Source organism: Solanum verrucosum, unplaced genomic scaffold (genome assembly GCF_900185275.1).
Source record: "Solanum verrucosum unplaced genomic scaffold, falcon-dt-bn FXZP01000880.1, whole genome shotgun sequence".
NCBI classification, from domain to species: domain Eukaryota; kingdom Viridiplantae; phylum Streptophyta; class Magnoliopsida; order Solanales; family Solanaceae; genus Solanum; species Solanum verrucosum.
The window spans coordinates 25,441-97,529 of NW_026019917.1; the positions used below are offsets into that span (position 1 = coordinate 25,441).

The window sequence follows — 72,089 nt, forward strand, 5'->3', positions numbered from 1 at the left end:
TTCTAGATGCAAGTGTTTCCTTACGTGTAACTGGTTTCAAATGTATTGTATCATCTTCAACTTTATCATCAATATTGTGTTTCTAATGATATCCACAATTTGTTCTAAGCTCTTGACCTCTTAACCTGTATCATTTTCACTCATCCAATAGGTAATTAACGTCCATTTTGTTGCGATAATCGAAATCATTAATCATGAAGTTCATGAATGACGTTTTTACAAGTGGGTTCTCTCAAATTCTTTGAGATTTCATTCCTGAATAATTTTTCTGGTGTCGGAACACTCTTTAAATTAATAAATATTAATTTATCGATTAAATAATAACTCATCAAAATAATAATATTTTATGATCCAGCCTATATTAATTTAAAGGTTTTGCTGTACTATTATTTTCATCTTTAATATTCTTGTCTTATTCACTTTGGTTTTATGACAAAAAACAATTATTTTATCTCCCCACCTCCTTCGGCATTCCATAACCTACCACATGTGATAGTTTTTTGTCCTACTCCAATTGACACATCTTTTGGTAAGGCCAAAACTTTTTTTAGTTGTCTTGGCATATATATGGACTTGGATAAAAAAAAAAATTACGAGCTAACTTTTGATGTTGAGTTAGGTTCAGGTGTCATATTTTTACATAAACTCATTTTACAATAAACAAATAAATAAAATTGGTTTAATTGTTTAACGGCAATAAAATAATTATTGTTATATTATATTAAGCAGTAATAATAAATATGTGGGGGTACTTATGCATTTTCCCATTTTTTATTTATTGATTTATTTATGTATAATATTGATTGAAAATTTGAATATGTACATTTTGATTTAATTAAAATAAAATTATAATTAAAGTTTTTGTATTATATATTTGAAATATTTTCTCTCTATAAAATAATTTTAATATTAAAAACATATTGATACTAGCCCTTTTTTGTAGTTTTGCTCTCAAAAGCATTTTTAAAAAAAAAAAAAATTGTAAGCCAAACACAATTTGTTTATCACAAGCACTTTTCAAATGAATTTGCCAAACAAAATTTGCTTTTTTTGAAAAACAATTTTCAGAAAAGCTATTTTTAAAAAACCTTTATAAAAATAAGCAGTTTTTAATAACAATGTCAAACATGCTCTAATTAGTAAGTGCGTTGATTTTCTTATTTTACAATCACTCTAAATAGGTCCGAATGAGTAAGATCTATCACAAAGTCAGTATCATTTAGATGTCTATTTAAGAATTTTTACAAAGACGACATTTCACTATTACTCCATCTACTTTCACCCACCATCCCCCAACTACTACCACCTATAATCCACAACCACCATCCTCAGTCCAACCACAACCACAAGTACCGTCAATCACCAAATTACTCGTCATTATCATTAACCATCATTTGCAACCATCACCACCAACCCTTATTACATCCACTAATCAGTGTCGATAATTGCCACCATTAGTCAACATTATATATCGCCAATCACCATCATCATTCACCACCATTGTTAACTGTCAGTATCATTCCACTATTAATTATCAGCCGCCACCAACAATAACCACAGTTAATCAATATTATCAATCACTTTACCATAAAGATATTATCCACAATCACTATCATCAGTCAACACCATCCAAGACCGGCACACGTGATTACTATCTTTAGTCATTACCACCACCAATTGTCATATACAATTGCATACTTTCTTGTAGTGAAAGATGGGGATTGAAAATATGAAGAATAAAATAGACATTACATAGGATAAGGGGACATTGAAAATTAACTCACACATGAATTGGCACATGATCATAGCTTATTTGATACCTGTCTAGAATGTAGATGGAGTAATTTCTTTTTATGATACAATCAAGACAAGTAGTACTCTTAATAACTTGTTTGTCCATCTTATAGGGTTCGTCATTGGAAAATCACGAAGTGGTTGGATTTGATGAGGAAGCAACAAAAGTGATCAATCGTCTGGTTGAAGGAGCAAAGTGTCTAGATGTTATCCCCGTTGTAGGAATGCCGGGACTTGGTAAAACCACACTGGCAAGAAAAATATATAATGATCCTAAGATTTCGCGAGAATTTTTCAGTTACATTTGGGTTTTCATCGGACAATCAAACGTGTGTAAAAAGGGATATCCTTTTCAATATTCTGAAAGGGTTCACAAATTCCTTTGATGAATTCAAAAACACAAATGAGACAGACATAACTGAGGAAATACGTAAGCGCGTGGCTAATGGAGGTAAAAGTCTCATTGTCTTGGATGATGTATGGGATTCAAATATTGTAGATTTTGTCAAGACAGTTTTCCCTGATAATAAAAAAGCCCACAGGATCATGATGACCACTCGACACGAAGACATTGCTAGATCTGTCAATAAATATCCCCACAATCTGAAATTTTTGGATGGAGATGAAAGTTTCCAGCTGCTAGAAAAGAGAGCTTTTGGCGTTAGCCGTTGTCCTGTTGAGTTAGTAGAACATGGAGAAGCCATTGTAGCAAAATGTAGTGGAGTACCACTTACAATTGTGGTAATTGCAGGAGCTTTAAGAGGTCGTACGAGCGAAATTGATTGGAGAGTAGTTAGGGAAAATGTGGGGAAACACCTTATACAAGAAGACAAACTTCAGAGATGTGTGAATGTTGTGAGACTGAGTTACAATCATTTCCCTCAAGAAAAAAAGGCTTGCTTCTTGTATTTTGGTGCCTTTCCTCAAGGATTTGATATCCCCGCTTGGAAATTGATTCGACTCTGGATTGCTGAGGGACTCATAATGTCCAGGTTGTCGGGCAACGAAATTGAAGAGATATCAGAGTATTATCTCAATGACTTTGCCAACAGAAACTTAGTGATGGTGATGGGAAAGACGTCTAATGATCGAATAAAAACATGTCGTGTTCACGACATGTTACATGAGTTTTGCGTTGAAGAGGCTACTAGATTGGCTCTTTTCAAACAAGTATGTCTCACATCTGATCAAGACATACAAAACTCAATTACTTGTCGTCGAGTGTCTATCCAATCATCTGTTCCTCAAAATTTCATCTCAAAAAAGACAGTTGAAGAACATGTTAGGTCATTGTTATGTTTTTCCTCAAAACAAAAACAAGTTGACTTTTCTAACATCGACGTCAAATTCATCCCTAACGCATTTCCACTTATGAGAGTCTTAGACATTGAATCCCTCAAGTTTAGTATTCCCAGGGAATTTTACCAGCTATTGCACTTAAGGTATATTGCTATCTCAGGTGATTTCAAGGAACTTCCTAAACTCTTCACTTCTTTCTGAAATGCACAAACTCTTATTCTGAATACTTCCAAGCCCACCCTTGATATAAAAGCTGACATATGGAACATGCCACGTTTACGCCATCTGCGCACCAACAAACCTGCAATCTTACCACCCCCTACAAGTAGTAGTAGTACAAATTCTTGTTTATTGCAAACTCTATCTCTGGTTACACCAGAAAGCTGCAAGGGAAATGTTCTTTCAATGGCTGGTAATGTCAAAAAAATGAGTATTGAAGGTAATTTGACGCCTTTTCTTGAAACTAGCAAAGGTGAATTTTTCAGCAATTTTCAAGTGCTAAAGCTCCTGGAAAGTTTAACACTGCTAAATGATGATAAGAGTAATAAATCTCTTCATCTTCCGTCAGCATTCTCTGAATGTTTACCAAATTTGAAGAAGTTAACTCTATCAAAAACAAGGTTTGACTGGAACCAGGCATATAGATTGGGGCAGGTGAAAAATCTCCAGGTCCTAGAATTGAAAGAAAATGCATTCACAGGGCCGTCCTGGAAGATGGAGCCGGGAGGTTTCAAGAAACTTCAGGTCTTGTGGATTGAAATGGCAGATTTTGTGTCGTGGGAGGCATCGAACTGTCCCTTCTCAAGACTTAGGAGCCTTGTCCTGATCTCCTGCCTTAACCTTGAGGCTGTGCCACTTGAGCTTGCCGATTTGGATTACCTTCAAGAAATGAAGCTGGACAACACAAGCAAAGCAAGAGAATCTGCAAGAGAAATAGAACGCGAGAAAAAGAAGAAGCAAGCTGATCCAGAAAGCGGCAAATTCAAGCTCACTATTCCCTACTGAAGCTGATTTCAATTCCACAAAGTGAAGTTGTTATAAGGTTAGTCCAATTCTCTCCATCTCGTATCATTAAATATTGAATAAGACATTTTTCAATAAGATTGCATCTATCCCTATAGTCTCTATACACAGAATTAGTAGGTAGCAGTATGTTGTCTTGTTGTCCGTTCATATCAGTAGTCATAGTATTGCTCCTATAGTTTCTTATCCTTCAATTTTTGCTACTATATGTTGTCCCTTATACCTCGATTATAGTAATGCTTGTTGTAGTTTCTGTGATGTTACTATCTGTTGTTGTGTCTTGTACTTCATTTCTTTTCGGGACTCCTTTGAACTCTTTTTCCTTGAGCCAAAGGTCTATCGGAAACAACCTCTCTACCTTTGAGGTAAGGTTCCTCCCTAGACTCTATTTTGTAGGACTACACTGAGTATGTTGTTGTATTGTGGGTTTCATACTTTGCTGAAACATTAAATTGGGCAACATTACTCTGTTATACTACTAATACAGAATTTAGGTGACTTTATATCAAACATAGATTATATTCAATTATTTTCGTGTTCATCACATTCCTCTCCTATGTTTTCTTACTTATTTTCCTCCTTTTTCGCAGGAGAGTATTGAGGCATGATGATGCATTTGCAGTCTCAGTTATCTGATTACTAGTTCCAATAAAGAAACTTGTTACAAGTATTGTTTGTTGATTCAAACATTTTCAAGTTTGAAATCATTTCCCCGGATGGTTCTGAAGATGTTTTAAATTAATGTTTTGAGTGTTTTCTTTCATGTAAACTGTTTCGAATAAGTTTTTTTTTTGTGTTTTCTTTCAGTACTGAATAATTTGTTTAATCTGTAGTTAATATTTGGATATCTATGTATTGTTCAAAGACATGTTATTTGTAATCAGATGGTATAAGATCTATTATTCCAATAGGTAAGCAATGTATAAATACAATAGATTGTGTGCTAACTTAGGAAAGAAATAAAAGATGATTCCTGTGAATCTGCTAATTCCTACAAATCTGCTATCTAAATAAGGCTATGTATTCTACTAGGAATCAAGTCTATATACATTCTATAACACTCCCCCTCAAGTTGGAGCATAAATATTGATCATGCCCAACTTGTTACAAAGGTAGTCAACTCGAGCTCCATGCAATGCCTTTGTGAGCAAATCAGCCAGTTGATCTCCTGTCTTCACATAGCCAGTGGAAATCAAGTTCTCCTGAATTTTCTCACGAATAAAATGACAGTCAACCTCAATATGTTTAGTTCTCTCATGATACACCGGATTTGAGTCAATATGAAGAGCAGCTTGATTATCACACCAAAGTTTTGCTGGTGTATGATGCTTTAGGCCAATTTCCGTTAAAAGATGATGTATCCACATAATCTCACACATAGACTAGGAAATAGCTCTATACTCAGATTCTGCACTTGATCGAGATACAACACTTTGCTTCTTACTCCTCCATGATACTAGGTTTCCTCTAACAAAGACACAATAGCCAGTAGTCGATCTCCTATCAATTTTGGATCCAGTATAGTCAGCATCTGCAAAACACTCAACACAGGTATGATCGCTATTGCTATACAATATTCCAAGTCCAGGGGCACCTTTCAAGTAACATAGAATCTGTGCCAAAGCTTCCCAATGTTTGATCGTAGGCGATGACATGAACTGGCTAACAACACTTACCGCAAAAGCAATATTTGGACGAGTCACAGTAAGGTAGTTTAATTTCCCAACTAACCTTCTATATTTGTCTGGATCATCAAAAGGATCACTATCATCTTTCATAAGATGCACGTTGGGAACCATTGGAGTACTGCAAGGTTTGGCTGCCAACTTCCTGGTGTCTACAAGTAGGTCAGGAATATACTTTCTCTGAGATAGAAAAATTCCCTTCTTGCTTCTATTTACTTCTACTCCCAAGAAGTATCTCAACTGACCTAAGTCTTTCGTATGAAACCTATTATGCAGAAAAGACTTTAGAGAAGAGATGCCCATATAATCACTTCCTGTGATGATAATGTCATCAACATATACAACAAGAAGGATAGTGCCAGCTGTTGATTGCCGATAGAAAACTGAGTGATCACATTTGCTCATTTTCAATCCAAACTTTTGAACTATCTCACTGAGCTTTCCAAACCAAGCTCAAGGACTCTGCTTCAAGCCATACAATGACTTCTTCAAATGATAGACTTTCCCATACTCCCCATGAGCAATAAAACCAGGTGGTTGCTCCATATATACTTCCTCTTGAAGATCACCATGAAGGAAAGCATTCTTGATATCCAACTGATGTAAAGGCCAATTCTTTGAAGCAGCTAGAGAAATGAATAAGCGAATAGAAGCGAGTTTAGCGACCGGAGAAAATGTGTCTGAATAATCCACTCCATATGTCTGAGCATACCCTTTAGCAATAACAATCATACTCGTGTTGAGAGTAACCTGGAAATGAAAACTCTCCAAGTGGTGTTTTAAACACCAGAGAAAACTCGGGATGCGGCTGAAACAGATAAGGCGACGCCGGAGATGACTGAAATGATCAGTTCTTTCTCGAATAAACAGACAAGAGTTCTCAATTTCTGAATATGAATCGAGCCTATACGCTTTGATACCATGTAATCAGATGGTAGAAGATCTATTATTCCAATAGGTAAGCAATGTATAAATACAATAGATTGTGTGCAATTCCTACAAATCTGCTATCTAAATAAGGCTGTGTATTCTACTAGGAATCAAGTCTATATACATTCTATAACATTATTTGTTAGTTATGAATCTTATTTCGTATGTAATCTCTCTGATATATGTCCCAATTGGCCTGAATCTGATGAAGAATAGTAACCAAATGTATTGTCCAAACATCATTTTTTTAAGGCTAAAGTATTCATTACCCCCTGAACTTGAAGCTTTTTATTCGGTGTACACCTAAACTATATTCCATTTTAATTACCCCGAACTTGTTTATTCCTCCATCACGTACACCTTTTTTGTCCACCTGCTCCTATTGTGACTACACGCGCGCGACAGCTGGCAAAAGTGGTGATGTGGATTTCCACCTGGATAAATAATAGCCACTTGGATAAATAATAGCTACCTAGATAAATTAATATGGCAAAAAATAAATATCAAACCTTCTCACCTAAAACTTTCGGACTAAGCTTCTCACTAAAACATCCGGACTAAACCCGAAAATCTTCAAGAAATTAATATTTAGTTCTGTAAAATAGATTTTAAAATAGTTAAAATAATTAGGTAAAATGCTACATGTCATTTATTCATTGGATAGTTTTTCTTAAATTTAAAATTCATTGTTTAAAAGTTATTTTTGAATAAGGGTTGATTTCTGTCACGACCCAAGCCTAGGGCCTAGACGTGACATGGCGAATGAGGAACCCGAAGGAACCCCAAACAAGCCTCTCAAACTTGTCATCACACTTCATCGGTCGCGGAAGTACATTCAACATTAATTAACGGGAAATAGGGACTAAGGCAAACCATTTCAAAATGACATCATAGAATAAGAGTCAAGCTCGTTTACAAAATACTTGTCCAACGCACACCTCTACATACATAGATAGGACGGGGGCCATGACATATTACCGGCTCCCCTCATAGTTAAAATACAATTGCAAGCTAAAGTCTCAAAACATAGGAGTAAGAAACATAACATAGCCCTCGAATTATTGAGGACTCACCAACAAACTCGGATAAGCGTCGTACTAGCCACGTGAATGGAGAGAAGGATCAAGAGTAGCTCCGGTCCCTACATGGTGACATCATGTAGGCAAAATATGCGTTAGTACTTGGAATGTACTAAGTATGCGGGGTGCAACACAACAATAAACAAGGACACAATCGAAATACAAGAAATAGTTTCATAGGCATTATGAATAACAATATGAGGATGCATGATCAAAGTGAAGTCAAAACATGTTTAAGTAAATCTATACTAATAGTAGATATCATATGTGTATGCATGATCCAACCAATCTATAACCCCAACTTAGGATGGGGGATGCCATTCACACCCGGACACTCTGGTGGCAAGGTATAAACCCCTCACATGGTTGATGTTGGTCACACCCCAAGCATCCTAGGTGGTGAGATATAAACCTCTCACATGGTTGATGTTGGTCACACCCCAAGCATCCTAGGTGGTGAGATATAAACCTCTCACATGGTTGTCCGGTTCTTTTCCCCCGGACCGGGCATGGTCATGCAACACTTTATATAGGAAATTCTCGTTAGGCTCTAATGCAATCTCACGTATGGAATGAACATATACACAAGCTTAGTTTGTCATCAACACATCTTTGGAGTTCCATACATCTCATAACTCAAGCTTTCAAGCATCAATTTATCAATTCTCCATAGTTGGACATTTTGTCAAACACCTTGAAGGCATGTAATGGAATCAAAGAGCATGGGAAATAGGGTAGTAATTATGCAGCCAAACCAATGAACAACCTACAACAACACCTTTTTAACACCCACAATACCACATGAAAATCTCCACATCAATTCCAAATTTAGGTTCAAGTTCTAGGGTCACAACATGCTCAAAACAATCACTTTTCATGTTTAAAATTCAATGTGTAGGAAATTATTACAAAGAACAAGACTAATATATGAATCTTAACTTAAACCATGAACTAGTGAGTAGAATAGAGTCTAGGCACTATGGGTGGAAGGACCCATGAGTTCAACACCACATACCTTGAGTTCTTATGAAGGTCTTGAGAGTGTCTTCAATGGAAGCTTGCAACTTGGAACAAGAGTCTCTTCAATCTTGAGGAAGGTTTTGGATTAGGGTTCTTGAGAGAACTTGAGAGAAAATGTGTCTAAGTATGGGAGAGGTGTTTTGGAAATGTTTTAGAGATGAAATTTGAACTAATGCTATATAGGAAATAACATATGCCCTTTGGAAGAAAATCGTCCAACACTTGGGAAAAAAAAATGGGGCGGGTGAACAGTAAAATTAGCTACTGGAAATTGTCTTTTTCTGCCGGACAGATTTTACGAAAATGGGCATAACTTCTTCGTCCGAACTCCGAATGAGGTGAAACGAAGTGCGTTAGATAGCTAACTCAAAGGGCTTCCCATGGATATATTATTGGCCACCAAATAATTTGTGTGCTAGGAGATATGACCCTCCAAAGTAGACCCTCGAAAAAGGCTTCACTTGGAAATTTTGGATTTTGATACGGTTGCTCTAAAATTTGGGTTAGACCCATTTCCCACTCAATTTGACCCCCTAAACAAGAATATGAAGTCGGATTTTCGAAAAACGAAACGGATTTTGAGATATATGGAAATTACAATTATAGGTGTTTCCGAAGCACATTTTCGGGCATTTTTGGGGTCGTTTCAATTTCGGAACTCCTTCTAGATTTGGGTTTTTCTAGACGTGAAGTTGGTCAATTAAATTTCAAATTTTTCTGAAATTCTTACCAAGTAAGTGTTAATCTTTGTTTCCTTTACTTTTCATTTACATTTTGCCCTATTTTTTGTTTAAAATATGCCACATATTAAAGAAAAATGGAGATTTTACATTTTTTTACCGTTGTAGCTTTATGATGTGGCAAAAAATCACTTCCTCACGCGCCTAGTAGAGTGTGTTGTCAATTTCTATGCCAGGTGGACAATAAAGGTGTACGCAATGGAGGGTAATTAAAACGGAATATAGTTTAGGTGTACACCAAATAAAAAGCTTCAAATTCAGGGGGGTTATGAATACTCTAGCCTTTTTTTAAGCATGGTCATCAATGGATAATTGGCACTTTTTTCAGAACATGGTAGTTTCTAAAGTGAAGAAGGCAATTATCACTATTACTATGAACGGTTGGATGGCATTATACGAACATGTGTACTACCAACAAGGATTGTGGTGGAGTAGTACGTACTTCTTGATCCTTAATCAAAAGGATACAGAATAGGGAATGTTCTTTATGTACGTAGAGTAGATGTCGAACCCTTCGGTTAGCTCCTATGTCTACTTCTTCAGATTTTGAACCCCCTTAGTGAAAATTATGGTTCCACCACTGAATGTGAGACTTACTGGAGCGAATCTAAATTTAATCGACCCTAGGTACTCTGGTTTATCTTGATGTCAACAAAATTCCTTTCTTCCACAATTAGAACAATTGTTGAGACTAATAAGATGATGAGCTCGCACTGGCATACTAACCACGGGGTTTAAATGGAAGGAAGTTAAAAGTTTGGATAAATTAAATGGAAAATGTTCAAATATGCATCCAACTTTGAGAAATAACTTATCTATGCTATTTATTAAAAGTTTGGTTCATCTATGCCATTTTCGTTTGAGAAAAAAAGATTCATCCATATCATTATTCATTAACTGAAAAAAAAAAATTGGCTTTGCAAAATCATTTTTTGCACATGATCAATTATGATTCACCCATGTTATTAATTAAATAATGTTTTTAAAGGGGAAAGGCTCAAATATACCATCGAACTTTGAGAAAAAAATTATTTATGCCATCCGTTAAAAGTTCAGCTCATCTATGTCATTTCAGTTAACAAATAATGGCATGAATGAGCTTTTTTCTCAAACGAAAATGACATAGATGAACCAAACTTTTAACATTTTATTTAGGGAAAATGCATAAGTACCCCCCAGCCTATGCCCAAAATCCCTGAGACACACCTAACCTTTACTAAGGTCCTATTACCCCCCCCCCCCCCGAACTTATTTTTTAATTAATTTTCTATCCCTTTTCGGCCTATGTGGCACTATCCTTGAAAAAATTGTCAACACGCTCTGGGCCCACAAGATAGTGCCACGTAGACCGAAAATGGGTAGAAAATATATATAAAATAAGTTCGGGGGGGGGGGGGGGTAATAGGACCTTAGTAAAGGTTAGGTGTGTCTCAGGGATTTTGGGCATAGGCTGGGGGGGGGGGGGTACTTATGCATTTTCCCTTTTATTTATGTCCTAAAATATTTTTCTTAAGGGGTGTATTATACCCTCAACAATTTACTTAATATGCACTAAAAGAAATAGTGCAGAACAATATTTTACATATAACGTCATATAATTTTTTCCGCGAATAATATTCGTGTGACTACCCTTCATATAACTCCATGAGAAAAAACTTAAAAACCAACATAAAATCGGGGCCTTATGTTTAGTAAGGGAACTTACATAAATTTCACTAGTATAGGAGCTCATTACTTAGATACATTCTAGTTTGCAATATTATGTATCTTATCAAATTTTAGTGCATCCAGATACGTTGCGATACATGGGTCAAAATTAGATCTAATTATATCCAAGTGGATTCATATGCATCCGGGATACATAACAAATCTCCCTCGCCTCTCTCCCATCTTGCTCTCCATTCTCTTATGTATTTGGTATCCCATATACTTGTGAATCACACTAGATACATATAGATACATGTATCTAGTGGACACAATACATAAACATAACTCTTAACTTGGCATCAGCTGGTAATTATGACCTTTAACTTTGAGTGTGCACAAGTAGACACTTAAACTTGTATAAAATCGAACGAATAGACACATTTGTCCTACATGGTACCCTATATGGTAATTTTGTGTCCTACATGACGTCCTACGTGTCTACTTGTTCAATTTATACAAGTTTAAGTGTCTACTTGTGCACACTCAAAGTTGGAGGGAATAATTGTCCGTTGAAGCCAAGTTAAGTGTCACTGTCTATGTATTAGCCTATCTAGTGTGTATCTAATGTGATTCGCATGTATCTGGGATAAATAACAAATCTTGATCGCCTCTCTCCCTATTTTAGTGTATATGGTAGAAAAAAATACATATATCCAAATGTATTTTCCTCAATATATGGTAGGAAACTCTTAATTAGTGGCAAAATACGTAATATTTTAAAGGCATAATACATAAATATGCCCTTTAACATTACCTCATTTTACATTTATGCTCTCCAATTTTGAGTATGCACAAGTAGACACTCAAACTTGTATAAAATTGAACAAATAGACACACACGTCTTACGTGACATCTTACATGGCAATTTGTGTCTTACGTGGTGTATTATGTCACATAGGATTCATGCCACACCTATTCAACTTTATACAAGTTTAAGCGTCTACTTGTGCACACTCAAGCTTAGAGGGTATAAATATGAAATAAGGTCAAGTTAAATGGCATATTTATGTATTATGCCCTTAAATATGCCCTTTAACTTGGTCTCGGATCACATACATGTTCTCCAACTTTGGATCTGCACAAGTAGACGCTTAAGCTTGTATAAAGTTGAACATATATACACACATGTCCTACATGACATCCTACATATGACAATTTGTGTTCTGCGTGGTGTCCTACATGTATTATGCCACATAAGACTCATGTGTCTACCTGTTAAACTTTATACAAGTTAAAGTGTCTACTTGTCCACACCCAAAGTTGGAAGACATAAATGTAAAATGAGGTCAAGTTAAAAAGTACATTTATGTATTATACCTATTTTAATAATATAGATAATAGTAGTATATATGATAGTGAAGTATGTCTTATTAGATAGTTTTTCCTTCTAAGACAAATCTGTATAATTTGTAAATCACAGATCATACCGGCCTTAATGTGAACACTATTCAACTAGTCTAATCAAAGTTTAGATCTGAAATTGATTAGTTTAAGTTTACATATTATTTTGCATTATTAAATTCAATTTTTTTCTACTCGAAATGATTATTGACAGTTCACAAAATATATTTGCAAGTGGATAAGCATTTATCAGTTGACATTTTGGAGTTAATTTAAGAGGTGATTGATCATAAATTTTAAATATTTTTTTTATTTAAATTTTGTGGAATCAGAGTGATAAAGGAAAAGGTACAAGTACCCCCTAGACTATTACTGAAATTCTAGAGACACATCTTAACTAAACTAAGGTCCTAGTATCCCTCTGAATCCATTTTTTTTTGTAATTTTGTACACCTTTCTGGCTTACGTGACATCCAAATATCTCCCATGCGCTTAAATTGCGTGGAGTCACAGAGTGTGCCACATAAGCCAAAAGGTGTACAAAATTATCTTAAAAATGAGTTCAGGGGTAATAGGACCATAGTTTAATTAAAGTATGTCTCGGGAGTTTAGGTCATAATCTAGGTGGTACTTATGCCTTATCCCGAGTGAAAAATGAAGTTGTATTTCATTATATTTTTATCTGTTTAGTTGACTAACGGAGAGATTGTTGAGAAGGTGGCCAATTTGATTAAAATATTCTTGACAACTAACGGAGAGATTGTTGAGAAGGTGGCCAATTTGATTAAAATATTCTTGACAGAAATAACTAATTAATTCCTATTACCACTCCATCTTTCATTCTGTGCTGGCATAGAGTATAAAAATGTATTTAACTAATCTAATTCAGATTTGCCTTATAGGTAAGATATTTAAACCTAGTAATTGTATATATACTATGTGACCACCTTTCATATTATTTTTTATAAGCAAATTTACCAACAATGTTTAGCAGTCTTTTATTAAAAATAAAAAGATATCAATAGAAATAAGTACAAGCAAGGGGTCATACCTTACCTTATCAATCCTAATGAAGTACCTAACTTCTACTACCTAACAAACATGAAGAAAATAAGAGCTAGAGAGAACTAAGTTTTTTGTGATCGCCACAGACTTTGTAATACACTCCATGATGATATTACAAATGAGGATGCTTAAATAATGTAAAAATATGTCAATCAAGAAGAAGGTTGAGTTATCAGTCTCAAACTTTCTGCTTTGCCTGTCGCATCGGTAGGTGCCTTGGAACAAACTCCTTAGTCATTTTACCGTCTCAATTATGTTGCCTTCCATGTGTCTTCGTTTTGTTTTTGTTGCTTCCACTTCTTTGCTGTCTAGGTGATATATCCTCTTCCCTAGCCGCTCTATCAAAACATATGTCTAGCATATTGTCTTCTCCATCTTCATCAAGAGAATCATCACCCAAATTATAAGGCCCTTGACTCATTCTTCTTTACAATCACACATTTATGCACAAATACGAAAGATTCTAGGCTTAATTTGCTATTCAAAGCAGGTGGTGAAACCTGCTTTTCTTGGATCAAATTGTTGTGATTCTCTATTAACCTTACTTGCTTTAATTTCCAGTAATCTTCAATAAAACATCAAAGCTATTCGAACATAATAGGTCAGTTGAGGTGACCACATTTCATATTTGAAGAATCAAGTGAGTTTTTTCTTTGATCGCAAATCTTTTATGTTATTTATATTATTCTCTGAGAAATTGTATATATATACCATGTGAGCTCTCTCAGAAACATTATTTGACCAAAATATATCACATTCCTAACTCTTGCTTCTTGCCGTTCCTTTAACTTGTGTTTCAATTATCTTTTTCCTTATTAAATGTGCATGTTATTAGTTGAAAAAATCAATTCTCCAGAAATTAATTAGTTTTCAAATTGCCGTTCCTTTTGCATGCTTCAAATGGTTAGAGGTTAAATTCAACATAATTAAGAGCAAAAAGAGCAAAGAGGGTCCAAAAAAGAAGAGGATCAAAGGTATGTCTACCAATCCTTTTACATGCTCCAAATTAATTAAGTATTTTTTTAGTAATTACTTATTAGTTTTACATATTATTGTAACACTACTATTTTAGTATGTTTTTACATGGCAATGTTAACGCCTATTCGAATATAAAGGCAAATACAGCCATTTTGCATGACTGATTTTGTCAACCGTACATTAATAGTTAGTGTAATAACAGTTAAATTTGTAAAATTAAATGGGATTAAAAACAAGTAAATTAAGATCAATCAACAGTACTCGATTACTCCTACCATGCCTAAATGCAGACACTTAATTCAAGTGACAACTTAAGACTTCTGCAGATCACTCGATCAGGCCCTTGCTACGTAAGCGAATAACTTCTTCTTCTTTTTTAATCTAGGAGCTGCCATTAGAGGAAGAAAGAAGAAGAATCAGGGATCTTATTGATGATTTCTTGAATGGCTTAAACAAAATAAAGAATGAAGAAGAAGAATTCATTGCTTCAAATAGGGAAGAGCTTGAATTGCTAAGAATGGAATTGAGATTCCTAAGAACATTTGTCCTGTTTGGGAATTCGAGTTTAGATGACTTTTATGAGAGGATGTCACTGAAAATAAGCAAATTCAATGAACTTACTTGGTTACTTTTCTATCAAGAAGAAGATAAATTAATCCTAGAGAAATACGACATGGAATGTCTCACCCCTCTGCTGCTGGAAGAGATGAAAAGTTAATTGAGTTTGGAGAATGATTATTATGTAGCCACGACGACAGTGGAGAAAATGTTTGAATACAGGGACAGACTATTCAAACACCTCTATGATCTACCAAAGTATTCTGCTCCTTTGCTTCTCCCCCTGATGAATGAATACATGATTCTTCGGCAAGTATTCGGACATCTGAGAGATTTCTATGAGTTGGAATGCATAGCGGCCAACAAAACAAGAACTGAATATCTCTATCCTCGGTACCAAATGATAGTTGATAGAGTAACACAATTCTGTTTTGATCTTTGGACTGGAAAGAGTAAAGAAGAAATTGGTGATGATTACTATTTCCACAAGTATGACGTCTCTGAATGCTCTTCTAAGATCACTTCTCTACTCATCGACATAATCCCTCTTGAGCTGGATATTCTATACCTTTCTACTATGAAAATCAAGGAAGAACCAAGGTCAACTGAACTAAAAGGGTGGGTTAAGCAAATCCTAAAAGCATTTCCAAGAATTCTTCAAAATTATCTGATTCTTATCCAAGGACGCATGGAAGGTGCGGTAGCTGTCAATTACTCTCCAACTCAAAGCATTAATGTCATGATGGAGTTCCTATTGATTTTTCTCACCGATATACCAAAGTATTTTATCCATCGTAACAAATTGAACGATATGTTGGCACATGTTGGAGTACTTACAAGGAAAATATCTATTCTGGTGAGCAAGCTGTTGGACGAGAGCTCTGAGAATAATATCAACGAAGCAGACTTTTCAGCTCCAGACTTGTTGCAAGAAATTGAACAAATGAAGGGAGATATCAGACAGGTTTTTCTGAAAGATCCAGAGTCATCTCAACTTCGCTTTCCTATGGATGATGGTTTCCTCTTCGTGAATCTTTTACTCAGACATTTAATTGGTTTGCTCATTTCCAATGTCTATTCAGTTGCTCTGATTAAGAAAGAAATTGGGATGGTGAAAGAAAGCCTTGAATTCATAAGATCATCTTTCGGGAAAGTCAAGCAAACATTGGATGATATTAGTGAAGTAGTTAACGATTGTTGGGTGTGTGCTTTAGATGTGGCATATGAGGCAGAACATGTCATTAATTCCATTCTTGTCAGAGAAAAAGCTCTCTCCCATTTAATCTTCTCACTTCCGAGGGTCACTGATAAGATCAAGCTTATTGTGGCAGAAGTCACCAGTTTACGGCAGGAGGATAAAAATGGAGATGACCCCCTTGATGCAAAGTCTTCCGACGAGCCAATTGAGTCAACCTCGTCATCTTTTGTTGAGGTAACAGTAGGTCATGAGGAAGACGAATCCTGGATCATTGATCAGCTCCTTGATGAACATGAATCCAAGCTTGATGTCATTTCGATTGTAGGAATGCCAGGACTTGGTAAAACTACCCTGGCTAACAAAGTGTATAAAAATACATTAGTTGCTAGTCATTTCAATGTTCGTGCTTGGTGCACTGTTTCCCAAAAGTATAACAAGTCAAAGGTGTTGCGGGAGATTCTTCAGCAAGTTACTGTCTCGGGAGGAAAAGAAAGTGAGTATGACCTTGCTGAAAAGCTACGAAGAGCACTACTCGATAAAAGGTACCTCATTGTCTTGGATGATGTGTGGGATATTGCAACAGGGGAGATGTTAATAGCATGTTTTCCAAAGGTTAAGAGAGGAAATAGAATTATCTTAACTAGCCGAAGTAGTGAGGTAGGTTTGAAAGTTAAATGCCATAGTGATCTTCTCCACCTTCGGCTTTTAACTCCTGAAAAAAGTTGGGAGTTATCCGAAAAAAGGGTATCTGGAGATGAAGGAAGTTGCCCTGCTGAGCTGTCAAAAGTTGGACATAAAATTGTTGAGAAATGTAAAGGGCTTCCTTTGGCACTTGTTTTGATTGCTGGAGTAATTGTTAGAGGGAGGAAAGGAAAGAAAAAGGATTTGTGGCTTAAGATTCAACATAATCTGGATTCTTTTATTTCTGCAAACAACAATTTAGAGATGATGAAGGTTATGCAATTAAGTTATGACCATTTACCGTACCACCTGAAGCCATTGTTGCTGTACTTTGCAATATCTCAAAAGAACAAACGAACTCCAGTCTCTACATTGATGCAGTTGTGGATGGCCGAAGGGTTTGTGGATCATGATATTCTGTCCAAGAGTAGTTTAGAGGAAGTAATTCAAAGTTACTGGGATGCTTTAATTTCCAGTAGTCTGATTATGATTGATCATATCCCCTGCGAGAGTAGTGAACCTTTTTCTGTTACAATCAAGGTTTGCTATGTGCATGATGTTGTGCACGAATTTTTTTCAGTAAAAGCCAAAAAGGAAAAGTTTTTCAAGTTTGTCAATTCAGGTGCTCCATTTCATGCTTCGGATTTCCTACACCGTCGTCTAACCATTCATACTGACAACAACCAACTCCACAAAAAATGTGTTTTGTTCAATTCTAGTAAGTGTTCAGCTTGTAGTAAGAATCTCATATCTTTGAAAGTGAGCGGTTGTCTTAATAACTCCAGGTATATCTGTCACACAAGACACTTGAGACTTCTTAGAGTGTTGCAACTGGGTAACATTATTCTGGGAGATTCTTTAGTTGAAGAAATAGGCTCCCTATTTCATTTGAGGTTATTAAGGATTCGGGCTAGTATAAAATCTATCTCACTGTCGTGGGTGAACCTCCAGAATCTGGAAACTCTGTTGATCGAAACGGAATATCCCATCATGGTACTACTGCCCAGAATACTCAAACTGTCAAAGCTGAAACATGTGAGTGTCATCCACTTAAGTTCTTTCTTTGAATTGGACAACGAATGGAACATTATTATGGATCAATCACGTAGAGTATTGGAAGGTGAGAATTCAAAGTTAGAAGACTTGAACTTTATCCCAAGTTCTTATCTCATATACTGAAGCTACAAGTAATGCTCTGGAGAAGTTCCCAAATCTTCAGCGTTAAAAGACAAAATCCCACCTCCCAATGAATATCACTTCCCTACAAGCTTGAAAGAGTTACGGTTGTATGGTTTTCCCCTGGGAGCTGCTTTGTTGTCAGCAATCGCGGCATTGCCTGAACTTGAAATTCTGGAGTTAATCGACCCTGATTCCATTGAAGACATGAAGTGGGATGCAAGTGAAGACATATATCAAAGTCTGAAGACATTGCGGTTGGTATCTGCTGAATTTTCAGAATGGCAAGTTGATTCGGGAACTTTTCCCAAGCTTGAGGAATTAATACTAGAATCCTGTGAGGAGCTTATGAAGATCCCTTCTGCATTTGCGGATATAGAGACTTTAAAGTTCATTCGCGTGGTTTATATTAAGCCTGACCTTGGAGATTCAGCCATGGAGATTAAGAAAGATGTAGCAGCTTACACAGGAGAGGACAAACTTGATGTCCATGTATCATATGCGTATGACGAAGAAGAGGTAGTTAATTTCTTACATCTTCACCCCTGCCTAGTTCATTTAATTTATTTAATCATGTGTTTGTTTTCATATCATCATCATGTGTACGTCTTTGAGTTCAATTTTTACTAAACGGTATAAGCACTTTCTGTTGGATGTCAATAAAAGGCTGTTCGAGCTGAAGCCAATTTAAAGGATATATTTATGTATTAAGCTTTGGAAGAAATAAGTTTCTGAGATTGCGGGAGAGCAATTCATCTGATTACTAGTGTTTTATTTCATGTATTGCTTTGCCTCATTAGTAATTCGTTTTATTTGCAGTTAAGCATTGGAGATTCAGACATTGAGATTAAGGAAGATGTAGCAGCTGAGGTAATTAATTTAATTTCTTACATCTTCACCCCTAGCTATTTGTTTGTTTTCATCATCATATTTAATTTGCAGAACGCCCAAATTAGTAACTGGTACAGAAGGCGAGGTCATATAGTAGCTGATTCCTCAACTGAACAAGAGATAATTAATTTCTTACTCAAAATATTGCTGTTTGAGTTCAACTTATACTAACAACTTTTTTTTGTTGGATGACAGATTTGAGTCCACCGCGTGATGCAGGACGGTCGATATTACAGAATAAGAATAACAAGGAGATTTTACGCGGAAATCTCCTAGCTCAAGAGAAGAAAACCACGATCTGTCTCAGAGGATTTCCAATTGCCTTCACTATCTTCAAGCAACAAGTGAATACAGACTCTAATCAACCATGTACGAATTAAACTCTTAATTCTACAGCCTGGAACACTCCTATTGCAGAAAGGGTCAAAGTAATAGCTCTATATATTACACACTTTATCAACTGACTCTAGTTAATATAGATTTCGATCACATACTACACAGTTAACTCTAACTATGCTTATTGTTGGTTAGAGTAATAAAGAAACGATCTATTCCTTTATTGATTAAGAATGGATCTTACAAGGTGAAACGCGCAAGATACAATCTTTTAATCGCAACAAACGAAACACTTGATAACTCTATCATGCCCCTTGCAAATCTTGAAAGCTTGCGTTATGCTTGAGAGAGACAAAAGACAACTTTCAATGGCTGAGTATATTGTCCTCTTTTCACGTGCTCACCAATCACGTTTTACGGTTGTTCCCCATTTCAGTAGAGATACATGCTCGACTCATGGGACCAGGTCCCATAGTTTGTGAAAATCATCAAAACACCAAAGTTACAACAACATGAATATAAATGTTGGTTGATCAAGATATCATTTAGATATTGAACAACTTTTATACCTTCAAAATATAATCTCATATTAAAAATAAGTTTAAAACTTGTACTAATTTTTAATTTGTGTGGACCGAAATTCTAATCATAATCATATTCAGTCGGACTTCGAAATACAATTTTAAAAGGATATGAATTAAAGTCAGATAAAAATTGTCAAAATGTTCACCGAATTTTTGGTAGTAAGGATTTTCAATCCAATTTTTACCCACTAAAAAAATTAGTAAATAGACATATTATGAGAAAAGGGCAATAGTGAAAACTAACATTTTATTTATATTTTAAAATATTTTTATCTTAATGAATGTATTATACCTGAATAACTCACTTTATATGGATTAAAAAAAAATCTAAAATAATATTTTACCTATATATCTTATATAATTTTTTCGATTAATAATATTCGTCTGACTATCCTTAGGACACGACAGCTCCATCACTGAGCAAGAATTAAAAGAAAATTTTATACAAATATCATAGTGTTAAGAGCTAATTACATTTTATTCCTCCTCTATTTAATTTACAAAAATCCCTTAAATTTGGTAGGATCCGGATACATCCCAAAATGTCCCAACACATCGCATCCCGGTTTCAAATACATCCCGATACATTGTGTTCATTTCGGATACATCACTCAAACGCCCCGATACATCATGTAAAGTGATGAATCCGGAAATAGGAGAGAATAGAGATTTTGTAAAAAAATTCAAAGGGTAGGAAATTTTAGAAAATACAATAAAATACATTGTGTATTTAGATAATTTTTCCGGCCTAATATAAAATAAGGGCTTAATGTTTAATATTTCACATAAGACAAATCTGTATAATTTGCAAATCACAGATCACACCGGCCTTAATGTGAACATAATTCAACTAGACTAATCACAGTCTATATTTGAAATTGATTAATTTAAGATTACAATTATTTTGAATTATTAAAACCAAAGTATTTTTTTTCTAATAGAAATGATTGCTGACGGTCCATAAATATATTTGCAAGTGGATAAGCATTTGCCAGTTGACATTTAAGGATTAATTTAAAAAGCGTTTAATCATAAATTTCAAATATTCTTAACAAGAAAATAATTCTTATTATTAGTACTGTCTTTCACTTTGTGCTGAATAGAGTATAAAAATGTATTAAACTAACCTACCTTTCATATTTGAAGAATCAAGTATTTTTTTTAATCACAAAATCTTCATGTCTTTTATATTATTAATAATTGTGATTATAATAATTTTCATATAAATTTTATTTTAAAAAATTTAAAGACTGCATATTTGAATTCATGATCAAAATTAAAAAGTTTAACTTTTAAAGATACCATATAAGTTGAAACAGAAGTAAAAAAAAGTTGAAACAGAAGGATCCATCCAATAACTTAATGACTTGTTTGGATTATCTGAAATGTAAGGTCTACTCTAATCGATCTTAACTTTCATTATTGAGCAAAATGAGTTTACTAACCTTCAAGTATACACATTGTTCCCTTTATAATGGCATTCCTCTTCTTCTATGACTTTACGATATTATTCTAATTTCTACCAAAAGTTAATAATTGTTAATAATATCGTATCTCGACTAAGGACATACTCCAATATTTAAGATTGTCGAATCTAATCTACCTTACATGACCTGTCTTATGGTCAGAGGAGGAGCTAGGTGGGGGTTTGTGGATTCGGACGAACCCACTAGCTTTTTCGTAGACCCTATATTTGTATTAGAAAATTAAATAAATATATGTATATTAACTTGTGAACCCCTAACAAAATTGATATAGAACCCCCAAACTCCTAACTCTGGCTCCGCCTCTGTCTAGACGCACCAAATTTTGATAAGATACATAATATTGTAAACTAGAGTGTATCTAAGTAATGAACTCCTAAACTAGTGAAATTTATATGTAAGTTCCCTTATTAAACATAAGGCCCTGATTTTATGTTGGTTTTCAAGTTTTGCTCATGGAGCTATATGAAGGGTAGTCACACGAATATTATTCGCGGAAAAAATTATATGACGTATGTATGTAAAATATTGTTCTGTACTATTTTTTTAGTCCATATTAGGTAAATTGTTGAGGGTCTAATACACCCCTTAAGAACAATATTTTAGGACATAAATAAAATGTTAAAAGTTTGGTTCATCTGTGTCATTTTCGTTTGAGAAAAAAACTCATTCATGCCATTATTTGTTAACTGAAATGACATAGATGAGCCGAACTTTTAACGGATGGCATAAATAATTTTTTTTCTCAAAGTTCGATGACATAAATTTTGAGCCTTTCCCCTTTAAAAACATTATTTAATTAATGACATCATAATTGATCATGTGCAAAAAATGATTTTGCAAAGCCAATTTTTTTTTCAGTTAATGAATAATGACATGGATGAATCTTTTTTTTTCAAACGAAAATGACATAGATGAACCAAACTTTTAATAAATAGCGTAGATAAGTTTTTTCTCAACGTTGAATGCATATTTGAACATTTTCCATTTAATTTATCCAAACTTTTAACTTCCTTCCATTTTAACCCTGTGGTTAGTATGCCAGTGCGAGCTCATCATCTTATTAGTCTCAACAATTGTTCTAATTGTGGAAAAAAGGAGTTTTGTTGACATCAAGATAAACGAGAGTACCTAGGCTCGATAAGTCTCACATTCAGTGGTGGAACCATAATTTTCACTATGGGGATTCAAAATCTAAAGAAGTAAACATAGAAGCTAACCGAAGGGATCGACATCTACTCTACCTACGTTAAGAACATTCCCTATTTTGTGTATCCTTTTGATTAAGGATCAAGAAGTACGTACTACTCCACCACAATCCTTGTTGGTAGTACACTTGTTCCTACAATGCCATCCAACCGTTCATAGTTGTTTTATTTAAAAAAGAAACAACGGATTTTTAAGAGTTGCCACTTAATTTTTAAAGAAAAATCAAGAAAACTATATTTTCAAAAAAATTAAAACAGAAATCTAATGAAAATGTTAAAGGGGGGTCAGAGTTCATATTAGCATTTCGGGAAGGGTTTGAAAGCACTCGAAATGCCCGCTGACACACGGTTATCCAGTAAGTAACTATTTGACTAATTAAAGACATGCTTAATTAAGTTGGGAAAATAAAGAATTTTGAAAGTTTAAAGTAATCTCAAGGGGAAAAAAAATATTTAAGATACTACTTAAGTTAATTATCTTCTGAAAATATGTTTTTTTTTAAAAGTCAAGGAAAAATGTGTGCTTACCTAATTTTTTAAAAAAAATTAATTTGAAATGGCTATCCTTTGGGGAAAATTAAATTGTAACAACCTTAAAACTAATTAAACAATGCGAATAATGACAAGTAAGCAAATATAAAACATAAGTAATAAAGAATGGGCCCAAGTCTGGTTTTCTGTCCGTCTGGCCAGTACTTGGGCCTAATCTCATTTTGGGCCTTTGGCCCATTTGAGTCACTTGCACATGTCCTAGTCTAACATCAAGAAAATGTTTTTCCTTTGGGTTAGGCCCAATTCTTTTACCTGTCCTAAAATAGTAATAAGCAAGACAAAGGGGTTTTGGCCCAAAGTAGCAAAATACAAAATCGAAATTCGGGGCCCATCTCCCCATTTCCGCATACACTAGGTGTACACTAGTACATACGATTTCATTTAGCAGCTCCAAACACTTGCACGCCGATTTTTGAGACATGTTCTTCGATATCTATGGTCGGCTGACTCGATAAAGAATTGGGCCTCCTGGGCCTATTTCGAGATGCAAGGGAGGACATAGGAGTTCATGTAGAACTTAGGCAGATTTCACATGCAAAACGAAGTAAGGGAAGGGAGTTAGTATATAATTCAATCAACACAAATGCAGGAAGGATAAATTAATTCACTGGGAAAATGCACACTAACTCAAGAATGTATATACTAACATGTAATTAGTCACTACTCAAAGTTAATTATTCTTGATTGTGGGCAAACTACGAATGCTTACTAGTTAAAATTAAAACTATGTTGATGAACTTAACAGAACTAGGCATGAAGAGACACTTCTTATAATGAAAATCTAAACTAAAGGCAATGAGAAGAAACATTGTCTTTTCATGCATAACTAGAGACCCTAGACAATCACATGAAGCAGCAAAACTGAAACCTCTGTCTACATCTAGGCTGACGATTATTCTAACCACGAAGAACTCAATCAATATAAGGATGCATTACCAAAATATAAAGATCTAACCATACATTAATCACAAGAAGCTACAGTCTTATCTTTTGTCATAGCGAGCAATCAAGGGCGGAGGGATTACATGCTATCTAATAAACAGAGAAACGGATAAGCAAAATCAAGTTTGCTAAGTGCTTAACAGAAAGTTAACAGACCATTTCAAAAATGCATAAGTGAATTACATATCACCATTAGCAAAGGCAGCCACACTATACTTTAATTGACCCGAGATAAAGAACAACAAACTAAACTCACGCCCAATAAACTTGTGGTAATACAGAATGGTAAACAACAACTGGGACATACTAATTCGATAAATCATGCTAGGACTGACTCGAAATGAACAACACAACAACAAACCAGGAGAAGATGATAATCAAAGACAGAACGGAATATAAGCAAAGCAGACTGATTGATAACACACTCATGTTTTTTAATAACACAACAATAACTCTTCACAATAAGTAAATCAAATCATACCAATTTTTTTTATATTGATTGTTTGGGTTATTTTTAAAAAAAAAGTTGAAATTTTCTACATTCTTTATCTTGTAGTTAGATGCAAGATTTTTTTTCTTTTGAAAAACTTTCGTATTTGTATTATAATTCTACAACGTTTTCTTCCCCAAAAAATTGCAAAGTTTCGTGATTTCTGGAATTGACGTTTTTTCAATTTTTAATAAATATATTTATGACAATTTTTTAAATTATTGAATTTCATTGATTGAATTTGATAATGAATATTTATTTTTTCTCCAACAAATGTATCTAAATTTGTTAATGAATACAAACGAACACGTAACAATGTAAAATTTTCTAAATTTGTTAATGAATTTTGTTGATTGCATTCCAAAATAGTAATGCAAGCAACTGTATACCTATTGAAAATTGGAAAGATACTAATGCAAACAAATGTATACCAATTTATAAATGAATATAGACGAATGTATCCAATACAAATGTATACTTATGTAAATTTGAAAGATATTAATGCAAATAAATGTATACAAATTTATTATGAATACGAACAAATGTATACTAGTTTATAAATGAATATGGATGAATGCATCCAATACAAATGTATACATATGTAAAATTTGGAAGATATTAATGCAAATAAATATAAATGTATACCAATTTATTATGAATACAAACAAATGTATCCAATATGGATTGAGTTCAAAGGCAAAATAATTGCCAAGTAATGAACTCATAGGAATACCTTTGAAATAAGAATAATCATAATCAAAATATTATTTGCTAATTTTAAGAAAAGATATTAGTCTAAATAGTATTTTGCTAGTTTTAAGTGGAAATGATTGGAAGATAGAATAGAGATGGTATTAATTTTCTTTTATTATTTTTTAAAATACGAAATAATTTGAAAGGAGAGAGGAATAATCTTTTGCTAGTTTTAAGGAGAAATGGTTGGAAGTTAGAAGAAAGATGTAATTAATTTTCTTTTATTATTTTTTAAAAATACATAATAATTTGAAAGGAGAGATAATTCTAAATAATCTTTTGCTAGTTTTAAGGAGTAATGGTTGGAAGTTAGAAGAGAGATGATATTAAATATCTTTTATTATTTTAAAAATAATTTAGAAAATGTATATATTACTTTTAGGCTAACATGTGCCAATTTTTTATTTGTTTATTAATTGCTAATTAATATTGGGCTATATGTTGTCAATTGTATGTAACACTTGTCTAACTATGTCAATTCCTCCTTACTTAAGTGAGCAGGAATTCGGGATGGGGCCTGGGCTTGCTGGAAATTTAAGAAGGGCCCAAACTTGGTCTCATGAAGGATTGGATGAATTGGTGAGACTTGGCTAAAATTGAGATTGAGTTAATTAACAATTTAACCAAACGAATTTAAAAAATAATCAAAAGATTTAATTTTGGTAGATTTGGCTAGAGTTTCAAATAGGATAAATAAATATAACTAATTTACAAGCTTCTTAATATTAACAAAACAAAATAATTAACTCCATTGCAAAATAATTAATTCAAAAATACAAACTATTATATAACTAAACTACTTAGTAAAATATTTAAACAAAACAAAATTTTTTTTATTTATTTTTAGATGACTTTCGAATATTTATGAAATATACTAATTATATACATAATTATGTAAAGTATATATATTACTTAAAAATCATAGAAATAAAAAAAATACTTAAAAGTAACTTGAAAAAAAAAATCGAACTTTATAAAAACTAATTATTTCAAATCGTTTGGAATTTAAGAAAATATATATTGTGGAGGTCCAAAATTGGATGTCAACAATAGTAATAGTGGTAATTGCCTTCTTCACTTTAGAAACTACCATGTTCTGAAAAAAGTGTCAATTGTCCATTGATGACCATGTTTAAAAAATGACGTTTGGCCAATACATTCGGTTACTATTCTTCATCAGATTCAGGCCAATTGGGACATATATCAGAGAGATTACACACGAAATAAGATTCATAACTAACAAATAACATGTCTTTGAACAATACATAGATATCCAAATATTAACTACAGATTACACAAATTATCCAGTACTGAAAGAAAACACAAAAAATACTTGTTCGGAACAGATTACATGAAAGAAAACACTCAAAACATTAATTTAAAACATCTCCAGAACCATCCAGGGAAATGATTTCAAACTTGAAAATGTTTGAATCAGAAACAATACTTGTAACAAGTTTCTTTATTGGAACTAGTAATCAGATGAACTGAGACTGCAAATGCATCATCATGCCTCGATACTCTCCAGCAAAAAGGAGGAAAACAAGAGAAAAATAGGAGAGGAATGTGACGAACACGAAAATAATTGAATATAATCTATGTTTAATATAAAGGCACCTAAATTTTGTATTAGTAGTATAACAAAGTAATGTTGCCCAATTTAATGTTTCAGCAAAGTGCGAAACCCACGATGCAACAACATATTCAGTTAGTCCCACAAATTAGAGTCTGGAGAGGAACCTTACCTCAAAGGAAGAGAGGTTGTTTCCGATAGACCTTTGGCTCACTGCTACCTCTAATTTCTGCGTATAGAGACTATAGGGATAGATGCAATCTTATTGAAAAATGTCTTATTCGATATTTAATGATACGAGATGGAGAGAATTGGACTAACCTCATAACAACTACACTTTGTGGCATTGAAATCAGCTTCAGTAGGGAATAGTGACCTTGAATTTGCCGCTTTCTGGATCAGCTTGCTTCTTCTTTTTCTCGCGTTCTATTTCTCTTGCAGATTCGCTTGCTTTGCTTGTGTTGTCCAGTGTCATCTCTTGAAGGTTATCCAAATCGGCAAGCTCAAGTGGCACAGCCTCAAGATTAAGACAGGAGATCAGGACAAGGCTCCTAAGTCTTGGGAAGGGACAGTTTGATGCCTCCCACGACACGAAATCTGCCATTTCAATCCACAAGACCAGAAGTTTCTTGAAACCTCCCGGCTCCATCTTCCAGGACGGCCCTGTGAATGCATTTTCTTTCAATTTTAGGACCTGGAGATTTTTCACCTGCCCCAATCTATATGCCTGGTTCCAGTCAAACCTTGTTTTTGATAGAGTTAACTTCTTCAAATTTGGTAAACATTCAGAGAATGCTGACGGAAGGTGAAGAGATTTATTACTCTTATCATCGTTTAGCAGTGTTAAACTTTCCAGGAGCTTTAGCACTTGAAAATTGCTGAAAAATTCACTCTTGCTAGTTTCAAGAAAAGGCGTCAAATTACCTTCAATATTCAATTTTTTGACATTACCAGCCTTTGAAAGAACATTTCCCTTGCAGCTTTCTGGTGTAACCAGAGATAGAGTTTGCAATAAACAAGAATTTGTACTACTACTACTACATGTAGGGGGTGGTAAGATTGCAGGTTTGTTGGTGCGCAGATGGCGTAAACGTGGCATGTTCCATATGTCAGCTTTTATATCAAGGGTGGGCTTGGAAGTATTCAGAATAAGAGTTTGTGCATTACAGAAAGAAGTGAAGAGTTTAGGAAGTTCCTTGAAATCACCTGAGATAGCAATATACCTCAAGTGCAATAGCTGGTAAAATTCCCTGGGAATACTAAACTTGAGGGATTCAATGTCTAAGACTCTCATAAGTGGAAATGCGTTAGGGATGTGTTTGACGTCGATGTTAGAAAAGTCAACTTGTTTTTGTTTTGAGGAAAAACATAACAATGACCGAACATGTTCTTCAACTGTCTTTTTTGAGATGAAATTTTGAGGAACAGATGATTGAATAGACACTCGACGACAAGTAATTGAGTTTTGTATGTCTTGATCAGATGTGAGACATACTTGTTTGAAAAGAGTCAATCTAGTAGCCTCTTCAACGCAAAACTCATGTAACATGTCGTGAACACGACAAGTTTTTATTCGACCGTTAGACCTCTTTCCCATAACCATCACTAAGTTCCTGTTGGCAAAGTCATTGAGATAATACTCTGCTATCTCTTCAATTTCGTTGCCCGACAACTTGGACATTATGAGTCCCTCAGCAATCCAGAGTCGAATCAATTTCCAAGCGGGGATATCAAATCCTTGAGGAAAGGCACCAAAATACAAGAAGCAAGCCTTTTTTTCTTGTGGCAAATGATTGTAACTCAGTCTCACGACATTCACACATCTCTGAAGTTTGTCTTCTTGTATAAGGTGTTTCCCTACATTTTCCCTAACTACTTTCCAATCAATTTCGCTCGTACGACCTCTTAAAGCTCCTGCAATTACCACAATTGTAAGTGGTACTCCACTACATTTTGCTACAATGGCTTCTCCATGTTCTACTAACTCAACAGGACAACGGCTAACGCCAAAAGCTCTCTTTTCTAGCAGCTGGAAACTTTCATCTCCATCCAGAAATTTCAGATTGTGGGGATATTTATTGACAGATCTAGCAATGTCTTCGTGTCGAGTGGTCATCATGATCCTGTGGGCTTTTTTATTATCAGGGAAAACTGTCTTGACAAAATCTACAACATTTGGATCCCACACATCATCCAAGACAATGAGACATTTACCTCCATTAGCCACACGCTTACGTATTTCCTGAGTTATGTCTGCCTCATTTCTGTTTTTGAATTCATCAAAGGAATTTGTGAACCCTTTCAGAATATTAAAAAGGATATCCCGTTTTACACACGTTGATTGTCCGATGAAAACCCAAATGTAACTGAAAAATTCTCGCGAAATCTTAGGATCATTATAGATTTTTCTTGCCAGTGTGGTTTTACCAAGTCCTGGCATTCCTACAACGGGGATAACATCTAGACACTCTGCTCCTTCAACCAGACGATTGATCACTTTTGTTGCTTCCTCATCAAATCCAACCACTTCGTGATTTTCCAATGACGAACCCTTTAATATGGACAAACAAGTTATTAAGAGTACTTGTCTTGATTATATCATAACAAGAAATTACTCTATCTACATTCTAGACAGGTACCAAATAAGCTATGATCATGTGCCAATCCATGTGTGAAAGTTCATTTTCAATGTGTTATGTCAAATTGTATACCTGCCTATCCAAATATAGACAGGTAAATGTTTGAATTGGTATTTTTTCTGGGAAAACGGTTTCTTAAAAATTAGAAAAATGTTTTTTTTTCTAGTGGAGTAGAAAACAAGTTACAAAATAGCATTAGAAGTTCATTGTCTCCTTCGATCCCCGTCCCATCACCGTAATATTTGCTAGATTACATATAAATTATCTTGGACAACATATTTTTGCTTACACACCTACCGTTAGAAAGTAAAAAAAAAACTAGTTATATTCCACAAAATATTATTTTCCTTTGTACCAAACACACCTTAAAGCTAAATAATTTTCGAATATAAGAAAAGTATTTATTATGGACTGGTGGTGTTGCAGGAGCAAGGGGTGCACATGCACCCGTTAACTTCGGAAAAAATCATGTGTATAGGTGTATATCTATTTTGAGAAACTGACATAAATTAGGATATAATTAACGTGCACCCATGAAGGGTATAGGTTTGCCATTTTGCTGCTGGTACAAGCTAGAGGAACCACACACATGACTTAGGTTCGAATCCAGCTACAACATTATTTTATTGTTTTTATTTTTTAAGTTTATCTTAAAGCTCATATTGGAGTTCAGATAATATTGATGCACCTGAAATCTTCAAATCTTGAGTTCGCCTCAGAGCAAGTGATTGTAATTAGTGGGCTGAGCTCTAGCATTTTTTTAGTACTTGAGGAGATGACTGATGCATGCTGGTGCTAGGATTTGTGTAGTCACCAAATTTATTATTGTTGTACATATATTTACATTGGGCGAATATTATTTCTATCCCCAATTTTGCTTTAAAAATCAAACTCCCCCTCAACTATGAAAAATATGTCCTCAAACCCCTTATTCTATGCATTGTCTATTTTACTCTTTATATTTTCAATCCCCATCTTTTACTACAAGAAAATATGAAATTTTATATGACAATTGATGGTGGTAATAACTAACGATAGTGATTGAGTGTGTCAATTTTGGATAGTGTTCAGTGATGATAGTGGTTGTGGACAATATCTTTACCATATAGTGGTTGGCAGTAGTGATTAACCGTGGTTGTTGTTGGTGGCGGTTGATAGTTAATAGTAGAATGATACTGATAATAAATGGTGTGGTGAATGATGATGGAGGTCAACAATATATAATGTTGACCAATGGTGGAAATTATCGATAGTGATTAGTGGATGTAATAATGGTTGATAGTGATGGTTGCAAATAATGGTTAATGATAATGACGAATAATTTGGTGTTTGACGGTACTAGTGGTTGTGGTTGGACTGAGGATGGTGGTTGTGGATGCTAGGTGGTGTGATTGACGGTGGTGGTAGTTGTGACTAATATGATACTTGTGGATGGCGGATGGTGGGTGAAAGTAGATGAAGTAACAGTGAACTGTCATCTTTGTGGAAATTCTTAAATAAACGTCTTAATGATATTAGGACTTTGTGATAGATCTTACTCAATTATACCCATTAAGTGGTTGTAAAATAAGAAAGACCAACACACTTGACAATTAAGATCTGAATTCAAATCATGAAAACAGACCGATTAATTAATAATTGAAATCTGATTGAGGATAGTGATGATTGCAAATGATGGCTAATGATGGCTAATGATAATGATAATTAATTTTGGAGATTAACGATATTGATTGTGGTGATAGGTGGTATGATTGACAGTATTGGCGGTTATGGTTGGGCTGAGGATGGTGGTTGTTGATGATAGGTGGTGTGATTGACGGTGGTGGCAGTTGTGACTAAAATGTTAGTTGCAGGTAGTAGGTCAAAGTAAATAGAGTAATAGTGAATTGTCATCTTTGTAAAAATTCTTAAATAGACATCTAAATGATATTAAGACTTTATCATAGATCTTACTCATCATACTCAGAGGCGAATCTAGGATTTTTCGAATATGGGTACACCAAGTAAAATGTATTGAAGTGAGAATTGATCCTTAATCCTCAAGGTCAAAAGCTTAACATTTAACCATGTGGACCATTTAGACTTCTTGTAGTATAGGTGCTAGAATATAATATTATACAAAATCTTAAAAAATATACATATAAAATATCTAATTTTACGAATAGACCACGGGTGCCGGTGCCCTATTTTTTGGCTCTAAATTCGCCACTGATCATACTTATTGAAACTCATTAAGTGGTTGTAAAATAAGAAAAACCAACAATCTTAGGGCGTGTTTGGTATGAAGGAAAATATTTTCTGGAAATTGTTTTCCAATTTTCTCATGTTTGGTTGGCTTAAATGTTTTCCAAATTAACTTGTTTTCCTCAAATTTAAGGAAAATGACTTCATTTAAAAAATTAAGGAAAATATTTTCCAAAACTCTACTTCATCCTTAAATTGCAATATTTTTTTTCTTACCCTACTCCGTACCCCGTACCCGACCATTTTTTTTATTTTTTTATTTTTAAACTACAAATATATTTTACCCCTACCCCCAAACCAACTCCCCCTCCCCCCAAACAAAAAAAAATAAATTATTTTTACCTCATCCAACCCCTACCATCCCTACCCCCTCCCCCCACACACAAAAAACATATTTTGGAAAAATATTTTAAATTTTTAAAATTTCATTATTTACCCCATCCCATATTCTAACCCCGCGTCCCCCACCACACAAAAAAAAGTATTTTGGAAAAATATTTCAAAAAAACATTTTCCTTCATGCCAAACACACCCTTAATAATTAAGATCTGAATTCAAATCTTGAAAACAAATCAGCTTAATGATTGAGATCTCAAAAATTAAAAAATCGCATAAGCATTGAAATTTTGTGCAGATTTCATAAACGAACCTGTTCCTCCTGGACAACTTTTTCAGCATGATGATCAATCATTGGGTTGGCCTCAAACAAATGTTGATTTTCATCAAGGATTTTCCTCACCTCTTCAAGTATCTCATTGATTTCCTCTGTAAAATTCCTGTTTTTGTAAGTTTTGTGAATCAATTTTTTAGCTATACTACTCTCTTGGTCTATCTTGGCCTGAATCAATAATTTATCAACAACATCCTCTGCTTTATATACTGTACGTCGAATTTTATCGACTAGTACCTCCCATTGTGTACTATTGCTTCTCTGATTCGCGTTATCGACTAAGAATGCATTTAATCGCTTCACTTCATCAAACAAATCTTCACACGATTTCTTCAATCCTGTATACAACTTCCAATTATAACTTATAAGATGCGACAAGTTCTCCACCAGAAGGCTCACGGTGGCTGTCACCGCCGTGGTTAATGCAGCGGCCGTAAACGGATCCATTTCTGAGAATTAATTTGATGAAGAAGAATAGTATACTGCCATAGTTGTGTATACGAAGATGTGGAATATATTTACTTAAGTTGACTCTTTTGTATTTCTGAATTAAGTCTTTTAGTATTATTTCTTAATATAATATAATACAACTAGGAGCAACATCAACAATTTAATAATCCAATCACAGCTAAAGTTTGAATAAATAACTAGAAAACAAATTAAGTGTTGTTGGAAAGAGGTTCACATTGGTCGAAAAACTTGAAAATAAATGGGTGTTGTTGGAAAGCTTGAAAACAATTGAGAATTACTCCCTTGATCCGATAATAGTTGTCTACTATTGATTTGACATACTCCTTAGGCCATCTCCAATCCAAACACTAAACTTGGTGTTAACACTATTTTAGTGTAAATCAATTCCAATTCACTGTACCAAATTTTATACTAAAAATGAATATATTTTTCTCTCTTCATTATTATATTATTATTTCTTATTTCAGAAAACAATTTTTTTCTAAAACATTCACCATATATAATTCATATTATTTTCTTTATAGTCGTTTGATATAAAAATATTTGATGTATGTCAATTACTACTTTGTTGAGTGTTTATTATTTTTGGTTATTTTTAAGTAGTTTGTATTATTTGTTTAATAATTTATATGTCTGTATTTTTAATTTTTGTGAAGGTTAATTGTAGTTATATCCAATTATAATTTATAGTAGAATTAACATAAATTTAATTTTTTAAAAAGTCATATATAGAAAGATTAATTTATAAAGAAAGTTAACTTTTATGTCTAAAATCAATATTATATAAAATATACAAGAAATTTAATTAAACATACAATTTATATAATGTTTAATTAAATTTTTTGTATAATGAAATAATATTAAATATTCAATAAAGTGAATTGGTGTGATGAATAGTGTTACACCAAATTTGGTGTAACACTATTCACACACCAAAATGGTGTAAAATTTGGTGTTGAATTTGAGCTCCAAAACACCAAATTTTACACCAAATAAGAATTTGGAATTTGGTGTTGAATTTGAGCTCCAAAACACCAAATTTTACACCAAATAAGAATTTGGAATTTGGTGTTGGGTTGGAGATGGTCTTAAGAAACAATAAATAATATAGGTAATATTACCATGAGAAATGCTAAATGGTCAGAAAAATTGGCCAGAAATTAAAAAAGTCTATAAAATCCTTTTTATTTTAAAATAAACTGAGTTTTTTTTTTCATTTTTTAATTAAAAGGTATTAAATTTAAAAGGATAAAAATGTTCAAAAAAGTAAAATAACATAGTGTGAAATATGTTATTTTATCATTCTGGCCAAAATGATTTTTCCTATTACAATATTATCCTTTGACTTTATTAAATTTAATGCTTTGGAAAATGTGTTATATGATAAATAATATTTAATAAGGTAAATTATCGCTTGATTTTCTAAATTAGACAAGTACTGTTGGACAACTATTTTGAGTATAGTGGACAACTATTGTTGGACGGAGGGAGTACTACTACTCACAATAGCAAAAGAAAAAATATTTAGAGGTAATTGAGTTAATGGTATTGTATTCAAAATCGCTAAAGCTTTCAGTGATACTTATATAGAGTGTTGGTTATAAAGACACATATTTATTATTGCCGCTAAATATAATATAACAATAATTATTTTATTGCCGTTAAACAATTAAAGCAATTTTATTTATTTATTTGTTGTAAAATGAGTTTATGTAAAAATATGACACCTGACCCTAACTCAACATCAAAAATTAGCTCGTAATTTTTTTTTTGTCCAAGTCCATACATATAGCCAAGACAACTAAAAAAAGTTTTTGCCTTGCCAAAAGACGCGTCAATTGGAGTAGGACAAAAAACTATCACATGTGGTGGGTTATGGAATGCCCAAGGAGGTGGGGAGATAAAATAATTGTTTTTTTTGTCATAAAACCAAGGCCAAACACATACACAACCCCTCAAACTTGCCCTCATTTTTCATTTTGGCACTCCAACTTAGCCGTGTTTCATTTTAACCCTTAAACTCCATTTTTTTTGTACCATTTAAACACTAATACCAATTTTTATGATTTTTTATTTATTTATGTTCTTCAATTGCAATTTTTTATTTTAAAAAAATAGACGCGTGTCTATTAATTTTCGTAAACAAATAAAACATTCGCGAATGAACATAAAACTTTTCAAACAATAATATTATTTTTTGAGATTTCTCTGTATTTTTGCATGAAAGTAAATTGACGAAAGTTCTTTGATTTTCTTTCTTAAATATTCAATTAAATTAAATAACACTACTTATTTATTATTTCTTATCATCTAGGCTATTTAAATTTAACGCAAATACTCACTTTTTATTTTTAATATAAATCATTACGAATAAAAAAACTCATCTTCAATATGAGTAAAAAAGACTCTTGTTCGTTGCTAATAACTCTACTAAAAAATGTTAAAACTCTACTGACTTTAATTTGTTAGATTGTCGGTGATTTTTAAGAAAGAAAACCAACACAATTTCGTCGGTTATTTTTCACGTAAAAATACATAAAACTCTTAAAAAGAAATTATTTTTAAAAAAAAAGAATTAGTTTTTGTTAAAAAAAATTTAAACTAAAATTAACTAACACATGTCGATTTAAAATAAGAAGTTGCAATTGAAGAATATATATAAAAATAAAGAAATCATAAAAATAGTATTTCATGTTAAAATGGTACATAAAAAATGAAATTTAAGGGTTAAAATGGAACAAGCCTAAGTTGAAGTGCCAAAATGAAAAATAAGGGCAAGTTAGAGGGGTCGTATATGTGTTTGGCCTAAAACCAAAGTGAATAAGACAAGAATATTAAAGATGAAAATAATAGTATAGCAAAACCTCTAAATTAATATTGGCTGGATCATAAAATATTATTATTTTGTAGAGGTATTATTTAATCTAATATTAATTTAAAGAGTTTTCCGACACCAAAAAAATTATTCAGGAATGAAATCTCAACGAATTTGAAAGAACCCACTTGTAAAAACGTCAGAACTTCATGATTAATGATTTCGATTACCGCAACAAAATGGACGTTAATAACCTATTGGATGAGTGAAAATGATACAGGTTAAGAGGTCAAGAGCTTAGAACAAATTGTGGATATCATTAGAAGCACAATGTTGATGATAAAGTTGAAGATGATACAATACATTTGGAACAAATTACATGTAAGGAAACACTTGCATCTAGAACTCTTTACAATTTTATGGCGCAATTAGCTAGAAAAGACAACACCAAAATTTTTGCATGCAATAAGAAATCTTAACTGATATAATATTTGTTTTTTCATAACAAGAAGTAAAATAAAGAGACTTTTTGAAGAATCTTTTATTTGTTTAATATATAACCATATGAATTCTCGCTTATTTACACATTACAATTGAATTGAAATGGCCAACCGATTATGACAATTAATATTTGTTTTGGTAAACCTAAGACAAATTTGTATAATTTGCAAATCACATACAAGCCTTAATGTGAACATTCAACTAGCTAGTCTAATCAAAGTCTAGATTTGAAATTTATCAGTTTAAGTTTACATGTATTTTGAATTATTAAAATCAAGTTTCAAAGTTTTTCGACTCGAAGTGATAAATATATTTGCAAACGGATAAGCATTTGTCAGTTGATATTTCCGGGTTAATTTAAAAGGCGTTTAATAGTAGATTTTAAATATTTTCTTTATCTAAATTTTGTGGAATCGAGTGAAAGATGGAGTTATATTTCACTATATTTTTTTTGCACATAATATTAGGAATAATGCTCATACTTAAATACATTTAAATACAATTTTAAAAGTGAAGATAAACTGAAAAATATTATTTTCCAAATTAAAAATATAATTAAATTTAAAAATTTTATTATCCAACACTAATATTTAAATAAAATAAAAGTTATGTTAAAATAAATAAATAATTTTATTACGAGGTCCTTTATTTAACGGAGAGATTCTTGGGAAGGTGGCCAACTTGATTAAAATATTTTTGACAGAATTATTCTTATTATTCCTATCAATCGATTTGGTTTTGAAGTTTATCGGTTTGACTTGTCGGTTATCGATTTGTAGATATGTTAAATCATTAAGAACCATAAAATATTGAGTTATAGATTTATCGTTATCGGTTTAACCGTTAAGATTTGACATAACAAATAAATAATTAAAAATCACTTAAAAACATGGTGACAAATCAAATAAACTATGCACATGAGTTGATAGATTATATCTCGCTCAAAAACAACACTAATACATTGTAGAATAATCAAAAGTTTGAGACTGCAAGAAATAAAAATATGAAACTAAATGCTAAGTCAAGAAATTTATATATTGAATGATATAAATATAATTTATTAATTTACTATTGGGAACCTCAATCCATTAAAAATCAATAACCTGATAATTAAAAAAATTAAAACCGTTATCGAACCGCCGTTAAACCAATAACTTTTTTTTGATTCGATTTTAAACCGGCCTACCTGACATAGAGTATAAAAATGTATTAAGCTGGTCTATTTTAGATCTAGACTGTGATAAACCAATTGAAAATTATCTTTTTAATAGATTTGTCCTAGGTAAGATATTTAAACCCAATAATTATATATAACTATATTATAGAAGCGAATGTTGAGAAGCTTAGGTCAGCCGACCAATTGACCGGTTTGCCCTTCTCCTCAACTTCTTCTATTTATATTTCATATTTTATATAACTATATTATAGAAGCGAATGTTGAGGAGCTTAGGGTCAGCCGGCCAATTGACCGGTTTGCCCTTCTCCTCAACTTCTTCTATTTATATTTCATATTTTATCTGTTTTAATTTATTTTTATTTTAATATTTTCTTTTGTATATACTCCCTCCGTTCCTATTTAGTTGTCCACTTTAGAAATGATACACAGATTAAGGCAATAATAATTAACATAGTTAAGTTACAATTTTACCCTTATAGTACAATTTACTTCCAAAATAAATTCACTCAAGATAACTAATCAATGCTGGAAAGTTCATAAGTTTATTTACTTTATTTATGATAACTTTTCACTTTAAATAAGGGTATAATAGGAAAAAAATTATTGTCCTTTCTTGATTTGTCAAAATGGACAACTAAATAGGGACAACTAAAAGAGGAAATATGGACAACTAAATAGGGACGGAGGGAGTACTATGTATTCATAAAAAAGCTATTAAAAATTAACTTAAAATATGATAAATTTGATCACAACTATATTATAGAAGCGAATGTTGAGGAGCTTAGGGTCAGTCGGCCAATTGACTGGTTTGCCCTTCTCCTCAACTTCTTCAATTTATATTTCATATTTTATCTGTTTTAATTTATTTTTATTTTAATATTTTTTTATATAATATGTATTCATAAAAATGCTATTAAAAATTAACTTAAAATGATAAATTTGATTACCTCTCGAAATTTCACATGTACGGCATAATTAGGACTGAGAGAGTACCATATATTATTTGAAAATCACATTAAGAGTTCTATAAATCACAATAATTAACAACTTAAAATATTTGAAAATCATATTAAAATGTGATTGACTCTCAAAATTTCACATGTGCCACATAAATTGACACAAAAGAAGTAACATATATTATTTGAAAATATATGTTTTTGTCCTAACAAGGGGATATATCACCTAGGCAACAAAAGCAAAAAGAAGATACATGGAAGGCAACATAGTTCGAATGGTAAAATGACTGAGGAGTTTGTTCCAAGTCACTTACCGATGCGACAGGCAAAACAGAACTATTTGACAGTATCAATAGGTTCGACAAGATCCAATAAATCCATAAAGAAGTTATGAATTATCAAGTGTTGTTGGATAAGTTTGAAGAAGAAGACTAGAGAAAATTACTTCAAATTACTTTTGATAGGCAATCAATCTTTTTTAATTCATGTTTTTGTAATAGAAAGTTTGAGGCTAATAACTCAACTTTCTTCTTGATTGACATATTTTTACATAATTTTTTAAGCATCCTTATTTGTAATTTTATCATGGGTGTATTACAAATTTTATAATGATAAAAAAATACTTAGTTCTCTCTAACTTTTATTTTCTTTATGTATTTTTTTTATGCTTGTTAGGTAGCAGAAGGTACGGTTGAATGGTTTTCCCTGAGACCTGTTTTGTTTCAGCTTGAAATTCTGGAGTTTATCTAATCTGATTTCAAAGAGAACAAGTGGCCAAGTGGGATGCAAACACTGGCTGAGAATTGGTTCCAAAATTCAACCATCAATCATCACTTCACGTGATTCCTAAAATCGAGAAAATAAAAAAATAGTACATAATTGCAATTGTTGGTGCATCAACATCATAGCTTTTATTATTATTATTTTATAATAATAAATAAAATAATGTAATATTAAAATGCCATTTTTTTCTAGTCAACTTGCTTGATTAGGACCGTCGGAAATTATATAGGAAGACTTGGCTTTAATAATTCAAATTAAACAGAGGGAGTAGTAAACTTAAATTATCTATTAATTTCAGATCTAGACTTTGATAAACTAACCGAAAGTTCACATTTGCAGATCTAACAATAAGTGAATTAGGTTCTTCAACATTTGCTGCTTGCTTTTTGCTCACTCAATTTTCTCAATAAAAGTGTTGTAAATCTGCAACAAGGCAAACTACCATTTGAGAGGAATTATTAGCTTGGAAGGAAGTAAACAAAAAGGTATAATATAATGTTTTTTCTAGTTTTCATTTTACATGTATTTTTTATTTGAAAGAAACATACATAATAAGAATTAGAAAAATGATTTATACTTTTTACTTGATAATTATAGAATATATAGAATGATTTGATAATTTAAGATCGGTCTCCAACCCTCTTCCCTTCCCTTTTTACACTGTTTTTCATTCAATTTTCTCATGTTTAGTAAGTACGAAAGTCGAAATCCTTTGTACCAACCACACCCATATAGGGTCCAAGCTTGTAAAGGAAGATTAAGGTCACTAATCATGATATGAAGAAGACCTTTTAACGTAGTTTATGTAGATTTTACATTTAAGATCTTAATATATCATGATACGGGAAACACTTTAATATAATGTGTGTTCAGGAGGAAATATTTATATTTTTTAATGTTTTCATGTTTGATTACTTAAATATTTAGAAAATATATCAAACACATAAAAACTAAAATAACAAACTCACCTAGTAGTTAAAAAAAACATTTTAAGAAAATAATTTCTTTCATACCAAACACACTCATGGTTTGTGTAAATTTAGATTTCGTCTCTCTAGTACTTCCTCCATTTCATATTAAGTAAAAAAAATTAGATTTTTTTCATTGTTCAGAATAATTGAATTGTTAGTTTAAAATGGATGTTTGAAATTTTTTCCATATTTACCCTTTCATTTATTGGATTTTTATATTTTCTATGAGATAAATTACACTATTTACAAAGTTATATTTATGATTTCTTAAAAGACAATAGTGAAAGTTATGTTCTTAAATGTTTTTCTTAATATCTATGTGTGCATTGTGTCACAAATTCAGTTAATATGGAATAGAGGAAGTATATATTATGGTCCAAATTCTTGAAAATTTATTAGTGTGTGCTTGTGTGCCACTCTGAGTAACCTACCAAGTCTAATGAACGGAAAAAATATATATATTTTGACATGCTATTTGTTACTTTCACCAATTCATGTATTTACTTAAAAAAGTAAATTATATTTTAGGTATAATTATAATTCAAAACCTATAAACTTAATAATTAACATTCTTAACTCTTGATTCTTGCATTTCCCTTTACTTGTGCATGGGATTACTATATTCTAATTTTTATCCTAATTAAATATGCATGTGATCATAAGTTGAAAAATCAATTCTTTAGAAATTGAAGGCTGGTTCGAGGTTGGAGATTCAATGGAAAAAGAAGGAAAGCCATCGGTATGTCTATCAATACAAATTTTACATGCTCCAAATTAGTAGTAATTAAGTTTTACATATAAATTATACTTATTTTTCTAGCAATTATTAGTTTTACATATTTTTGTAACAATTATTTTGAGAATGTGTGTTGCATGTTTGGCCCCAATTACGTATTAAGATTATTTTTAAAAAAAATTACTTATGCTAAAATCTTTAAACAACATTCAATAATCATATATAGTAACAAATTAAAACAATGATAACATCATATGATATGTTAAAATTGTCTAAGGGGTAGATAATATACTTGAGCTGATAAAATCCCATAAAATAACAAACTAATGATTACTATGTGTGTATATATATATATATATATATGAATAATTGGACAGTACAATAAAAAACTTGTATCCAATAGTACATGTTCTATTAATTTATAAAAAATGACAAACTTAAAATAAAAAAATCATAAAAATTGAAATATAGAATGAGAGTTAAAGGGAAACATTTACAATCAAGTCAATTAAAAAAAAAATACAATATATTTGTCGTCATATCATACAAAATGAATATATTAATAAGAAAAAAAGTGGCCAATAAATAGAAAATTACTATATAAGAATTATAAGATGATTAAACACAAAAGTGTTGTAAATTAATATTTTTTTGTCAAATTTATGAAGGAAGAGAGACCATGTACATGAAAAGTTGTGAATGAGTATATTTGATGACCGAAGCTAAAAAGATTAACCATTAAAAGGTACCCCAATATATTAAAACTCATTAAGAAGTGAGAAATTGGTAAGTCATATTTGACTTTTCGATTGATTGTGTACATAATTTCGATTGATTGTGTACCCCAAAAGTATCGTGGATCATGATGAGGTTATATGTACTGCTCCTCCCAACTTATTACGGAGGGTCCCGTAAATGTTTTTTTTAAAAATCGTCAGGAAACCATATCACCAAATTATTCATGGGTTAACACACGAAAAATTGAGAAAATTGCATAATTCCTATTAAGTGGCTCATAATTGTTTAACAATGTCGTGGATAATGATGAGGCTATATGTACGGCTCCCTCAACTCATTACGGAAGGTTCCATAAAGTTTTCTAAAAAAAAAATCTCCCGGAAGCCATATCAGCAAAATACTCATGAGCTAACAAACATGAAAAACTCGGAAAATCGTCTAATTCCTGTTAAATAGCTCCTAAATGCCCTATAAGGTCATGGATCATGGTGAGACTATACATACTTCTCCCCCAACTCATTACGTAGGGTCCCATAAATATCGCCCGAATATCGTATCAACAAAATATTAATGGACTAACATACATGAAAAACTAACAAAATCGCATAATTCTTGTTAAATGGCTCATAAATGCCAAAAGATATCTTTAATCATGGTGAGACTATACGTACTACACTCTCGACTCATAATGGAGGGTCACGTAAAGTTCCTTCAAAAAATCACTCAGAAATCATATCACCAAAATATTTATGGGCTTAAGACACGAAAAAACTAAGAAAATGGTTTAATTCTTGTTAAATGGTTTCTAAATGCCAAAAAATGTTGTGGATCATAGTGAGACTATGAGTACTATTCCCACAACTCATTACGGAAGGTCCGTGAAGTTTTTTTTAAAAAAAATATGGTATGAAAACCATATCACCAAAATATTGATGGGCTAACACACGAAAAACTAAGAATTAGGTATTTGGGCTAATTCAATTTGTCCAAGTACTCTTACTAAATTTTCATTTCTTTACTTATTGAAACAACAACAATAATATTATGTTATAATTTAGGAGCTGCGACTTGAGGAAAAAAGAAGAAGAATCAGGAATCTTGTTGATGATTTCTTGAATGGGTTGAAGAAAATAAAGAATGAAGAAGAAGTATTCATTTATTCAAAATGGGATGGCATTAAAGAGCTAAGAATGGAAGTGAGATAATTAAGAACATTTGTCCTGTTTGGGGATTCAAGTTTGGACGATGACTTTTATTACTGGATGTCCAAGAAAATAAACAAGTTCAGTGTTATGACTCGGCGATTACTTAATGATGAAGTAATTCTAGAGAAATACAACATGGATAGTCTTGTCCCTCTGCTGCTGGAAGAGATACAAAGTTATTTGAGTTTGAAGAATGATAATTATGTAGCAATGACGACAGAGGAGAAAATGTTTGAATACCTCTTCACAAACCTTCATGATCTACCAATCAAAATTTCTTATTTGGATGATGACTTTATTTGCAGGATGTCCGAGAAAATAAACATTCTTCTCCAAGTATTCCGTCGTCTGACAGATTTCTATCCTATCCTCCTGGCCAACAAAACAACTACTACTCAATATCTCTTTCTTCCCTTCCAAGTCATTGCTGATAGAGTTATGCGATTCTATTTTCGTATTTGGAATGGAAAGTATAAACTCTATAAACACTCTCATTGCTCTTCCAAGATCACTTCTCTACTCATCGACATAATCCCTCTGGAGCTGGAGGTTTTATACATTTCTACTTCTAAGCTCATCAAAGAATCAACGTCAAGAGAACTAAAACAGTTTGTCAAGCAAATCGTAAAAGCATCTCCAAGGATTCTTCAAAATCGTCTCATTCATCTCCAAGGACGCATGGCTGGTGCTGTCAATTATGCTCCAACTCAAAGCATTAATGTCATGATCGAGTTCCTATTGATCTTTCTCACAGATATACCAAAGCGCTTTATCCATCCTGACAAATTGAACGATATGTTGGCACATGTCGGACTACTTACAAGGAAGATATCTATTCTGATGGAGGAGAGCTCTGAGAATAATATCAATGAAGCGGACTTTTCAGCTCCAGACTTGTTGCAAGAAATTGAACGAATGAGGGGAGATATCAAACAGAATTTTTTGAAATCCCCGGATGAGTCATCTCAACTTCGCTTTCCTATGGACGATGGTTTCCTCTTCACGAATCTTCTACTCAGACATTTAAATGATTTGCTCATTTCCGATGCTTATTCAGTTTCTCTCATAAAGAAAGAAATTGGGATGGTAAAAGAAAGCCTTGAATTCATAAGATCATCTTTCAAGAAAGTCAGGCAAACATTGGATGACAGTACTAGTGGAGTAGTTAAAGATTGTTGGTTGCGTGCTTTAGATGTGGCATACGAGGCAGAACATGTCATTAATTCCATTCTTGTCAGAGATAAAGCTCTCTCACATCTCCTCTTCTCACTTCCGAATGTCACTAATAAGATCAAACTTATCGTGGCAGAAGTCACATGTTTACAGCTGGAAGATAAGAATGGGGATGACCCCCTTGATGCAAAGTCTTCCTACGAGCCAATTGAGTCAACCTCGTCATCTTTTGTTGAGGTAACAGTTGGTCATGAAGAAGATGAATTCAAGATGATTGACCAGCTCCTTCATAAACATGAATCTGAGCTTGATGTCATTTCCATTGTCGGAATGCCAGGACTCGGTAAAACTACTCTGGCCAAAAAAGTGTATAACAATACATTAGTTGCTAGTCATTTCAATGTTCGTGCTTGGTGCACTGTTTCCCATAAGTATAACAAGTCAAAGGTGTTGCGGGAGATTCTTCAGCAAGTTACTGACTCGGGAGGAAAAGAAAGTGAGGATGACCTTGCTGACAAGCTACGAGTAGCACTGTACGATAAAAGGTACCTCATCGTCTTGGATGATGTGTGGGATATTGCAACAGGGGAGATGTTAATAGCATGTTTTCCAAAGGTTGAGAGAGGAAATAGAGTTATCTTAACTAGCCGAAGTAGTGAGGTAGGTTTGAAAGTTAAATGCCATAGTGATCTTCTCCGCCTTCAACTTTTAACACTTGGAGAAAGTTGGAAGTTATTCGAAAAAATGGTATTTGGAAAAGGAAGCTGCCCTGCTGAACTGTTGGATGTTGGACATCAAATAGTTGAGAAATGCCAAGGGCTTCCTTTGGCTGTTGTTTTGATTGCTGGAGTAATTGTTAGAGGAAAGAAAAAGGAAAAGGATTTGTGGCTTAAAATTCAACATAATCTGGATTCCTTTGTTTCTGCCAACAACAATTTAGAGATTATGCAATTAAGTTATGACCATTTACCAGACCACCTAAAGCCGTTGTTGCTTTACTTTGCAAGATCTCGAAAGAGCAAGCGAACTCCAGTCTCTAAGTTGATGCAGTTATGGATGGCTGAAGGGTTTGTGGATCATGATATTCTATCTAAGTGTAGTTTAGAGGAAGCAACTCAAAGATACTTGGATGCTTTAGTTTCCAGTAGCCTGATAATGGTGGATCATATGCTCTACAATAAGAATATGACTTTTTCTGTTAGGATCAAGGTTTGCTATGTACATGATGTTGTGCACGATTTTTGTTTAGTAAAAGCGAAAAAGGAAAAGTTTCTCAAGTTAATGAATCCAGGTGCTCGATTTCATACTTCTGATTTCCTACACCATCGTCTAACCATTCATACTGAGAATGGCCAACTCCACAAAAAATGTGTTTTGTTCAATTCTAAAAAGTGTTCAGCTGGTAGTAAGCATCTCATATCTTTGAAAGTTAGCGGTTCGCCTCTTAACTTGCTCCAGTATGACTGTCACACAAGACCCTTTGGACTTGTTAGAGTGTTGCAACTGGATAACATTGTTTTGGATGATTCTTTAATGGAAGAAATAGGGTCCCTATTTCATTTGAGGTTCTTAAGGATTCATACTCGAGATGTAAAAGCTATCCCAGTGTCGTGGTTGAACCTCCAGAATTTGGAAACTCTGTTGATCAATACGTTGCCATATTACACCATGGTTTTACTGCCCAGAATATTAAAACTGTCAAAGCTGAAACATGTGAAAATTGACAGGAGTTGTTTCTTTGAAGAGGAAGGGGAGGAGGACAATATCCAAAGTAGAATATTGGAAGGTGAGAATTCAAAGCTGACAACTTTATCCCATGTTTATATCTCATATTCTGAAGGCACGAATGATGCTCTGAAGAAGTTCCCAAATCTTCAGCACCTTCAGTGCACCATCAAGGAACCGACAAATCCTCCTACACACGGCGATTGGTTTCCCAAGTTTTATGTCCTTAACAAACTTGAATCACTCTTTGTAAAATACTACAACGTATGGATTGATGATGTTTTTCCCAATGAATATCACTTCCCTAGCAGCTTGAAAGAGTTACGGTTGGATAATTTTGTCATGAGACCTGCTTTGTTGTCAGCAATCACGGCATTGCCTCAGCTTGAAATTCTGGAGATTAAGTGCTCTGATTTCGTGGAGTATAAGTGGGATGCAAGTGAGGACATCTATCAAAGTCTTAAGACTTTGCGTTTGGAAAATACCGAATTATCAGAATGGGAAGTTGATAGGGAAACTTTTCCCAAGCTTGAGGAATTAATACTAGAACATTGTGACATGCTTACGGAGATCCCTTGTGCATTTGCGGATATAGAAACTTTAAAGTCCATTCATTTAATGAGTATGAACCGTGAGGTTGAAGATTCAGCCATTGAGATTAAGAAACAGATAATAGATTTCGCAGGAGAGGACAGACTTCAAGTCCATTTATCAGGTGTGTTGTATGAATTAGAAGCTGAAGAAGAGGATCAAACAGAGGTAATTAATTTATTACATCTTTACCCCTACATACATATATACTTCATTTAATTTAAATCATACTATATATAATTTGCAGAATGCCCAAAGGATAGAACAACAATGAAGAAAGAAACAGCGTGTTTGCATTTGCAGTCTCGGTTCATCTGTGTGGGTTCTGGAGATGTTCAAAATTAATGTTTTGAGAGTTTTCTTTCATGTTTTTTGTTAGTTATGAATCTTATTTCGTATCTAATCTCTGATATAAGATTCTAGTTTTTTTGTTAACATGAAGGATTGTAACTTTTGTGAAGAGTTGTGATTTTTATGAAAAATAAGGTTGTGATTTTTACGAAGGATTATGACTTTTCACTTTTCTTAAGAGGACACAAGGATAGAACAACAATGAAGAAAGAAACATCGCGTTTGAAACGTTTCTTACAATGACTCACACAAAGTTTTGAAACGTTTCTAACAAGAGTGAAACTAATCCTACAAGTTAAGCACAAATACAAGCAATCAAAATAACAACAGGTTCAGGAAGCAATTCTTCAGTCGATGAGGTCCCTTGTTGTTTTGTTTGAAGCTTGAATTTTCTTTCTTTGAATGAATGAATTAATTTGTTGTTTGTCATGTTGATTATATCAACCAAAAAGAGTTATTGTCCATTAGACAAACAACCTCATTCGTTCTGATTGGACGACCTCCCCAACCACTGACAAAACAACTTTCCGGTTGTATAGCACATTGCCCTGGACGAGAACACTCTACAGAGGACCGGGTCCCTGCACTTGTGAGGATCATCAAAACATCTGAAAGCTTTATCATATTACAAAGATCAAATCCAACCTCCCAATGATTATCACTTCCCTATAACAAGCTTGAAAGAGTTCTCTGAGACCTGCTTTGTTGTCAGCAATCGTGGTATTGCCTGAGCTTGAATTTCTGGAGTTTATCGACTATGATTTTCAAAGAAAATAAGTGGGATGCAAGCGAGGACACCTGTCAAAGTCTTGAGACTTTGTGTTTGAAAAAATTCGTATATATATAGATAGCTGATAAAATCATAATATATTTGATTGTACACCCTTAAAATAAAAACTCGCTTGGGTGCACTGGTCGATGTTGCCATTTTAGATTGCAACTGCGCAAGTTCGAATCTTTCAATGAATGATATTCGTCTAACCATCTTTACGAGACGATAACTCTATCGTTGAGCAAAAATTAAAGAGCAGCATAAAATAAGGATAAAAGTACAAATGACCCAATAGTACTTCTTGTAGAATATGTAATGTTTGATTTATGTTTGCAGCCTTAACATGAACATTCAATTAGTCTAATCAAAGTCTAGATCGAAAATTGATTAATTTAAGTTTATAATTATTTTGAATTATTAATTAAAACCCAAGTCTTTCTACTTGAAAATCGAAATGATAGCTGATAGTCTCCATAAATATATTTGCAAGTGAATAACAGAATAAGCATTTATCAGTTGACATTTCCCGGGTTAATTTTGGAGGCATTTCATCATAGATTTACACTAATATATAAGGGATAAGAAATATGTATCTCTTGGACAATAACCGAAATTTCAGATACGTACTTTAACTAAATTAAGATCTTATTACTCTCCTGAACCCATTTTTTTTATTTTGTACACCATTTCGGCTTACGTGGCATCCAAACATCTCTCACGTGCTTCAACTATGTGGAGTCACGAAGTGTGCCACATAAGCCAAAAAGTGTATAAATGTAACATCCAGCAATTTGAAATAACTATGAAGAGGCTTAGAATTGGAAATAGTCATTTTTGGAAAGAATTCAAAATCTGGAAATTTGGTTAAGTATGGAAAAAAGTGAGTTTTTGGTCAACTTTGAACAGTCATAACTCCTAGATTAGGATGATTTAGGTGTATTTCTAGTTATGTTTGCGAAGCTCGTGGAATGATCTTTCCAACGCCGCCAAGTTTGCTCGATTCTGAGTTAGTATGAGTGAGTTATGCCCTTTGGAAGTTGGGCTTTTGGTAAGGGAAGTTCATCCGAAATTTGTAAGGGTATTTTGGTCATTTCCCTAACCATTTCTTTTGGTTATATTAAGGTTGTAGACTGATTTTTAATCAGTGTTTCCTTTTAAAAAGAGAGTAAGGGTTTGTGAGTGAAGAGGAGAAAGGAGAAGAAGCAAAGTTCGTCGAGATCGTCGTGGATATCGTCGGGGGTGATCCCTACTAAGGTATGTGAGATCATAGTGTTGGGTTGGTTATTTCCCCCACACGCCAAACTCGTTTTAATTCCGAGAAAAGATTAGTTGTGTTTGTTGAAGTTTGTGGTTGTGGTTGTTGAAGTCTTGTGGTTGTGTTGAAATTTCTTGTTGCTTTGGGACATGTTTCCGGTTGTATTTTCGAGTTGAATCTGTTGTATGTTGAGGGGTTTTATGATTCTAAGTGTTTGGGGCTGGAAACTTTGAAGTCAAGAAGGTTTAGAGTTGGAAAGACTAAGGAAGAAAGTCGGATTTTCGGGGAAAAAGGGTGGGGCGTCGCGCCTGCCAGCGCGCCCCAAAAGGGGTTCTGAACTTTCCCCCTTGGGGCGGTGCGCCTAGCAGGCCCCTATGAAGTCTGAAGGCTGGCGCCCCGCGCCTCTCAGAGCGCCAAGGACGCCAATCCTTCCCATTCCTTCCCCACTTTTTCATGCATGTTCCTTAATAATGTACCAATGTTTTATAGTTGTTTTCAACACTCTAAGGTACATCTAAACATCCCGAACTCATCCATAAACATGAGATCATTACCCTTGAATTCATAATCCAATTCGAGGAAAGTTCGGATCAAAGTCAAGTGAAGTTAGAGTCAAGCGTAAAAGTTAAGAAGTAAGTCAAGCAAGTCTTTAAAGTTGTTCAGGAGTCTTTATTGAACGTTTTAACTTCGATTTTAAGGCTCAAATTTCAAGTTAAGCCAAGAGTATAAAGTTGAGTTCATTTCTCAAAAGTTATTAGGGAACTAAGTTTTCCCAAAGAAGTTTTAAAGAAAATGTTTTCACGTTTAAACAAGATTGGAAACTGAGATTTCCAAAGAGCCTTCGGGCTAGTTTTCCAGAAAAAGAGTAATCGCTTTCTAAATGAAGCAAGAGAGGAAACTGAGATTTCCAAGATAGCCTTTGAGCTAAGTTTTTGAGTAATTATCTCAAATCAGCAGGAAGAAATATGTTTTAAAAACATAAGAGCTAGTACATTTTTGGGAGTAGTATTGAGCACCGAATTGGGGGAGTGTTCAAAGAACCCACAACCCCCATAGAACCATGTAGCCACCATGGGTAGAAGAGGTTCAGACTTTTTAGATGAATCCTTTTCAAATTAGACTAGTGGATCCATTAGGAAGTTAAGGTCCTATACCTTTGGCCGGGTATAGGATGCTCTGGCAGCGTGATGTTGATCGCTGTATCATCACTATAGCTCTTATGTGATGGCTGTCGGTTAGAGAAGCTCCCACAACAGTTATTGTATTTTTAAATACATCAGTTCATTTGTATTTCTACATATATCTCAGATTTATTGTATCTTTGTATACACACAGAGTTTATAGCATGTTTTAAACAATTTTTCTTTATATTACACTTGTTTGAAATTGCCTTATATTGAAATGAGTCAGTCAGGTTGAGTTGAGCTGAGCCAGATAAGTTATTCAGTTTCTTCCAGATTTCATTCTAGCCTATGTTGCTTAGCTTTCCGGCTCGCATACTCGTACATTCAATGTACTAATGCCAGTTGGCCTGCATCTTATTATGATGCAGACGCAGGTACCTAGGATCAGCATCCAGCACGCCATTGATCCAGCTGAGCACTCTAGAGTCAGTGGTGAGCCTCTTTGCATTTTGGAGGACTCGGTTATTTTCTTTTCTTAGTTTTGTTTTATTTAGGATGTTGCGGGGTCTGTCCCAACATCCATCTCAGTGTTATAGAGGCTTCACAGACAGTCAGTCAGTCAGTTAGTATTGAGTCTCTCATCTATGTATATATATAAATATTCTATTTTGAGACTCGAGTTGCCTTTTTGGCCAGATTTTATCAGTTGGGTTGTTTTATGACCTTTCATTGCATTGAGTTATTCCGTTGAGTTATGTTTCCGCTGAGTTGAGAAAGCCAGGCCAAGGGTTCGCTTGGGGGCCAGCAATGGTCTTCGAGTGCCGGCCACGTCCAGGGTGTAGGCTCGGGGCGTGACATCCGCAAGTAATATTCAATGACTTCTTTGATTAATGTCATGTGGATCATAAAATAATCTATGATTGAGATTCATTTCAAATATGCTACTTAACAGAAAAGTCAAAAATAGTAAAAGTAAAGCTAACGGTATTCATTAAAATATTTGTGACCATTGACTCTTGAAAAGGTTTGTCGGCACAATGTAAATAAATTTAAACTCAATAATTAAATATTTATATATTTTTTTGAAATCATCTAATTAAGATAAACATAATCATAAGAAATTAAACTATCTAATTCTACAAACTTCATACAAGTATAAGAAATATGATTTACTTTTGTCATGTTAACAATATGCGCTCAAGCATGCCTATATTTGTTAATCTTGTGCACGATGGATACATTGTTATTTTCATGTTCATTCACTTTAATTAACAAAATATATATCACATTTTATGAGTTTAAGTAGAATGTCATGACCCAAAAATGGATGTAATGGCACTCGTCTTATTCCACCAAGACAAACCAGCTTAAAACCCAACCATTACGATAAAGTGCGAAAATAAGGTATAAATAAAAGTTTAATAACAAATAATAATACGAATAATAAGTCAACCTAACTAAATTTCCAAAACATGGTTGTAACGTGCACAAGTCTCTAATGTATTACAATAGATTTGAAAGAAAACAAAAGCCTCAAATGATACTGTTTCTAAAGCAGAATAAAATCATAAATAGGAGTAAGAAGGTTTGTTGAGATGACAAATGGCCACCTCTCAAATCTTCATATGAAGCCTCAGACAAGAAGAGGATAGAGAGTATCATGAAGAGCCGAGCTTTTAACCTACACAAATGTAGAAGCAAGGGATGAGTACCAAACCATATGGTACTTAGCAAGCAAACTCCTAAACACAAATCTAAGAATATAGAACACAGGTACTCCTTACACTCCAACCAAACTTCCACAACTACAACCTGCATAAAATCAGTCCAACCTAATAGTTTACAATTTACATAGCTCATAGCTCAATGACAACACTCCGACAATTTCAGATCAACAATACACATGATAATGTTCATCAATTACAAATTTCGTAGAAGGACACTCACAAGTTCACAATGATAAAGATATGTGATACAATGCGATGCAATGTCGAGTATGGTGATACATGTATGATCTAATGATACACACCCGTTGTCTCTCAGTTCGGGACCTAAGGGGGACATGTTTGTTCATGCATCTGTCATGGCGTGCGACACGTCCCCCGATAATAGAAACCATTGTGGCATACGACACGTCCCTTGAATTATAATATTTATCGTGCCGCGACACATCCCTCGAAATGATACATCCTCTTTAATTCCTTATTCTCCGTCAATTCACATAACACTTATCACAATCATGTCTCAGAACCATATGCATTATGCCTTTGAAAATAATACTATATTTCCTTAGATAGATATTGAGAGTGTCATGTAACTTCAATTTAGGAATATCCAACAAAACTGAGATATTTGTCTTGACATATATAACAGTCTGAAATTGAATGACAAGGAAAAAATTCAATCCATATTCAACATGATGTCGAAGTTTATCATATTCAAAGTAATGAAGTCTATCCCAAATGTCTTGTTCTATCAGATCAATAACTTGAGACGGATGTAATCGCCACTAAGAATCATCTTAGGATGTCGAGATACGTACAAATATAGAGAAGAGTCACAAAATATATTCAAATCTGAAAGAAGATACATAAAACGAAGTAGATCCATGATCAAAATAAAACTATAGAAGATCGAGAGCATACTGAACAATACTTGGGACAATCTTGGTTACTTCAATAGAGTTAGTTATTTGTCGATATAATATTTCCAACTACCACAACTTAGTCCATGAATTGTAGGCCGATCCTTTACCATTTTACACATGTCTCTATGAATATTCTCACATAGTTTTATACAAATATCTTTGCCTAAAATCAAATCATGTTTTCCATTAATTTCAACTAATATTGTTGTTCCTCAATTTAACTTCCGAACGACATCTCAGAGGTTGAATATGCGAATATCTACCATTTAATCACTACTTTAAGTGTTCTAGTAGATTGACACTTAACTTAGCTTCATAATCTCATAAAATTTTATACTTAGTCTTTATTGTGGCTTCCTTCATAAGAAATTTTACCATTGTGATTATCGTATAATCCAACTCGAACTATTTGAATTCTTCTTAGTATACCTCCACTCCAAAGGTAAGAAACAAAGTTTTTCATACATATCTTATAACAAGTCCTACCATCTAATACTTCATCATAAATGATCACCCTCATATTTTTGTTATTCCTCAACTCTTCATTGTAGTCTGATCATGATCATTATGCTCTTATTTAATCAATTGATCCTTCCTAGATTACACTTGTATTCATAACATCCATATTATACCCTTTCAATGTTAAATTGTCGACTTATCATAAGTACCATTGTGTCATAAGATTGTCACAATAAATTGAAAAAAAATAAAATATCCTTGTTCAAATCACACCTCAAACGAACCATCCATACTATGCCAACATCCTCAATATCGCAATTTCTATTATCTGGTCATTTTGCTAACCAAATCATAATGCCTCTAACCACACCATGTAGCATCATCTCTCATAACTTGCGTACAAATTAGAGACGTATCCTCACAATGAGTGAGAGAATAAAAAAAAATTAGATATTAAAGTGAACCGCATATGCACGATAAGAAATGAAAGAATGAAAGTTTTCTTTTTCTAAAAGTATAATTACATCGTAAAATAAATCACGTCAACATAAAATTAAAACATATACTTTTCCCAAACTGTCAATTACACCATAGATGATATTACAAGATGTCTCAAATGTATCAAGTCAAATCAGTTCATATCATTTCAACAACTCAACGCCAAATTAATATGAAATGCAATATAGATGAAATGTGTAATGTAATACACTGACCGAAGATCGGTATACACCCGCTTCTTCTGTCAGATAGTCGAGACCTAGGGCAATCAGATTTGTATACGTGTCAGAAACATTTTCCACTGGCACAATATCATTTGCCAAAATCATTTCTCATCGGCACAAGACCTAGGGCAATCAGATGTCACTTGCCGGAACCATTTCTCATCGGCATGATAAGAACATGAATCTTACAAATAGCTCAATGGATAATATCAACCAATAATTATCATCCAACAATAAGAGTGATATGAATATGTATGAAAAAATATATAATATGAGTTTATCAATCGACCCTACAACTAATGATCATCAATCACAATCAAATTTACATAATTCACCAGTCTCAACAATTCAATCATATCACAACTTATAGGATACTATCAACCAATAATTAATTTCATGTAAATTTTTGGGAAAACGGTCTGAAAAATACTTCAACTTTGGCCAAAATTGTTGTTACGATACCAAACTTTATGGAGGACCTTTTACCCCCCCCCCCCCCCCCCCACCCGGACTATTTAATAGTGTATTTTAAAGGTATATATGTGCCCACATGGACACATTACTATTTATAATGATGCAATATTTATGATGTCCATGTGGGCACATATATACTTTTAAAATACACTATTAAATAGTGCAGGGGGTAAAAGGTCATTTCCAAAGTTCGGTATTGTTACAACAATTTCGGTCAAAGTTCGGATATATTTCAGACCTTTTTCCCTAAATATTTCCATATTATAACATTGGTACCCGCATAAATATTCATTATCTCAATTAAAATCCATAAAACGATTAAGATTATCGTTACGTCCCTAGACTTTAATTATATTACATCATATCAAAAAACTACTACAGTTGTGTTACTAAATAACAAAATCTAGGACTACACTATTTGTGTAACTAAATAACAAAATATGTCACTAATATATCCCGACTAATGATTGGCTTTTAATTTAACAGCTTCCATTTGAGGAAGAAAGAAGAAGAATCAACAATCATATCGATGATTTCTTGAATGGCTTGAACAAAATAAAGAATGAAAAAATAATTGCTTCATCAAAATTGGATGACATTGAAAAGCTAAGAATGGAATTGAGATTCCTAAGCACATTTGTTCTGTTTGGGAATTCCAGTTTGGATTACTTTTATTCCAGCATGTCCGAGAAAATAGACAAGTTCGATGAACTTAGTTGCTCACTTTTCTATCAAGATGAAGATGATAAATTAATCCTAGCGAAATGCGACATGGAATGTCTTGCCCCTCTGCTGCTGGAAGAGATGAAAAGTTATTTTTTGAGTTTGGAGAATGATTATTATGTTGCCATGACGACTGAAGGGAAAATGTTTCAATATCTCTTCAGACACCTTCATGATCTACCAAACTATCGTGCTAATTTGCTTCTCCCCTGGATGAGTGACTTCAAGATTCTTCAGCAAGTATTCCGACATCTGAGAGATTTCTATCCTATCCTCAAGGCCAACAAAGCACACACTGAATATCTCTACCCTTGGCTCCAATTGACTGATGATAGAGTAACACAATTCTGTTTTGATCTTTGGACTGGAGAGTATAAACGATATTATGATGGTTACGAGGTGTGTGAAGACGTCTCTCAATGCTCTTCCAAGATTGCTTCTCTACTCATCGACATAATCCCTCTTAAGCTGGAGGTTTTATACATTTCTACCTCTAAGCTCATGAAAGAATCAAGGTCAACTGAACTAGAACGGTTTGTTAAGCAAATCCGAAAAGCATCACCAAGGATTCTTCAAAATTATCTGATTCTTCTCCAAGGACGCATGGCAGGTGCTGTAGCTGTCAATTACGCTCCAACTCAAAGCATTAATGTCATGATAGAGTTCCTATTGATCTTTCTCACTGATATACCAAAGCGATTTATCCATCATGACAAATTGAATGATATGTTGGCACATGTTGGGCTACTTACTAGGAAGATATCTATTCTGGTGAAGGAGAGCTCTGAGAATAATATCAATGAAGCGGACATTTCAGCTTCAGACTTGTTGCAAGAAATTGAACAAATGAAGCGAGATATTAGACAGATTTTTTTGAAAGCTCCAGAGTTATCTCAACTTTGCTTTCCTATGGATGATGGTTTCCTCTTCATGAATCTTCTACTCAGACATTTAAATGATTTGCTCATTTCCAATGCTTATTCAGTTTCTCTCATAAAGAAAGAAATTGGGATGGTGAAACAAAGCCTTGAATTCATAAGATCATCTTTCGAGAAAGTCAAGCAAACATTGAATGACACTAGCCAAGTAGTTAAAGATTGTTGGGTGCGTGCTTTAAATGTGGCATATGAGGCAGAACATGCCATTAATTCCATTCTTGTCAGAGATAATGCTCTCTCGCATCTCATCTTCTCACTTCCGAGTGTCACTGATAAGATCAAGCTTATCGTGGCACAAGTCACCAGTTTACAGCTGGAGGATAAGAATGGGGATCACCCCCTTGATGCAAAGTCTTTCGTCGAGCCAATTGAGTCAACCTCATCACTTTTTGTTGAGGTAACAGTAGGTCATGAGAAAGAAGAATCCAAGTTCATTGGCCAGCTCCTTAATCAACATGAATCTGAGCTTGATGTCATTTCGATTGTCAGAATGCCAGGACTCGGTAAAACTACTCTGGCCAACAAAGTGTATAACAATACATTAGTCGCTAGTCATTTCAAGATTCGTGCTTGGTGCACTGTTTCCCAAAAGTATAACAAGTCAAAGGTGTTGCAGGAGATTCTTCAGCAAGTTACTAGCTCTGAAGTAAAAGGAAGGGAGGTTGACCTTGCTGAAAAGCTACGAAGAGCACTGTACGATAAAAGGTACCTCATCGTCTTGGATGATGTGTGGGATATTGCAACAGGGGAGATGTTAATAGCATGTTTTCCAAATCTTAAGAGAGGCGATAGAGTTATTTTAACTATCCAAATTAGTAAGGTAGGTTCGCAAGTTAAATGTCGTACTGATCCTATCGACCTCCAAGTTTTAACACCTGAAAAAAGTTGGGAACTATTCGAAAAAAGGGTATTTGGGGAAGGAAGCTGCCCTGCTGAACTGTCAAATGTTGGACACCAAATAGTTAAGAAATGTAAAGGACTTCCCTTGGCTATTGTTTTGATTGCTGGAGTAATTGTTAGAGGAAAGAAAAAGGAAAAGAATTTGTGGCTTAAGATTCAACATAATTTGGATTCCTTTATTTCTACAAACATCAATTTGCAGATGATGAAGGTTATGCAATTAAGTTATGACCATTTACCATGTCACCTGAAGCCGTTGTTGCTTTACTTCGCAAGATCTCAAAAGAACAAACGAACTCCGATCTCTAAGTTAAAGCAGTTGTGGATGGCCGAAGGGTTTGTGGATCATGATATCCGATCCAAGAGTAGTTTAGAGGAAGCAACTCAAAGTTACTTGGATGCTTTAGTTTCCAGTAGCCTGATAATGGTGGATCAAATCCCCTCCAAGAAGAGTATGCCTTTTTCTGTTAGGATCAAGGTTTGTTATGTGCATGATGTTGTGCACGATTTTTGTTCAGAAAAATCCAAAAAGGCAAAGTTTTTCAAGTTAATGAATCCAGGTGCTCGATATCATGCTTCGGATTACCTACATCATCGTCTAACCATTCATACTGACGAGAGTCAACTCAACAAAAAATGTGTTTTGTTCAATTCTAATAAGTGTTCAGCTGGTAGTAAGCATCTCATATCTTTGAAAGTTAGCGGTTCACTTCTTAACTCAGCTATATCTGCCATACAAGACCCTTTGGACTTGCTAGAGTGTTGCAACTGGATAGCATTATTCTGGAAGATTCTTTAATGGAAGAAATAGGCTCCCTATTTCATTTGAGGTTCTTAAGGATTCGAACTCGAGAGGTAAAAGGTATCCCAGTGTCTTGGTTGAACCTCCAGAATCTGGAAACTCTGTTGATCAATACTGGATATTCCACCATGGTATTACTTCCCATAATATTCAAACTGTCAAAGCTGAAACATGTGAAAATTGACATGAGTTCTTTCTTTGAAGAGGAAGAGGAAATGGATGTGGATGATATTATGCATGAACCAAGTAGAATATTGGAAGCTGAGAATTCTAAGTTAGAAGACTTGACAACCTTATCTGAAGTTGATATCTCATATACTGAAGCCATGAGTGATGTTCTGGAGAATTTTCCGAATCGTCAGCACCTTCATTGCCACATGAAGGAACTGATAGATCCTCTTACAAATGGCGATTGGTTTCCCAAGTTTGATGTCCTTAATAAACTTGAATCACTCATTGCAATGTACGAGAATGTTGGCTCTCCCGAGTTAACAGACAAAATCCGACAACCCAATGAATATTACTTCCCTAACAGCTTGAAAGAGTTACGGTTGTATGGTTTTCCCCTGAGACCTGATTTGTTGTCATTAATCGTGGCATTGCCTGAGCTTGAAATTCTGGAGTTTATTGACTGTGAATTCGTAGAGGACAAGTGGGACGCAAGTGAGGACATCTATCAAAGTCTTAAGACTTTTTCCATGCAAATGGTCAATCATTCGGAATGGCAAGTTGATATGGAAACCTTTCCCAAGCTTGAGGAATTAAGATTAGAACATTGTTACAAGCTTACGGAGATCCCTTCTGCATTTATAGATATACACACTTTAAAGTCCATTCATTTAACTAATAATAAGCGTGAGCTTGGAGATTCGGCCATTGAGATTAAGAAACAGATAGTAGACTTCGCAGGAGAGGACAGACTTCAACTCCATATATCAGATGTGTATGAATAAGAAGCTGAAGAAGAGGATGAAACAGAGGTAACTAATTTCTTACATCTTTACCCCTACATACAAATATACTTTATTTAATTTAAATCATACTATATATAATTTGCAGAATGCCCAAAGGACTCAAGGATAGAACAACAATGAAGAAAGAAACAACGCAACGAATGCATTTGCAGTCTCAATTCATCTGATTACTGCTTCCAATAAACAAACTTGTTACTGGTTTTTTTCATTGCTGGTTCTGGACATATTTTAATTTAATGTGTTGTGTGTTTTCTTTCCTGTTTTTTGTTAGTTATGAATCTTATTTCGTCTGTAACCTCTCATATAAGATTCTAGTTTTTCAATTGGAAGGTTTCAATGCCAAATTGTGAATCAATATATGTCCCATTTGGCCTGAATCTGATGAAGAACAATCATCAATGGACAATTCCCCCTTTTTTTTAAGAACATGAAAAAGGCAGCTATCCCTTTTTTTTTTTAAGAATATGGACAATTAGATGACTACTGCCAACAAGCATTGTGGTGGAGTGGTAGTACTCTTTGATCCTTAATTAGAGGTCTCGCGTTCAAGTCCTACCGGATATAGAGTCCCTTTTGTTAGGGGATGTATGTCTTACCCTCAATGTGAGATTTTCTGAAGTGAATCTAGCGAATAATAATAAACAGGGTTAAAATGGGAGGAAGTTAAAGGTTTGCATAACATCACCACTGTCCCAAATCTGTGCTTTTGAATAACATTATATAATTGTACAATTTAGTGGTCAACTAAACAAATTTGGGAATGAAAAAGATTCAAAATTGAAAGCTCAAGACAGTCTCAAATATTCACCTCCTGTACAAATAGAGCACTAATGTAATACCACAATTATGAAAATTCTGATACAAAAAGTAGAATAGAATGCAAAAAAAAAAAAAAAAACATCAGATTTTCAAATTAAGATCAGGCAATGTTGGATCTGTCCTAGTTTGAGGAGCTACAGCTAGAACGTTTATGCTTGAACTTTGCCCTGAATTATACCCCATATTTCCACCAATTCCCTCAACCGGGCCAGAACACCTCCACGAATACTGGCATCCCAAAATAGACTTGTTCGAACTTTGCCCCACTTCTAATTGCATGAATAGGCGTTTCTTGGTGCGAGACGCGTGTAAAATATTTTTCTATATTTAATTCATTTTACATGTATTTTAGTAAATTTAGATCTCGTGTCTTTAGTATATACCATGGCCCAAATTCTTGAAAGTTTGTTAGTGTAAATATAGTACATGTTGTATTCGTTGTATCACATATACAATTGAGACAAAATACAAATAGAATAGTTAACATTCTTTAAGTCTTGCTTCTTGCCGTTCCTTTTACTTGTGTTTCTAATTTTTATCCTTATTAAATATGCATGTGATTAGTTGAAAAAACAATTCTCTGGAAATTGAATCCGCCATAAATGGCAAAAGGAAGGGGAAAAGGAAAGAGAGTCCGAAGAAGAAGAAGAAGAAGAAAGGTATGCTCTAAATTATTAGTAATAAGTCTCTGAGAATGTGCATTGCATGTTTATGTCTTGTCATTATTATAACACTTTTATATTATTTAAAAAGTTAAAATCAAGATTCTTTAAATAACTAAAAAGAAATGTGCAGATTCTCGTCATTTGCATTTTTTCAATGAAATGATTTTTTTTTCTAAAAATAACCACCTTATGGGAGTTATTGTTAATTAAATCAGAAGAAAAATGTAGTATGGAGGAAAGGCCATTTGGAATGTAACATCCGACAATTTAAAAATGAATATGAAGAAGCTTGAAATTTGGAAATAGTCATTTTTGGAAAAATTTAAAATCTGGAAAATTTGGCTAAGTGTGGAAATCAGTGAGTTTTTGGCAAACTTTGAGCAGTCATAAGTCCTAGCTCAGGATGAGTTAGGAGTAGTTCCAGTTATGGTTTCGAAGCTTGTGGAACGATCTTTCCAATGCCACTGAGTTTGCTCGATTCCGAGTTCGTATGAGCGAGTTATGATCTTTGAAAGTTGGGCAGTTGGCAGGGATTCCGTTCCGGAAATTTAAGGGCATTTTGGTCTTTTCACAAATAATTTCTTTTGAGCTTATATTGTTGTATTAGGCTGATATTTGGATCATTTTGTCCCATTTTGAAAGAGAAAGAGTTAGGGTTCAAGAGAAGAAGAAGAGAAGAAGGAGAAGAAGAAGAGAAGAAAGAGGAGATCAACAAGATTTGTCAAGATCATTGTGGATTTTCGTCGGGGGTGATCCCTATCAAGGTATGTGAGTCTTTAGTGTGGGTTTATCCTTTCCCCCCCACATACCAAGCTCGTTTTTATGATTTGAGAAGAGATTGGATTTGTTGTTGAAGTTGTTGAAGTTGTTAGTTGTTGTTGATGTTGTTAGTTGTGTTGTTGAAGTTATTGTTGGTTGTGGGACAGGATTGGGCTGTGTATTTGAGTTGTGACCTATTGTATATTGAGGGATTTTATGATCCTTAGTGTTGGTTGGTTCATACCCCCACACACCAACTCGTTTTTAATTCCAAGAGAAGATTTATTGGTTGTTGAAGTTGTAGTGGTGTTGTGTTGAAGTTCTTGCTGATTTAGTACAGATTTCTGGCTGTGATTTTTGAGTTGAATCTATTGTATAATAAGGGTCTTTATGATTCTAAGTGTTGCTGCTGAAACCTTGAGGTTGAGAGGGTTTAGAATTGGAAAGAAACAAGGGGAAAAAGTCGGATTTTTGGGGAAAAAGGGGCTGGGCTGTTGCACCTCTCCTAGTGCCAAGGACACCAATCCTTCCCTTTCATTCACCATTTCTTTTTTTATACATGTTCCTAGGTATTATACCTATGTTTCCTAGTTGTTTCCAACACTCCAAGGTACTTCCAAAAGTCAAGTAAAACTACAAGTCAAGTGAAGTTAGTTTCCAATTCAAGTGAAGTTAGTTTCCAAGTCAAGTGAAGTCAAGCTTAGAAGTAAGTAAGTCAAAGCAAGTCTTTAAGGTTTTCCAAGAGTCTTCATTGAGCGTTTTAACTTCATTCTAAGGCTCAAGTTCCAAGTTAAGTATTGAGTTTCAAGTCAAGTCAAAAGTTAAGAGTTTCATGTTAAGTTAAGAGTTTCACATCAAGCCAAGAGTTCAAGTAAAGTAAAGAGTTTAAAGTTGAGTTCTTTTCTCAAAGTTATTAGGGACTATGTATTCCCAAAGAAGTTTTAAAGAAATGTTTTTACATTTAAACAAGGTTGGAAACTGAGATTTCCAAAAAGCCTTCGGGCAAGTTTTTGAGTAATTATCTCATATCAGCAGGAAGAAATATGTTTTAAAAACATAAGAGCCAGTACATTTTTGGGAGTAGTATCGAGCACCGAATTGGGGGAGCGTTCAAAGAACCCACAGCCCCCATAGAACCATGTTAGCCACCATGGGTAGAAAAGGATCATACTTTTTAGATGAATCCTTTTCAGATTAGACTAGTGGATCCATTAGGCAGTTCAGGTCTTATACCTTTGGCCGGGTATAAGATGCTCTGGCAGCGTGAGGTCGATCGCTGTATCATCACTATAGCTCTTATGTGATGGTTGTCGGTTAGAGAAACTCCCACAGCAGTTATTGTATTTTTCATACACAGAGATTATTGTATTTTTTATATACATCAGTTCATTGTATTTTTATACACATTTCAGGCTTATTGTATCCTTGTATACACACAGAGTTCATAGCATGTTTTAAGCAATCTTTCTTTATATCGCACTTGTTTTAAATTGCCTTATATTGAAAGAAGTCAGTCAGGTTGAGTTAAGTTGAGCCAGGTAAGCTATTCAGTTTCTTCCAGTTTTCCTTCTAGCCTTTGTTGCTTAGTTTTCCAGCTTGCATACTCGTACATTCCATGTACTGATGCCAGTTGGCCTGCATCGTTTGATGATGCAGATTCAGGTACCCCGGATCAGCATCCTGCACGTCGTTGATCCAACTGAGCACTCCAGAGTCAGTGGTGAGCCTCCTTGCATTCCGGAGGACTCAATTATTTTGTGTTCTTAGTTTTTGTTTTATTAGGATGTTGCGGGGTCTGTCCCAACATCCATCTCAGTATTTTAGAGGCTTCATAGACAGACAGTCAGTCAGTTAGTTTTGAGTCTCTCATCTATATATATATGTAAATATTCTATTTTGAGATTCGAGTTGCCTTTATGGCCATATTTTATAAGTTAAGTTGTTTTGTAATATTGCATTGCATTGAGTTATTCTGTTGAGGTTTCCGCTGAGTTAAGAAAGCCAGGCCAAGGGTTCGCTTGGGGCTAGAAATGGTCTCCGGGTGCCGGTCCCGCCCAGGGTGTAGGCTCGGGGCGTGACAAACTTGGTATCAGAGCACAGAGTTCAGGAGTCCTAGGGAGTCTATGAAGCCGTGTCTGTAGAGTCCTAGTTATCGGTGTGAAGCGCGCCACATCTATAATTGGGAGGCTGCAACATTTAGGAAGATTTCTCATTTCTTTCACACTCATTTCATGCGTTAGAGTTGATCTCTAAAAAGTTTCTTTCTAATCCATGCTTGCGCGTGTTTCAGATAGTCATGCCTCCACGAAGAGTTGGTAGAGGGCGTCTTCCTAGACGTTATGTTGATGAGCAAGAGTTACCCTATGCACCGGGAGTGCAAGATCAAGGGAAAGTTTCTAATGCCGAGTTCAGAGAGGCAATTAGAATGTTGAGTCAAGCTGTAGCAAATCAGATTGGTCAGCAAAGAGGAGCTCGACATGAAGGAGCTGACACTTCAAGGATTCGTGAGTTCTTGGGGATGAATCATCCGAGTTTCATGGGTTTGAGCACTACTGAGGATCCAGAGGATTTCATTGAGGAGTTGAAGAAGATTTTTGATGTGATGCATGTGGCAGATATTGAGCGGGTTGAACTAGTTGTTTATCAATTGAAGGATGTTGCTAGAACTTGGTTCGACCAGTGGAAAGGGGGCAGAGCTGAGAATGCACCACCTACAAGTTGGGCCGATTTTGAGGAAGCTTTCTTGGTGCATTTCTTTCCTCGAGAATTGAGAGAGGCCAAGGTACGTGAGTTCCTCACACTTAAGCAGGAGTCCTTGAGTGTTCATGAGTACAGTTTGAAGTTCACACAATTATCCCGCTATGCTCCGGAGATGGTTGCGGACATGAGGAATAGAATGAGCTTATTTGTTGCTGGGTTGTCTCGGTTGTCGAGCAAGGAAGGTAGGGCTGCAATGCTTATCGGGGACATGGACATATCAAGGTTGATGGTTTATGTGCAGCAGGTTGAGGAAGAGAAGCTGAGGGACAGAGAAGAGTTCAGAAATAAGAGAGCTAAGATCGGGAACGAGTCCGGGCAGCAGAGAGGTAATTCAAACCGTTCCTCCTTTCAGCAAAGGCAAAAGGGACCTGCTCCATCATTTGCTAGAGCACCTGCACCCAGATACATAGGTGAATTTAATGTTCAGAATTCGAAGGACTTCAGGGCTAGACCAGCACAATCTTCGGGTAGTGTGGCGCAAGGGAGTAGTAAGCCTCCTGTTTGCGCCAAATGTGGTAGGAACCACTCAGGTATTTGTCGAGATGGCTCCATTGGTTGTTTCAGGTGTGGTCAGAATGGACATTTCATGCGAGAGTGTCCAAAGAATAGGCAGGGTAATGGAAGCAATAAAGCACAGTCTTCTTCAGTTGTTCCACCAGACAGGACGGCACCTAGAGGAGCTACTTTTAGTGTAGGTGGAGGAGCAAATCGCCTTTATGCTATCACCAGTCGCCATGAGCAAGAGAATTCTCCGAATGTTGTCACTGGTATGATCAAAGTCTTTGCTTTTGATGTGTATGCTTTGCTAGACCCAGGAGCGAGTTTATCTTTTGTAACTCCTTATGTTGCAAATCAGTTTGAGGTTCTTCCTGAAAGACTTTGTGAACCCTTTTGTGTTTCTACACCTATTGGGGAGTCTATTCTAGCGGAAAGAGTTTATCGTGATTGTCCTGTTTCTATCAATCACAAGAGCACCATGGTTGATTTGGTTGAGTTAGACATGGTAGATTTTGATGTCATTCTAGGTATGGATTGGCTTCATGCTTGTTATGCATCGATAGATTGTAGAACTCGAGCAGTCAAGTTTCAGTTTCCGAATGAGCCAGTCATAGAGTGGAGTAGCAGTTCAGCAGTGCCTAAGGGTCGTTTTATTTCGTACCTTAAGGCAAGAAAGTTAGTTTCGAAGGGTTGTATCTATCACTTAGTCCGAGTTCATGATTCTAGTGTTGAGATACCTCATTTCCAGTCAGTTCCTATAGTAAGAGAGTTTCCAGAAGTGTTTCCTGATGATCTACCCGGAATTCCTCCTGAGAGAGAGATAGATTTCGGCATAGATCTCATTCCAGATACTCGTCCTATCTCTATTCCGCCATATAGAATGGCACCAGCAGAGTTGAAAGAGTTGAAAGAGCAGTTGAAAGATCTCCTAGAAAAGGGTTTCATTCGACCGAGTGTCTCACCTTGGGGTGCTCCGGTTTTGTTTGTGAAGAAGAAAGATGGTTCCCTTAGAATGTGTATAGATTACCCCAGTTGAACAAGGTTACCATCAAGAACAAGTACCCTCTTCCGAGGATTGATGATCTTTTCGATCAGCTTCAGGGTGCCACTTGTTTTTCAAAGATTGACCTCCGATCCGGCTATCATCAGTTAAGGGTAAAGGAAAGTGATATCCCAAAGACAACTTTCAGAACCAGGTATGGTCATTATGAGTTTTTGGTCATGTCCTTTGGTTTGACTAATGCGCCTGCAGCTTTCATGGATTTGATGAATAGAGTCTTCAAACCTTATTTAGATATGTTTGTTATTGTCTTTATTGATGATATACTAGTCTATTCAAGGAATGAAGAAGATCATGCTAGTCATCTCAGAACAGTTCTTCAGACTTTGAAAGACAAGGAGTTGTATGCTAAGTTCTCTAAGTGTGAGTTTTGGCTTAAGTCTGTGGCATTCCTAGGCCACATTGTGTCCGGTGATGGAATTAAAGTTGATACTCGGAAAATTGAGGCAGTGCAGAATTGGCCTAGACCCACATCTCCAACTGAAATTAGGAGTTTCTTGGGATTAGCTGGCTATTATAGAAGGTTTGTTGAAGGGTTCTCGACTATTGCATCTCCTTTGACAAAGTTGACTCAGAAGACAGTGAAATTTCAATGGTCTGAAGCTTGTGAGAAAAGCTTTCAAGAATTGAAAAAGAGATTGACTACAGCTCCAGTTTTGACGCTACCAGAAGGTACTCAAGGTTTTGTGGTGTATTGTGATGCATCTAGAGTTGGTTTGGGTTGTGTCTTAATGCAGAATGGCAAGGTTATAGCTTATGCCTCCAGACAGTTAAAGGTTCATGAGAAGAACTACCCAACCCATGACTTAGAGCTAGCTGCTGTAGTATTTGCTTTGAAGATATGGCGTCATTACTTGTATGGTGTGCATGTCGACATATTCACTGATCACAAGAGCCTTCAATATGTGCTTACTCAGAAAGAGCTTAATCTCAGACAGAGGAGGTGGTTAGAGTTACTCAAGGATTATGACCTGAGTATTCTTTACCACCCAGGTAAGGCTAATGTTGTTGCTGATTCTTTGAGCAGGTTGTCTATGGGTAGCACCGCCCATATTGAAGAAGGAAGGAAAGAGTTAGCAAAAGATGTGCACAGACTGGCATGCCTGGGAGTCAGATTTACAGATTCCATAGAAGGAGGAATAGCGGTGACGAGCAGGGCCGAGTCATCATTAATGTCAGAAGTGAAAGAGAAGCAAGATCAAGATCCCATTTTGCTCGAGTTGAAGGAAAATGTTCAAAAGCAAAGAGTATTAGCTTTTGAACAAGGGGGAGATGGTGTTTTGAGATTTCAAGGTAGATTGTGCGTACCTATGGTAGATGGACTCCAAGAGAAGATTATGGATGAAGCTCACAGCTCCAGATATTCTATTCATCCGGGTTCCACCAAGATGTATCGTGATTTGCGTGAAGTTTATTGGTGGAATGGCATGAAGAAGGGCATTGCTGAGTTTGTTGCTAAGTGTCCAAATTGCCAACAAGTGAAAGTTGAACACCAAAGGCCCGGTGGTTTGGCTCAGAGGATAGAACTTCCAGAGTGGAAGTGGGAGATGATCAATATGGATTTCATCACAGGGTTGCCAAGGTCTCGCAGACAACATGATTCTATTTGGGTGATTGTCGACAGAATGACAAAGTCAGCTCATTTTCTACCGGTAAAGACTACCAATACAGCAGAAGATTATGCCAAGTTGTATGTTCAAGAGATAGTGAGACTTCATGGAGTCCCAATCTCCATTATTTCAGATAGAGGTGCACAGTTTACTGCACAGTTCTGGAAATCTTTTCAGAAGGGCTTGGGTTCAAAGGTGAACTTAAGTACTGCCTTTCACCCTCAGACGGATGGGCAAGCAGAGCACACTATTCAGACCTTAGAGGATATGTTGAGGGCTTGTGTGATCGATTTCAAAGGGAGTTGGGATGATCACCTACCTCTCATTGAGTTTGCCTACAACAACAGTTATCACTCTAGCATCCAGATGGCTCCATATGAAGCTCTTTATGGGAGAAGATGTAGATCTCCTATTGGATGGTTTGAAGTTGGTGAAGCACAGTTGATAGGACCAGATTTAGTTCACCAAGCTATGGAGAAGGTGAAAGTGATTCAAGAGAGGTTGAAAACGGCACAGAGTCGTCAGAAATCCTACACCGATGTTAGGAGAAGGGCGTTAGAATTTGAAATAGACGATTGGGTATATTTGAAGGTTTCACCCATGAAAGGCGTTATGAGGTTTGGTAAGAAGGGGAAACTTAGTCCCCGGTATATTGGACCTTACCGCATAGCCAAGAGGATTGGCAATGTTGCTTATGAGTTGGAGTTACCACAGGAACTAGCAGCGGTTCATCCGGTATTTCACATCTCCATGTTGAAGAATGCATAGGCGATCCTTCATTGATCCTACCGACTGAAAGTATCAAGATCAAGGATAACTTATCTTATGAGGAGATTCCTGTTCAAATTTTGGATCGTCAAGGTTCGTAGGTTGAGAACGAAAGATGTAGCCTCAGTTAAGGTCCTATGGAGGAACCAATTTGTTGAGGAAGCAACTTGGGAAGCCGAAGAAGACATGAAGAAGAGATATTCATATCTCTTTGAATCCGCAGATTAAGGTATTAATTTCCTTCTTAGTGCTCTATAAATTATAATGAGCATGTCGTTATTGTTGTTGTGTTTGCATGGTTGTTTGTTGGGTGTTGAGTTGATGTTACACCCTTAGCTTTGTAAGAGTTACCTCATTCGAGGACGAATGTTCCCAAGGGGGAGATATTGTAACATCCGACAATTTAAAAATGAATATGAAGAAGCTTGAAATTTGGAAATAGTCATTTTTGGAAAAATTTAAAATCTGGAAAATTTGGCTAAGTGTGGAAATCAGTGAGTTTTTGGCCAACTTTGAGCAGTCATAACTCCTAGCTCAGGATGATTTAGGAGTAGTTCCAGTTATGGTTTCGAAGCTTGTGGAACGATCTTTCCAACGCCACTGAGTTTGCTCGATTCCGAGTTCGTATGAGCGAGTTATGATCTTTGAAAGTTGGGCAGTTGGCAGGGATTCCGTTCCGGAAATTTAAGGGCATTTTGGTCTTTTCACAAATAATTTCTTTTGAGCTTATATTGTTGTATTAGGCTGATATTTGGATCATTTTGTCCCATTTTGAAAGAGAAAGAGTTAGGGTTCAAGAGAAGAAGAAGAGAAGAAGGAGAAGAAGAAGAGAAGAAAGAGGAGATCAACAAGATTTGTCAAGATCATTGTGGATTTTCGTCGGGGGTGATCCCTATCAAGGTATGTGAGTCTTTAGTGTGGGTTTATCCTTTCCCCCCACATACCAAGCTCGTTTTTATGATTTGAGAAGAGATTGGATTTGTTGTTGAAGTTGTTGAAGTTGTTAGTTGTTGTTGATGTTGTTAGTTGTGTTGTTGAAGTTATTGTTGGTTGTGGGACAGGATTGGGCTGTGTATTTGAGTTGTGACCTATTGTATATTGAGGGATTTTATGATCCTTAGTGTTGGTTGGTTCATACCCCCACACACCAACTCGTTTTTAATTCCAAGAGAAGATTTATTGGTTGTTGAAGTTGTAGTGGTGTTGTGTTGAAGTTCTTGCTGATTTAGTACAGATTTCTGGCTGTGATTTTTGAGTTGAATCTATTGTATAATAAGGGTCTTTATGATTCTAAGTGTTGCTGCTGAAACCTTGAGGTTGAGAGGGTTTAGAATTGGAAAGAAACAAGGGGAAAAAGTCGGATTTTTGGGGAAAAAGGGGCTGGGCTGTTGCACCTCTCCTAGTGCCAAGGACACCAATCCTTCCCTTTCATTCACCATTTCTTTTTTTATACATGTTCCTAGGTATTATACCTATGTTTCCTAGTTGTTTCCAACACTCCAAGGTACTTCCAAAAGTCAAGTAAAACTACAAGTCAAGTGAAGTTAGTTTCCAATTCAAGTGAAGTTAGTTTCCAAGTCAAGTGAAGTCAAGCTTAGAAGTAAGTAAGTCAAAGCAAGTCTTTAAGGTTTTCCAAGAGTCTTCATTGAGCGTTTTAACTTCATTCTAAGGCTCAAGTTCCAAGTTAAGTATTGAGTTTCAAGTCAAGTCAAAAGTTAAGAGTTTCATGTTAAGTTAAGAGTTTCACATCAAGCCAAGAGTTCAAGTAAAGTAAAGAGTTTAAAGTTGAGTTCTTTTCTCAAAGTTATTAGGGAACTATGTATTCCCAAAGAAGTTTTAAAGAAATGTTTTTACATTTAAACAAGGTTGGAAACTGAGATTTCCAAAAAGCCTTCGGGCTAGTTTTTGAGTAATTATCTCATATCAGCAGGAAGAAATATGTTTTAAAAACATAAGAGCCAGTACATTTTTGGGAGTAGTATCGAGCACCGAATTGGGGGAGCGTTCAAAGAACCCACAGCCCCCATAGAACCATGTTAGCCACCATGGGTAGAAAAGGATCATACTTTTTAGATGAATCCTTTTCAGATTAGACTAGTGGATCCATTAGGCAGTTCAGGTCTTATACCTTTGGCCGGGTATAAGATGCTCTGGCAGCGTGAGGTCGATCGCTGTATCATCACTATAGCTCTTATGTGATGGTTGTCGGTTAGAGAAACTCCCACAGCAGTTATTGTATTTTTCATACACAGAGATTATTGTATTTTTTATATACATCAGTTCATTGTATTTTTATACACATTTCAGGCTTATTGTATCCTTGTATACACACAGAGTTCATAGCATGTTTTAAGCAATCTTTCTTTATATCGCACTTGTTTTAAATTGCCTTATATTGAAAGAAGTCAGTCAGGTTGAGTTAAGTTGAGCCAGGTAAGCTATTCAGTTTCTTCCAGTTTTCCTTCTAGCCTTTGTTGCTTAGTTTTCCAGCTTGCATACTCGTACATTCCATGTACTGATGCCAGTTGGCCTGCATCGTTTGATGATGCAGATTCAGGTACCCCGGATCAGCATCCTGCACGTCGTTGATCCAGCTGAGCACTCCAGAGTCAGTGGTGAGCCTCCTTGCATTCCGGAGGACTCAATTATTTTGTGTTCTTAGTTTTTGTTTTATTAGGATGTTGCGGGGTCTGTCCCAACATCCATCTCAGTATTTTAGAGGCTTCATAGACAGACAGTCAGTCAGTTAGTTTTGAGTCTCTCATCTATATATATATGTAAATATTCTATTTTGAGATTCGAGTTGCCTTTATGGCCATATTTTATAAGTTAAGTTGTTTTGTAATATTGCATTGCATTGAGTTATTCTGTTGAGGTTTCCGCTGAGTTAAGAAAGCCAGGCCAAGGGTTCGCTTGGGGCTAGAAATGGTCTCCGGGTGCCGGTCCCGCCCAGGGTGTAGGCTCGGGGCGTGACAAACTTGGTATCAGAGCACAGAGTTCAGGAGTCCTAGGGAGTCTATGAAGCCGTGTCTGTAGAGTCCTAGTTATCGGTGTGAAGCGCGCCACATCTATAATTGGGAGGCTGCAACATTTAGGAAGATTTCTCATTTCTTTCACACTCATTTCATGCGTTAGAGTTGATCTCTAAAAAGTTTCTTTCTAATCCATGCTTGCGCGTGTTTCAGATAGTCATGCCTCCACGAAGAGTTGGTAGAGGGCGTCTTCCTAGACGTTATGTTGATGAGCAAGAGTTACCCTATGCACCGGGAGTGCAAGATCAAGGGGAAGTTTCTAATGCCGAGTTCAGAGAGGCAATTAGAATGTTGAGTCAAGCTGTAGCAAATCAGATTGGTCAGCAAAGAGGAGCTCGACATGAAGGAGCTGACACTTCAAGGATTCGTGAGTTCTTGGGGATGAATCCTCCGAGTTTCATGGGTTTGAGCACTACTGAGGATCCAGAGGATTTCATTGAGGAGTTGAAGAAGATTTTTGATGTGATGCATGTGGCAGATATTGAGCGGGTTGAACTAGCTGCTTATCAATTGAAGGATGTTGCTAGAACTTGGTTCGACCAGTGGAAAGGGGGCAGAGCTGAGAATGCACCACCTACAAGTTGGGCCGATTTTGAGGAAGCTTTCTTGGGGCATTTCTTTCCTCGAGAATTGAGAGAGGCCAAGGTACGTGAGTTCCTCACACTTAAGCAGGAGTCCTTGAGTGTTCATGAGTACAGTTTGAAGTTCACACAATTATCCCGCTATGCTCCGGAGATGGTTGCGGACATGAGGAATAGAATGAGCTTGTTTGTTGCTGGGTTGTCTCGGTTGTCGAGCAAGGAAGGTAGGGCTGCAATGCTTATCGGGGACATGGACATATCAAGGTTGATGGTTTATGTGCAGCAGGTTGAGGAAGAGAAGCTGAGGGACAGAGAAGAGTTCAGAAATAAGAGAGCTAAGATCGGGAACGAGTCCGGGCAGCAGAGAGGTAATTCAAACCGTTCCTCCTTTCAGCAAAGGCAAAAGGGACCTGCTCCATCATTTGCTAGAGCACCTGCACCCAGATACAGAGGTGAATTTAATGTTCAGAATTCGAAGGACTTCAGGGCTAGACCAGCACAATCTTCGGGTAGTGTGGCGCAAGGGAGTAGTAAGCCTCCTGTTTGCGCCAAATGTGGTAGGAACCACTCAGGTATTTGTCGAGATGGCTCCATTGGTTGTTTCAGGTGTGGTCAGAATGGACATTTCATGCGAGAGTGTCCAAAGAATAGGCAGGGTAATGGAAGCAATAAAGCACAGTCTTCTTCAGTTGTTCCACCAGACAGGACGGCACCTAGAGGAGCTACTTCTAGTGTAGGTGGAGGAGCAAACCGCCTTTATGCTATCACCAGTCGCCATGAGCAAGAGAATTCTCCGAATGTTGTCACTGGTATGATCAAAGTCTTTGCTTTTGATGTGTATGCTTTGCTAGACCCAGGAGCGAGTTTATCTTTTGTAACTCCTTATGTTGCAAATCAGTTTGAGGTTCTTCCTG

At 35.0% G+C, this 72,089-nt stretch overlaps 3 protein-coding genes and 2 pseudogenes across 3 annotated transcripts; 3 read left to right on the forward strand and 2 right to left on the reverse strand.

The window, feature by feature from the left end:
* LOC125823221 (putative late blight resistance protein homolog R1B-17) overlaps positions 1-4,098 on the forward strand; it is a 5,548-nt pseudogene extending 1,450 nt beyond the window's left edge.
* Positions 4,099-5,498: 1,400 nt separating this feature from the next.
* LOC125823231 (uncharacterized mitochondrial protein AtMg00810-like) lies at positions 5,499-6,206 on the reverse strand. The gene has a single exon (XM_049502634.1). The coding sequence runs from the start codon at positions 6,204-6,206 to the stop codon at positions 5,499-5,501; it is 708 nt and encodes a 235-aa protein (XP_049358591.1).
* A 9,221-nt stretch (positions 6,207-15,427) lies between these two features.
* On the forward strand, positions 15,428-19,545 carry LOC125823239 (putative late blight resistance protein homolog R1A-3; annotated as a pseudogene).
* Positions 19,546-27,445: 7,900 nt separating this feature from the next.
* LOC125823257 (putative late blight resistance protein homolog R1B-17) lies at positions 27,446-33,126 on the reverse strand. Its single transcript, XM_049502656.1, has 2 exons — positions 32,620-33,126; positions 27,446-29,638 (listed from the first exon to the last, which is right to left on the reverse strand). The coding sequence occupies exons 1-2, from the start codon at positions 33,085-33,087 to the stop codon at positions 27,446-27,448; spliced, it is 2,661 nt and encodes an 886-aa protein (XP_049358613.1). The 5' UTR covers positions 33,088-33,126.
* Positions 33,127-41,029: 7,903 nt separating this feature from the next.
* Positions 41,030-57,646, forward strand: LOC125823246 (uncharacterized). The gene is given in 3 exon segments (XM_049502646.1): positions 41,030-41,053; positions 42,847-46,650; positions 54,773-57,646. Coding segments are annotated over 3 exon segments (6,702 nt in total).
* The last annotated feature ends 14,443 nt before the right edge of the window (positions 57,647-72,089 follow it).

What these genes read in the sequence shown, in the direction of transcription:
- LOC125823231 (XM_049502634.1), bottom strand. Translation starts at nt 6,206, where the DNA reads ATGAGCAAATGTGATCACTCAGTTTTCTATCGGCAATCAACAGCTGGC.
- LOC125823257 (XM_049502656.1), bottom strand. Translation starts at nt 33,087, where the DNA reads ATGGATCCGTTTACGGCCGCTGCATTAACCACGGCGGTGACAGCCACC. An exon ending in AAGTTGTCCAGGAGGAACAG is followed by an intron (nt 29,639 to 32,619) that starts GTTCGTTTATGA and finishes TCCATATTAAAG; the next exon opens with GGTTCGTCATTGGAAAATCA.